Genomic DNA, 72,089 nt, shown 5'->3' with positions numbered 1-72,089 from the left:
ATGCACAAGAGCTAAAAATTGAGTGAGCGGGAGCAGTGGGCCAAAGAGCGCATCAAATGAGTCTGCGGTATGGCCGTATATATACGCCAAGGGCGTTGAAAATTGAAAGACCCCGCTTGTCAGTGAATGTTGCTATTCTAGCAAAGGGAAGGTGTTTTTTCGGACCTTCGGCGAAAAGCCTTCGTCCATGTCGCAATTTAAATTTATTATTTTAAGCAAATTAATGTTGCGAGGGGCTACTGTTGGGGACCTTCGGCCTCCGAAGGTCCTCAAAAACAGGATTTAACAGTATTTCTGGAGTATAATGTGTGAACAGGTATCTTCGGATCCAAGTCGATATCACAGCAGACCAGAGTAATACGAAGGTTGATACAGCGCCGAAGGTGTAAGCAGGAAAGCTTCGGCGCGACAACAAAAAGTGAAACCGACTTAAAGATGAAAAGGCTATTTAGACCTCGACAGATTACTATAGAATTATTACCAAGTGTAAAGGGCATGAATGTAATTTTGTATGGGTTGTGTCCCGTGCCTATAAATAGATGAACAGTACCCCCATACTGTTCACGCTGACTTGGCATTCGTTTTTTGCGTCACGCTTGTACTTTCATCTCCTTTCAATCGGAGGTACATCTGTAATTCAATAATGTCTTTGTTTATGTTTGATGAGTAATATATAATTATTTATGTTATCTTTTATATCCTTTACATTTTATCCTTCGTCGTTATTTAATGAACTTATGAAGGTATGTCCTTCGTAACCTTCGTCCGAAAATCATTATATCCTTAGGGAAATAATGCTTCGAAGGACGAAGGATTTTGACGTTTAACATTTTGTGTTGCCTTGTTCTTAATTCATAGCATTTGAGAACAAGCCCCCAACAGTTCCCATGGGTGTCTTGATGGGTTTGGCATCCTTCATCCCAAACTTGGTGAGTATGTCTTGATTGTACTTCGTTTGGCTAAGGAAGGTGCCCTCTTGGAGTTGCTTCACTTGAAATCCTAAGAAATACTTCAACTCCCCCATCATAGACATCTCGAATTTTTGAGTCATGATCCTACTAAACTCTTCACATGTAGATTCGTTAGTAGACCCAAGTATGATATCATCAACATAAATTTGGCATACAAACAAATTATTTGCAAGTGTTTTAGTAAAGAGAGTAGGATCGGCTTTTCCGACTTTGAAGCCATTAGCAATAAGAAAATCTCTTAGGCATTCATACCATGCTCTTGGGGCTTGCTTGAGCCCATAAAGCGCCTTAGAGAGTTTATAAACATGGTTAGGGTACTCACTATCTTCAAAGCCGGGAGGTTGCTCAACGTAGACCTCTTCCTTGATTGGTCCATTAAGGAAGGCACTTTTCACGTCCATTTAGTAAAGCTTAAAGCCATGGTAAGTAGCATAGGCAAGTAATATACGAATTGACTCAAGCCTAGCTACGAGTGCATAGGTTTCACCGAAATCCAAACCTTCGACTTGTGAATATCCCTTGGCCACAAGTCGGGCTTTGTTCCTTGTTTGTTGCGGAAGACCCACTTGGTTCCTACAACATTTTGGTTAGGACGTGGAACTAAATGCCATACCTCATTCCTCGTGAAGTTGTTGAGCTCCTCTTGCATCGCCAGCGCCCAATCCGAATCTTGAAGTGCTTCCTCTACCCTGTGTGGCTCAATAGAGGAAACAAAAGAGTAATGTTCACAAAAATGAGCAACACGAGATCGAGTGGTTACCCCCTTATGAATGTCGCCGAGGATGGTGTTCACGGGGTGATTTTGTTGGATTGCTTGGTGGACTCTTGGGTGTGGCGGTCTTGAATCTTGTTCATCTTCCTTATCTTGATCATGGGCATCTCCCCCTTGATCATTGCCCTCCTCTTGAGGTGGCTCATCTTCTTGATCTTCTCCTTCATCATCTTGAGCCTCATCCTCATCTTGAATTGGTGGAGATGCTTGCATGGAGGAAGATGGTTGATCTTGTGCATGTGGAGGCTCTTCGGATTCCTTATGACACACATCCCCAATGGACATGTTCCTTAGTGTGACGCACGGAGCTTCTTCATCATCTAGCTCATCAAGATCAACTTGCTCTACTTGAGAGCCGTTAGTTTCATCAAACACAATGTCACAAGAAATTTCAACTAGTCCAGTGGACTTGTTAAAGACTTTATATGCCCTTGTGTTTGAATCATATCCTAGTAAAAAGCCTTCTACAACCTTAGGAGCAAATTTAGATTTTATACCTCTTTTAACAAGAATAAAGCATTTGCTACCAAAGACTCTAAAATATGAAACATTGGGCTTTTTACCGGTTAGGAGTTCATAATATGTCTTCTTGAGGATTCAGTGTAGATATAACCGGTTGATGGCGTAGCAAGCGGTGTTGACCGCCTCGGCCCAGAGCCGATCTGAAGTCTTGTACTCATCAAACATGGTCCTTGCCATGTCCAATAGAGTTCTATTCTTCCTCTCCACTACACCATTTTGTTGTGGCGTGTAGGGAGAAGAGAACTCATGCTTGATTCCCCCCTCCTCAAGGAAGCCTTCTATTTGTGAGTTCTTAAACTCCGTCCCGTTGTCGCTTCTAATCTTTTTGATCCTTAAGCCGAACTCATTTTGAGCCCGTCTCAAGAATCCGTTTAAGGTCTCTTGGGTTTGTGATTTTTCCTGCAAAAAGAACACCCAAGTGACGCGAGAATAATCATCCACAATTACAAGACAATACTTACTCCTGCCGATGCTTATGTAAGCGATTGGGCCGAATAGGTCCATGTGGAGTAGCTCAAGTGGCCTGTCGGTCGTCATGATGTTCTTGTGTGGATGATGAACACCAACTTGCTTTCCTGCCTGACATGCGCTACAAACCCTGTCTTTCTCAAAATGAACATCGGTTAGTCCCAAAATGTGCTTTCCCCCTTTAGAAGCTTATGAAGATTCTTCATCCCAACATGGGCTAGTCGGCGGTGCCAGAGCCAACCCATGTTAGTCTTAGCAATTAAGCAAGTGTCGAGTTCAGCTCTACCAAAATCTACTACGTATAGCTGACCCTCTAACACTCCCTTAAATGCTACTGAATCATCACTTCTTCTAAAGACAGTAACACCTATATCCGTAAAAAGACAGTTGTAGCCCATTTTGCATAATCGAGAAATAGAAAGCAAATTGTAATCTAAAGAATCTACAAGAAAAACATTGGAAATAGAGTGGTCAGGAGATATCGCAATTTTACCCAATCCTTTGACCAACCCTTGATTTCCATCCCCAAATGTGATAGATCGTTGGGTATCTTGGTTTTTCTCATAGGAGGAGAACATCTTCTTCTCCCCTATCATGTGGTTTGTGCACCAGCTATCGATGATCCAACTTGAGTCCCCGGATGCATAAACCTACAAAACATTTTTAGGCCTTGTTCTTAGGTACCCAAACGGTCTTGGGTCCTTTGACATTAGAAACAAGCACCTTGGGTACCCAAACACAAGTCTTTGACCCCTTGTGTTTGCCCCCAACATATTTGGCAACTACTTTGCCTGATTTGTTAGTTAGCACATAGGAAGCATCAAAAGTCTTAAATGAAATGTTATGATCATTCGATGCAATATGAGTTTTCTTCTTAGGCATTTTAACATGTGTAGAATGCCTAGATCTAGAAGCCTCATTCTTATAAATAAAAGCATGATGAGACTGAGTCTTTTTTTGCATGAATTCTCCTAATCTTATTCTGAGGATAACCAGCAGGGTATAAAATATACCCCTCGTTATCTTGAGACATGGGAGACTTGCCCTTAACAAAATTAGACAATCTTTTAGGAGGAGCATTAAGCTTGACATTGTCTCCCTGTTGGAAGCCAATGCCATCCTTAATGCCAGGGCGTCTCCCACTATAAAGCATGCTACGAGCAAATTTAAATTTCTCATTTTCTAGTTCATGCTCGGCAATTTTAGCATCTAATTTAGCTATATGATCATTTTGTTGTTTAACTATAGCAAGGTGATCATGAATAGCATCAATGTTAATATCTCTACATCTAGTACAAATAGAGACATGATCTACGCTAGATGTAGAGGTTTTGCAATTATTTAATTCAACAATCTTAGCATGTAAAATGTCATTCTCATCTCTAAGATTGCAAATAGAAACATTGCAAACATCTAATTCCTTAGCCTTAGCAATTAATTTTTCATTCTCATTTCTAAGGCTAGCAAGAGAGGCATTCAATTTTTCAATCTTAGCAATTGAACTAGCATTATCATTTCTAAGATTGACAATTGAATCATCACAAATATTTGACTTCTCAACCTTAGCAATTAGTTTGGCATTTTCATTTCTAAGGTTGGAAATAACATCATGGCAAGTGCTTAGCTCACTAGACAATTTTTCACACTTTTCTACTTCCAAAGCATAAGCATTTTTAGTCTTAACATGCTTTTTGTTTTCCTTAATAAGGAAGTCCTCTTGGCTATCCAAGAGTTCATCCTTCTCATGAATAGCACTAATCAATTCATTTAATTTCTCCTTTTGTTGCATGTTAAGATTGGCAAAAAGAGTGAGCAAGTTATCCTCCTCATCACTAGAATTATCCTCATCACTAGAGGTTGCATACTTAGTGGAGGATCTTGATTTTACCTTCTTCTTTTTGCTGTCCTTTGCCATGAGGTACTTGTGGCCGACATTGGGGAAGAGAAGGCCCTTGGTGACGGCGATGTTTGCGGCGTCCTCGTCGGAGGAGGAGTCGGTGGAGCTCTCGTCGGAGTCCCACTCCCGGTAAACGTGGGCATGCATCACCCCCCTTCTTCTTGTTGTACCTCTTCTTTTCTCTTCTCTTTCCCTTCTTGTCGTCGCCCCTGTCACTATCACTTGATAATGGACATTTTGCAATAAAATGACCGGGCTTACCACACTTGTAGCAAACTTTCTTGGAGCGGGGCTTGTAGTCCTTCCCCCTCCTTTGCTTGAGGATTTGGCGAAAGCTCTTGATGATGAGCGCCATCTCCTCATTGTCGAGCTTGGAGGCATCGATGGGGACCCTACTAGGTGTAGAGTCTTCTTTCTTCTCCTCCGTCGCTTTGAAGGCGATGGGTTGTGCCTCGAGTATGGAGGAGGAGGCGCCTTGCTCGATGATCCTTTTGGAGCCTTTGATCATCAATTCAAAGCTCACAAATTTTCCTATTACTTCCTCAGGAGACATTAGTTTATATCTTGGATCACCACGAATTAATTGAACTTGAGTAGGGTTAAGAAATACGAGTGATCTAAGAATAACCTTGACCATCTCATGGTCATCCCATTTGGTGCTCCCGAGGTTACGCACTTGGTTCACCAAGGTCTTGAGCCGGTTGTACATCGCTTGTGGCTCCTCCCCTTGGTGAAGCATGAATCGACCGAGCTCCTCCTCGATCGTCTCTCTCTTGGTGATCTTGGTCACCTCGTCTCCTTTGTGCGCGGTTTTGAGCACGTCCCAAATCTCCTTGGCGCTCTTCAACCCTTGCACCCTGTTATACTCCTCTCGACTTAGAGAGGCGAGGAGTATAGTGGTGGCTTGGGAGTTGAAGTGCCGGATTTGGGCAACTTCGTCCGAGTCATAGTCTTCATCCCTCAGCGATGGTACCTGCACTCCAATCTCAACAACATCCCAAATACTAGTGTGGAGTGAGATTAGATGGTGCCTCATTTTGTCACTCCACATATTATAATCTTCACCATCAAACATGGGTGGTTTGCCTAATGGGACGGAAAGTAAAGGAGTACGTTTGGAAATGCGAGGATAGCGTAGGGGAATCTTACTAAACTTCTTGCGCTCATGGCACTTAGAAGTGACGGACGGCGTGTCGGAGCCGGAGGTGGATGTCGATGAAGAGTCGGTCTCGTAGTAGACCACTTTCTTCATCTTCTTTTTTTTCTCGCCGCTCCGACGCGACTTGTCATGTGAAGGGGATGCCTTCACCTTGTTGTCGGACTCCCCGGATGGAGCCTTCCCATGGCTTGTGGCGGGCTTCTCACCGGTCACCATCTCCTTCTTGGCGTGATCTCCCGACATCACTTCGAGCGGTTAGGCTCTAATGAAGTATCGAGCTTTGATACCAATTGAAAGTCACCTAGAGGGGGGGTGAATAGGCAAATCTGAAATTTATAAACTTAAGTACACACTACAAGCCGGGGTTAGCGTTAGAAATATAAACGAGTCCGAAAGAGAGGGCGAAAACAAATCACAAGCGAATAAGAGTAGATGACACGGTGATTTGTTTTACCGAGGTTCAGTTCTTGCAAACCTACTCCCCGTTGAGGTGGTCACAAAGACCGGGTCTCTTTCAACCCTTTCCCTCTCTCAAACGGTCACTTAGACCGAGTGAGCTTCTCTTCTCAATCAAACGGGACACTAAGTCCCTACAAGGACCACCACACAATTGGTGTCTCTTGCCTTGGTTACAATTGAGTTGAACACAAGAAAGAATGAAGAAGAAGAGCAATCCAAGCGCAAGAGCTCAAATGAACACAAGTATCTCTCTCTCACTAGTCACTATTTGATTGGAATTGTCTTTGGACTTGGGAGAGGATTTGATCTCTTGTTTATGTCTTGTATTGAATGCTATAGCTCTTGTATGAGGTGTGAAGGCTGAAAACTTGGATGCAATGAATGGTGGGTGGTTGGGGGTATTTATAGCCCCAACCACCAAAGGAGCCGTTGGTGGAGGCTACTGTCGCATGGCGCACCGGACAGTCCGGTGCGCCACCGGACACTGTCCGGTGCGCCAGCTACGTCACCCGGCCGTTGGTTTCTAACCGTTGGAGCTTCTGACATCTGGGCCACCGGATAGTCCGGTGGTGCACCGAATAGTCACTGTTCATTGTCCAGTGCGCCTTCTGGCTCTGCTCTGACTTCTGCGCGCACTATAGCGCATTAACTGCTCGTTGCAGACGACCGTTGGCGCTGTGTAGCCGTTACTCCGCTGGCGCACCGGACAGTCCGGTGCTACACCAGACAGTCCGGTGAATTATAGCAGAGTGGCTCCCAGAATTCTCAAAGGTGAGCAGTTTGGAGTTGGGTTCCCTGGTGCACTGGACACTGTCTGGTGGTGCACCGGACACTGTCCGGTGGCACACCGGACAGTCTAGTGCGCCAGACCAGGGCACACTTCGGTAGTCTTTTGCTCTTTTTATTTGAACCCTTTCTTGGTCTTTTCATTGGTTTGTTGTGAACCTTTGGCACCTGTAGAACTCATAATCTAGAGCAAACTAGTTAGTCCAATTATTTGTGTTGGGCAATTCAACCACCAAAATCATTTAGGAAAAGGTGTAAGCCTATTTCCCTTTCACCAACCCTGAAGCCATTACTTGGGAGGAGTTCAGGGATAACTTCCATCGCTACCATGTGCCCGAGGGACTGATGATAGTGAGGAAGGAGGAGTTTCTCGCCCTGAAGCAAGGTCCCCTGTCCGTCAGTGAGTACAGGGACAAGTTTCTGCAGCTGTCGCGTTATGCCCCAGAGGATGTCAACACAGATGCCAAGAGGCAGTACCGCTTCTTGATAGGATTGGTTGATCCCCTCCACTATCAGTTGATGAACCACACCTTTCCTACATTCCAGCATCTGATCGACAGAGCAATCATGACAGAAAGGAAGCGTCGGGAGATGGAGGATAGGAAGCGCAAGTTTGGTGGACCTTAGGCCGGGAGTAGCAGTCGTCCCCACTACTCAGGTAACTCGCCACAACAATTCAAGCAAGGTCACCAGCACCAGCATCAGCGTCAGCACCAGCACCAGTACCAGAGGTAGTTTCCTCAGCAGCAGCAGCAGCAGTACCGTCAGAACACTCAGCTGGGAGGAAATCAGTACCAACGTTAGAACAACCAGACAGCTCATCTTCCTGCCCCAGCAACCAACCAGAATGGCCAAGCAGCCCCAGCACAAGTAGGAGGTCGTGCATGCTTCTACTGTGGGGAACAAAATCACTGGGTAAAGAATTGTCCAAAGAAAGCAGCCCAACAACCGCCAGCAGTCAATGCCCCAGCAAGACAAGGAGCACCACAACAAGCACCAGGAGTCCGTGGTCAGGCCTACAACCATGGAAAGGTGAACCACCTGGAGGCCGAAGCAATCCAGGATGCTCAGGACATGGAAGTAGGTATGTTTCCAGTCAAATCCTACCCAGCAAAAGTACTATTTGATACTGGTGCCACACATTCTTTTGTTTCTGCATCTTGGGTAGAATCACATAACATCCCCATAGAACCAATGATCCCACCTTTGAGAGTTAATTCAGTTGGGGGAAAAGTTCAGTCTGATAGGATTTGTCCGAATCTAAGGATTGAAATAAGGGGGATAGCCTTCCCCGCTAGCCTAGTAGTAATGGGAACTCAAGGGTTAGATGTCATCCTAGGGATGAATTGGCTACACAGAAATCAAGCCACTGTTAGTTGTGACAAGATGATAGTTAAGTTGGTGTCCCCATCCGGAAAGGAAGTAGTAACTAAGCTGTACTTACATGAACTAGAAGAAGGAGCCTGTCACCATTTATCAGTAGATGATAAGGAGTGCAATCCGATTGAAACAATTAGGATTGTGTCATAATTCCCCGATGTATTCCCTGAGGAGTTACCAGGCATGCCACCTGAAAGGAAAGTTGAATTTGCCATAGAGCTTATCCCAGGCACCGCCCCTATTTCCAAGAGAGCTTATCGAGTGTCCGGACCAGAGTTGGTGGAACTCAAGAAGCAGATTGATGAGTTGTTAGAGAAAGGCTACATCAGACCAAGTACCTCACCTTGGGCAGCCCCAGTGCTATTTGTGGAGAAGAAGGATGGCATGAAGAGGATGTGCATTGATTACAGAGCCCTGAATGAAGTCACTGTCAAGAATAAGTACCCCCTACCCAGAATTGAAGACTTATTTGATCAATTGAGAGGAGCCAGTGTGTTCTCAAAGATAGATATGAGGTCAGATTACCATCAGCTCAGAATCCGACCGGCAGATATACCGAAGACAACATTCATCACCAAGTATGGACTATATGAGTTCATGGTTATGTCATTCGGATTGATGAATGCGCCAGCATACTTCATGTATCTGATGAACAGTGTGTTCATGGACTACCTCGACAAGTTTGTAGTGGTGTTCATTGATGATATTCTTATATATTCCCAAAATGAGCAAGAGCATGAGGAACATTTGAGGAAAGTACTTCAGAGGCTACGAGATTGCCAGCTGTATGCCAAGCTTAGCAAGTGTGAGTTCTGGATCAGCGAAGTTCTATTCTTGGGTCATATTATAAATCGAGATGGACTAGCTGTGGATCCAAAGAAAGTAGCCACGATTCTGGACTGGAAAGCACCAAAAGATGTCCGAGGAATCAAGAGTTTCATTGGAATGGTCGGTTACTATCGACGTTTTATTGAAGGTTTCTCCAAGATTGCCAAACCAATGACAGCCTTGCTAGCAAAGAAAGTTGAGTTCAAGTGGACCCCAGCGTGCCAAGAATCATTTGAGATGTTGAAGCAGAAGTTGACAACAGCACCGGTGTTGGTTTTGCCAGATGTTCAGTGTATTGCGATGCTTCATACACTGGACTGGGATGTGTGTTGATGCAGGAAGGGAGAGTAGTGGCATACTCGTCCCGACAGTTGAAGATCCATGAGAAGAACTATCCTACTCATGATTTGGAGCTAGCAGCGGTGGTTCATGCATTGAAGACCTGGAGGCATTATCTTTATGGGCAGAAGTGTGATATCTACATGGACCACAAGAGCCTCAAGTACATATTCACTCAGTCAGAGTTAAACATGAGGCAACGAAGATGGCTAGAGTTGATCAAAGATTATGACCTGGAGATTCATTATCACCCAGGCAAAGCAAACGTAGTTGCAGATGCTCTTAGCAAGAAGAGTCAAGTCAATATGTTGGCCGCTCACCCAATGCCATATGAGCTAGCAAAGGAATTCGACAGGTTGAGTCTCGGATTTCTGAATAACACCCAAGGAGTGATAATTGAGCTAGAGCCCACTCTAGAGCAAGACATCAGGAAAGGTCAGAAGGATGATGAGAAGATCAACGAGATCCGGCAGTTGATCATCGATGGGAAAGGTCCAGATTTCCATGAAGATGCCGAAGGAGTGGTATGGTTCAAGGATAGGCTGTGCGTTCCCGACATCACCTCGATTCGGGAACTGTTTCTCAAGGAAGCTCATGAGACAGCATACTCTATACACCCTGGTAGTGAGAAGATGTACCAAGACCTGAAGAAAAGATTCTGGTGGTATGGTATGAAAAGAGAGATAGCAGAGTATGTGGCTAGATGCGACAGTTGTCAAAGGATCAAGGCAGAACATCAGAGACCCGCAGGTTTGTTACAGCCGTTGCAGATCCCGTAGTGGAAATGGGATGAGATTGGGATGGACTTTATAGTTGGTCTACCCCACACTCCAGCTGGTTATGACTCCATCTGGGTAGTAGTGGACCATTTGACAAAGACGACCCATTTCATACCAGTCAAGACCACCTATAACTGTGCAGTGTTGGCAGAGTTATACATGTCTCGGATTGTGTGCTTACATGGTATTCCAAAGAAGATAATATCGGATAGAGGCACCCAGTTTACTTCTCACTTTTGGCAGCAGCTACATGAAGCTTTGGGTACGCACTTGAAGTTCAGTTCAACTTATCACCCGTAGACAGATGGTCAGACTGAGAGAACCAACCAGATTCTTGAGGATATGTTGAGAGCTTGTGCTTTGCAAGACCAGTTAGGATGGGACAAGAGATTACTGTTGGGGACTTGCTATGAGTTAAGAACAAGGCAACACAAAAAATGTTAAATGTTAATGCCCTTTGTCCTTCGAGACATTATTTCCCTTAGGATACAATGATCTTCAGACGAAGGTCATGAAGGACATACCTTCATCATTGCAGCATACGATAATAAAAGGAGAGTCATATGAAATATAAGAGATAACATGAACAATTATGTATCATTATTAGCTCATTTCTATTTTATTATCATGGAAAAATAGAAATGATATCAAATTACAAATGTACCTTCGGCTTGAAAGAAGGTACATGTACAAGCGTGACACAAAAGCAAATGCCAAGTCAGCGTGAACAGTACGAGAGCATTGTTCATCTATTTATAGGCATGGGACGCAACCCATGTAAAATTACACCCATGCCCTTTACATTTGCTAATGACTCTATAGTGATCCATCGAGGTCTAAATAGCCTTTTCCCTTTTAAGTCGGTTCCCTTTTCTGCTATCATGCCGAAGCTCCCTTGCGCATAGCTTCGACTCTGTGTCAACCTTCGTATTCTTTGTGCTTCTCACACTGTGGTTTCTGATCTGAGTCCGAAGGTACCTGTTCATGTATTACACTCCAGAAACATTGTTAAATCATGTTTTTGAGGACCTTCGGAAGATGAAGGCCCCCAACCATAGCCCCTTGCAATATTAATTTGTTAGAATAACGAATTCAGATTGCGATATGGACGAAGGCCCTAAGCCGAAGGTCCAAAAAAACACATTCCCTTTGCTAGAATAGCAACAATCAATGACAGACGGGGCCCTCCAATTTGGAGCGCAATGGGCGTATAAATAAGAACTCACCCCGAGCACATTTGGTACGCTACTTGCCGCCTGCTTTGCTTGCTCAATTTTTTAGCTCTTGTCTTCCAACGCTTACTTGGTTTTTTAGACTTTCCAAGCTTCGGCTTTAAAGACACATTTTCACCATTTCCGAAGAGAAGATGTCTCAAGACAAGAAAGTTGTTGCTGAGACGAAGCTGAGCGAAGAGGATAAGCTCCTTGAGGAGAAGACTTCTGGATTTATTGAATCAATAACAAAGACAAATACAGAAAAGATTACTAAAGAAATTCTAGAAGGCTTATCTGAAGATACTGATGACAGCGACAATTACGATGCGGAAAGTGGAGGCGAAGACTCTGAAGATCGGCCCTGGCGACCAAGTCATGCAGTTTTCAGAAAATCGACTATCAAACAGAGTCATCTTGATAATATGAGAGGAAGGTATTTTCGAGATATGTCTATTGTGAGGGCTGACAACGGAGACAGGACTATTCCTGTTCCCGAAGAAAATGAAGTCGTAATCTACCGAAGCTTCTTCAAAGCTGAACTTCGGTTCCCCCTAAGCAGATTTGTGGTTGAAGTTTTAAAGATATATGAGATTTTCCTTCACCAGATTACTCCTGAAGCAATTATTAGAATGGGGATCTTCGTCTGGGCCGTGAGGAGTCAAGGTTTAGAGCCAAGCGCAAGATGTTTTTGCAGTATGCACGAGCTTTCGTACGAGACGAAGCCCTGGGGCAAGGAACAATATCATAACAATTTTGGGTGCTATAGCTTTGTTGCTCGCTCTGGCGCAAGCTGCCCGGTGCCGACATTTCAGAAAAGATGGCCCAGAAACTGGATGAAAGAATGATTCTATGTGAAGAATGATTTAAAGGCGAGAGAAGATATTACAGAGATCATCATGCTCCCCATTTGGTCCCGCTTCGGCCTTCGGAAGCCAAAGGTAGAAATTGATGAAGCGGTCGAAGCATGCCGAAGGGCCTTCAGCACAGTTTGCTCTTTCATCGGAACAAGAGATTTAGTTCAAGAACATGTAGCCTACAGGATATGGCCACTGATAGACATCTAGGAAATGCCAAAGGAAACCATCACTAACCCTAGCGAAGGTGGTTTGGTTCGATTGAAATATACCTTCAGGTTTGGAGACCAATTTATCGAACCAGACGATGACTGGTTGAAGTGTGTTGAAAATACTAGTGATGAACTATTTGGAGCTTACTCCAAGTCTGAAGATAATGCACTATCTGCGGTGTTGGGGACTTGTTCTCAAGCGCTAAGAGTTAAGAACAAGGCAACATAGAAAATGTTAATCGTTAACGCCCTTCGTCCTCCAAAGCATTATTTCCCCTAGGATATAATGACTTACGGACGAAGGTTATGAAGGTCATACCTTCATAAATTCAAACAATGACGAAGGATGAAATATAAAGAATGTAAAAGAAAACATGAACAATCATTTATTATTATTGAGCATAAACAAAAAATATTATTGAACTACAAGTGTACCTTCAATCGGAAGGAAATGACAGTACAAGCGTGACGCAAAAAGCGAATGCCAAGTCAGCGTGAACAGTACGGGGATACTGTTCACCTATTTATAGACACGGGACACAGCCCTTACAAAATTACATTCATGCCCTTTACATTTGATAATAACTCTATAGTAGTCTATCGAGGTCTAAATAGCCTTTTCATCTTTAAGTCGGTTCCACTCTTTGCTGTTACGCCGAAGCTTTCCTGCTCAACACCTTCGGCTCTGTATCAAGCTTCGTATTATTCCGGTCTACTGCAATGCCGACTTTAGTCCGAGGGTACCTGTTCACACATTGTACTACAGAAATACTGTTAAATCCTGTTTTTGAGGACCTTCGAACGCCGAAGGTCCCCAACAGTAGCCCCTCGCAATATTAATTTGTTTGAAATAATAAATTTAGATTGCGATATGGATGAAGGCTTTACGCCGAAGGTCCGAAAAAACACCTTCCCTTTGCTAGAATAGCAACATTCAATGACAAGTGGGGTCTTTCAACTTTCAACGCACCGAGCGTATAAATACGGCCATACCGCAAACTCATTTTGCACGCTTTCTGGCCAACCACTCCCGCTCACTCAATTTTTAGCTCTTGTGCGCTGTGATTTGCTAAGCTTTCAGCTTTGAAGCTTCGGCTTTGAAAACAGTTTTTAGTGTTTCCGAAGATGTCTGAAGCTGCTAAGAAGGCTGCTGCTGAGATGAAGCTGAGTCTTGATGAAGAGAAGAACTTAGGATTTCTTATAGCGATGTCGAAGACCAACACAGAAAAAATCACCAAGGAGATTCTGGAAGGGCTGTCTGAAGATACTGGTGACAGTGAAAGTTATGATGTGGACAGCGGTGGCGAAGACTCCGAAGATCGCCCCTGGCGACCAAGCCATTCAGTTTATGGTAAATCAACTATCAAAGAGAATCATCTTGTTAACATGAGAGGAAGGTATTTCCGGGATTTGTCCGTTGTGAGGGCCGACGAAGGGGAGAAGACTTGTCCACACCCCGAAGAGAATGAAGTCGTAGTGTTCCGAAGCTTTTTGAAGGCTGGGCTGCGATTGCCCTTGAGCAGCTTCGTCGTGGAGGTGCTGAAGATTTTTGAAGTCTATCTTCACCAACTTACCCCCGAGGCAATCATAAGGCTGAATATCTTTGTGTGGGCCGTGCGAAGCCAAGGTCTGAAGCCTGACGCAAAAAGTTTCTGCAATATGAACGAATTATCATACGAGACAATACCTTGGGGTAAGGAACAGTATCACAATAACTTTGGCTGCTACAATTTTGTTTCTCGGTCTGGATCAAGCTGCCCCGTGCCAACTTTTCGGAAAAGATGGCCCAGCGGCTGGATGACAGAATGGTTCTATGTAAAAAATGATCTGAAAGCACGAGAAGATATCAAGGGTATAATTATGCGTCCTATTTGGCAAAGCTTCGGCCTTCGCAGGCCGAAGGTTGAAATGAATGAAGCTGCCGAAGAATGCCAGAGAGCCTTCGGCATTGTCTGTTCTTTTATAGGAACAAGGGACTTAGTGCAAGAGCACATCGCTTTCAGGGTGTGGCCGCTTGCAGAGAAATGGGAAATGCCACAAGAAACCATTAAAGAGACCGACGAAGGTGGACTTGTCAGGTTTAAGTACACTTTTAAGTTTGGAGATAAATTTATTGAACCAGATGATGAGTGGTTGAAAAGCATTGATAATTTAAGTGATGAGCTGCTTGGTACCTACTCGAAGGCCGAAGATACTGCAATGTCAGCAGCCTTCGGAGGCCGAAAAAAGAAGAGGCTGAATCGGGTATTTGATGCTATTGGGTTTGTCTACCCTGACTATTGCTATCCCATCCGAAGGCAGAAAAGAAAAAACACAACCTCTGCAAAAGAAGAAACTACAGCTGCTCCTAGCGAGCCAGAACCGAAAAGGAAGAAGATAAAGGTTCTCACGCATCGGCCGCGCTATATTGAACCAGCTTCGGTGCCTGAGTTTACCGGAGAAACTTCTTCGGCCACCGAAGCTAAAAAACCAGCCGAGCCAACTTTGCTGCCAGAAGTCGCAGAAACGGCCGAAGTGCCAACAAAGACAAAATTGGAGCAATCAAAGATTTTGTTACCAGAAACGAAAGAGAAGGCCGAAGCGCCATTCACAGAAAAAATGGAAGAGATAAAGGAAACAACTGAGGGCTCCAAAACATCAGAAGTTTTGAGTCCTACAGCAATCATTGGGACAGCAAAAAATGAAAAAGTGCCAGCCGTAACTCCAAAGAGAAAGAGAATGGCTAATGTGCTAGATGTACTAGAAACGATCAAATCTTCGAGCACACCTCCGAAGAAGGCTGCTGTTACTCCTGAAACAACAGTTGAAACTTCTGGTTCTACAATCCCAGAGCAAGGGGCTGAAGCCGAAGCTGGGCCCTCAGAGCCCGTAAAGGGAAAACCTTTGGAAAGTGAGGCAGAAAAAATAACAAAGCCAACTTTTGTTGAAGAAACCGGTGTTGTTGCCCCCGAAGCATCCCCCAAAATTCGTGATTATATTTTCCGTCATGCTTCGGGGAAAAAATTATCAGAAAAAGAAGAACAAGAGGCCCAGCATTATGCCCAAAAACTGAAATATCCAAAGGGGGCGTTAATATTTAATGGCAGTGGAGAAGAAGACTTCTTGTATTGTCTTCCCGACAGCAAGGAAATTTCTGTCTGCCGGGAGATGAGCAAGAGCTTCGGATTCCCGACTTTAGAAGACGGGCTCTCAGTGCTGTCGAAGAACGATCTGGCCGACAGCCTGGCTTACAATAGCTTAAAGGTACGATATATGAAATCCTTGTATTTTTCCGTTCGTTTAAACCCACTGACACACACACATATTTCTTTTTGCAGGGCTTGATACTTAGCAATGCTCTTAGAGCACAGAAAGATGCTGAAGACGAAGGGTGTACAATAGCCCTGAGCAACCTTCGTTCCGAAGTAATTGAACTGAGGAACGAAGGTCTCGAAAAAGACAAAATATTATACTCATTGATAAATAAAATAAAAGAGGACGAAGCTGCTTTTAAAATTCAAGCTGAAGCTCAGAAACGCGAAATTGAAGACCTTCGGAAACAACTGGCCAGAGCCAAGGAAGAACGCATACTTGAAGAAACAAAGCGTGAACTCAGCGATCAATGGGCAGATCACCTAGAAGTGACTGTTGAAGAGCTTCGTTCGTCCAAAAAGAGATGCTACAATAAATCTATAGATTGTGTCAAGAAATTAAAGGCTAGCTTCGCCAAGGTCGGCGCATTCTCAAGTGAGGAAAACTTTTCAAGAGGCAATCCCGAAGGTGTCATCGAATGGATTAACCACGAAGCCGAAGCCTTTGAAGAAATTTTAAATAGCCGAGGAGATATATGTGCCTTCTCTGGCGCCAGAGGGATTGCCACTATCTTAGAGAAGGAGGGCTGTGAACATGTAAAAATTTTAGCACAGTCCGAAGCTGCTTTGTCCTTTGAAGATACAAAAGATCCTTCGGCCGAAGCTAGTATAATTGGTGGAAAGTTTTTTACTGATATCTGGGATAATGGTGGCCGAGAGATGGCCGGAGAAATTATTCGAAGAAGTGAAAAGGGTATTCACGATGCTAGAGAAGTAGCTGAGGCTGCTAAAAAGAGCGCAGAGGCCGAAGGTCAATTAGGTATCAACTAATAGTTTTTATCGTGTTGTAATCTTAGGCTTTAAGATTTGTTTATGATTTGTAATAGCAAAGTAGCCGTGTCCTGTCCTTCCTCAGATCCTACTGAAGTATCTCCGGGTGCACGGCCTAAGGGTGACGATGAGATTAAAAAGATGGCTGAAGCTATTATGGATGAAGTTGTCGATCGACTGTTGAACGAAGCTGCAGAAGTGGTACTTAGGGAAGACTAGATGCTATTGTAAAAACATTTTAAATGTAACATGTGTAATATCTTGTAATCCTGTATGTAACATATTTGTTTTATTTTTCTTTATGGTTCAATTCTTTACGATGCATGAAACTTTACATACGTACCTTTTTTGAGTCTTTGGCGAAAAACACCTTCCCTTCTTTTCATGCTTCGTGAAGAAGAATTACCATTTATCACAACAATATCCGAAGTATCCTGGAAAGTTTTGAAGCTTCGTAGAAACATTCTTCAAGGCTATACTTCAGAGATCAATATTGTTTCTCCTTGTTACTTGGCATGATTTGCCCCTTTTTCAAAGCGTTTTTCCGAAGATTAATATCATATTTCCTTATGCCACATGCAGTATGATGTATGATGCTTATGTTATGCAAAGATGATGTGATGATGCTATGCTATGTAAGGCGATATTCCGAAGATACACGCATATTTGCGCGATAAAACACACAATCTTTTTGTGAATCAGCATTGACTTTTCGCTATAAGCCTCCCTTAGGAGCTTCTTCGCCTTTTACTTCAGCGGAATCAGCGTTGACTTTTCGCTGTAAGCTCTGCATTCCCTTAGGAACGTCTTTGGAGCTTCTTCGCCTTTTACTTAGGCGGTATCAGCGTTGACTTTTCGCTGTAAGCTCTGCATTCCCTTAGGAACGTCTTTGGAGCTTCTTCGCCTTTTACTTAGGCGGTATCAGCGTTGACTTTTCGCTGTATGCTCTGCATTCCTTTTGGAACGACTTTGGAGCAGAAAACTTACACTGCGCTCCCTTCGGAACGACTTTTTGTGACTTCGTCAAACTTACTCTGCGTTCCTTAGAACGACTTTTTGTGACTTCGTCAAACTTACTCTGCGTTCCTTAGAACGACTTTTTGTTGCTTCGAAGAATTTTCGATAGTCCGAAGGTCCTTTTTATTATCACAAGCCTGTGTAGAAAACATATTTCTCTTGTAGGAATCAACGAAACTAATTACATGAAACCTAAACAATGTCCTTTATTACAGAAAATAAAACTGAATGAAAAAGATTGCTATTAAGGTAGGATATTTGTCAATAGATGTGCTTTGATTCTGGCACAGTGCTATTGACCGTGCGAGCTTCGGACTGTTCTCTGAAGTCCCTTTGATGCGGAGCATATTGGCTCCCTTCTGGCTGCTGGCCTTGTTGCAACGGAGGTGGAGGCGGAGGCTATTGCCAGGAAGCTTGAGGCTGACTCGCCGAAGCAGCAGAGACTGCAGGATGGTTGCCCACATATTCTGGGATGTAGGGCGAATGATACGAAGCTGTATGCATGACCTGCTTCGGCTGGGCTTGTTGTGCTGCTGCTTCAGCTATTTCCTTTTGCTTCTGTATAGTAACATGGCACATCCTGGTAGTATGGCCTTTGTTCTCACCGCAGAATAAGCAAAAGATTCTTCTCGGTTGATCGCCAAATCTTCCTCCGAAGCCCCTGGCGCCTCTGCCTCTTGGAGCTGGTGGCCGGAAGGAGCTTTGCTGTTGTCCAGAAGCCTGTGAGGAGCATTGTGGCCTTTGCTGTTGGCTTCCTCTGTCATCATTTTGTGTAGAATTGTGAATTGATCTCACATGCCTCGGGTAAAACCTCCCTCCGAAGCTCCTGGTCATTTCAGAAAACCTGAAAGCCTCCTCCCTTCTTTGGCGAAAATCATTGTCGGCCCGAATGTATTCATCCATTTTCTGGAGAAGCTTCTCCAAAGTTTGAGGAGGCTTCCTGGCGAAGTACTGAGCTGACGGACCTGGCCGAAGCCCCTTGATCATGGCCTCGATGACAATTTCATTGGGCACCGTTGGTGCCTGTGCCCTCAGACGCAAGAACCTTCGGACATATGCCTGAAGGTATTCTTCGTGGTCCTGAGTGCACTGGAACAGAGCCTGAGCAGTGACCGGCTTCGTCTGAAATCCTTGAAAGCTGGTTAACAACAAATCCTTCAGCTTCTGCCATGAAGTGATCGTTCCTGGTCGAAGGGAGGAATACCAGGTTTGAGCAACACTTCTGACAGCCATAACGAAAGATTTGGCCATGACTGAAGCATTGCCACCGTACGAAGACACTGTTGCTTCGTAGCTCATTAAAAACTGCTTCGGGTCTGAGTGGCCATCAAATACGGGGAGCTGAGGCGGCTTGTAGGACGGAGGCCAAGGTGTAGCCTGTAACTCAGCGGACAGGGGAGAAGCATCATCAAAAACAAAATTCCCATGATGGAAATTGTCATACCAGTCATCTTCGTTGGGAAAGCCCTCCTGATGAAGGTCTTGATGCTGAGGCCTTCGGTGTTGCTCATCCTGAGCAAGATGACGAACTTCTTCAGAGGCTTCATCTATCTGCCTCTGCAGTTCAGCTAGCCTGGCCATCTTCTCCTTCTTGCGTTGAACCTGCTGCTGAAGGATTTCCAGATTTTGAATCTCCTGATCTAGATCATCCTCCGGATGTGTTGGACTGGTAGCCTTCCTCTTCTGGCTTCGTGCCTCTCTAAGAGAAAGGACGTCTTGATTGGGGTCCAGCGGCTGCAGCGTGCCAGCCCCTGGTGCTGAAGCCTTCTTCGGCGGCATGACGAAGGTGATGCTTGCCGAAGGTGTTGAAAAGCTCAAGAAATGGAAGTGAGTTCACCGGAGGTGGGCGCCAATGTTGGGGACTTGTTCTCAAGCGCTAAGAGTTAAGAACAAGGCAACATAGAAAATGTTAATCGTTAACGCCCTTCGTCCTCCAAAGCATTATTTCCCCTAGGATATAATGACTTACGGACGAAGGTTATGAAGGTCATACCTTCATAAATTCAAACAATGACGAAGGATGAAATATAAAGAATGTAAAAGAAAACATGAACAATCATTTATTATTATTGAGCATAAACAAAAAATATTATTGAACTACAAGTGTACCTTCAATCGGAAGGAAATGACAGTACAAGCGTGACGCAAAAAGCGAATGCCAAGTCAGCGTGAACAGTACGGGGATACTGTTCACCTATTTATAGACACGGGACACAGCCCTTACAAAATTACATTCATGCCCTTTACATTTGATAATAACTCTATAGTAGTCTATCGAGGTCTAAATAGCCTTTTCATCTTTAAGTCGGTTCCACTCTTTGCTGTTACGCCGAAGCTTTCCTGCTCAACACCTTCGGCTCTGTATCAAGCTTCGTATTATTCCGGTCTACTGCAATGCCGACTTTAGTCCGAGGGTACCTGTTCACACATTGTACTACAGAAATACTGTTAAATCCTGTTTTTGAGGACCTTCGAACGCCGAAGGTCCCCAACATGCGGCCTTCGGGAGTTGAAAAAAGAAAAGGCTAAATAGAGTTTTTGATGCTATTGGGTTTGTGTACCCTGACTATCGGTACCCGCCGCGGGGGCAGAAAAGAAAGGGTGCAATTTCTGAGAAGGCTGCTACTTCAGCTGCTCTAAGCGAGTCTGCGCCAAAGAGGAAAAAACTGAAGGTCCTTACCCACCGACCGCGCTATATTGAACCGGCCATAGTGCCTGAATTTGGCGGGGAAACTTCTTCAGCTGCTGCACCAAAGGAGCCTACTCCTATACAGAAGGCCGAAGAACCGGCTACAATGCCAAAGGCTGACAAAATTGAAGAACCGAGAATCGAAGGGACGAAAACATTAGAAGTTCTAAGCCCTTCGGCAGGAGTGGAGGTGCCGAAGACACAAAAAGGTCTGGCAGCAACCCCAAGAGAAAAAGGATGGCAAGTGTATTAGATGTGCTGGAGACGATAAAAGTTTCAAGCTCTACTCCAGGAAAAATTGCCAAGGCTTCAAAAACAGAGATTGAAACCGAGACAAAGCTGACCGAAGCCGAAGCTACAATGACCCGGGCCGATGCCAAAGCTGGGCCTTCAGAGCCTACCAAGGAGAAATCCTCGGAAATTGGAGAAAAAACAGTAGAGGAAGAAGCTATAGAACAGATTTTGCCTGAAAAAGCTGCTGCTCCTACTCCCGAAGCTTTGAAAGAAAATATTGCATATATTATCCGTCATGCTTCGGGGAAAAAGCTCTCTAAAGAAGAAGCACGAGAAGCTCAACACTATGCCCAGAAGCTGAAATATCCAAAGGGGGCATTAGTATTCAACGGTAGCGGAGAAGAGGATTCCTTTTATTGTCTCCCAGACAGTAAGGAGATTCTGTCTGCCGGGAGATGAGCAGAAGCTTCGGATTCTCGACATTAGAAGACGGGCTTTCAGTGCTGTCGAAAGATGAATTGGCCGACAGTTTAGCATATAATAGTATAAAGGTGTGAAAATCAATTTTTTGTACTTAAAAACGAATTTTTTCATTTGCTTATACTCAATACCGTACTTCTTTTGCAGGGCCTGATCCTTAGCAATGCCCTCAGGGCGCAGAAAAATGTCGAAGACGAAGGACGCACTATAGCTCTGAACAACCTTCGTTCAGAAGTAATTGAACTAAGGAATGAAGGTCTTGAAAAAGATAAAATATTAATTTCATTGGTGAGCAAAATAAAAGAAGACGAAGCTACTTCCAAAGCCCAAGCTGAAGCCCAGAAATGTGAAATTGAAGACCTTCAGAAACAGCTGGCTGAAGCCAAATTAAAATGCGCTGTTGCCGAAGCTGAACGGGATGCCAGTGATTACTGGAAAAATTATTGGGAAAAATAGTTGCAGAACTTCGCTCATCAAAAGAAAGATATTTTGAAAAATCTGTGGAATGCGTGAAAAAGATAAAAACTAGCTTTGCCAACATTGGCGCATATTCAAGCGAAGATAACTTCATACGGGGCGACCCAGAAGGCCCAATTGAGTGGATCAGCAGCGAAGCCGAAGCTTTTGAAGAAATTTTGAGCGACCGGGGGACGTCTGTGCCTTCTCTGGTGCGAGGGGTATTGCAGCTATTTTGGAGAAATCAGGTTGCGAGCATGTTAAAACCTTGGCTCTGGCCAAAGCTTCCCTCTGCATTGATGATACGAAGGACCCCTCGGTCGAAGCAAGCTTAATAGGTGGAAAAAATTTCACTGACATATGGGAAAATGGCGGCCGAGGAATGGCCCATGAAATAATAAAGAAAAACGAAAAAGATATTCACGACACTCGAGAGTCAATAAAAGCAGCTGAAAAGGCTGCGGAGCTTGAGAGACGAATAGGTATTACTTAGTGGTTTTTAACTTTGTTGTTTATTTTTATGACTTCGAACTGATTTACGTTTTCTACCGCAGCTGAACTATCTCCTCCCCTAGAGCCCTTCGAGTCGCTGGCCGACCCAAAGGCAAAGGAATCAACAGAAATTATTAACATGGCCGAAACTATTGTGGACGAAGTCGTTACCCAACTGCTGGCCGAAGCTGCAGATAAAGTTTTGAAAGAAAAGGAGTAGCTATTGTAAAAACATTGCTAGAATATTAATGTAACATTTGCTGGACTATGCTTGTAATATTTGGTACTCCTATGTTTTGAATGTAATATATGAATGGTTTTGTAATTCATTTCTTTGCGATGCATGAAACTTTTTATGTACATACCGTTTTTGAGCCTTCGGCGAAAAAACACCTTCCCTTATTTTCATGCTTCGTAAAGAAGAGCTTTTATGCTTCGTAATAAATCCTCCAATCGTGGTAAAAACATCAATACTTCGTTATCAATAGATTTTTTCCTCCACATCAGAGCTGATGAAGCTGTATTTCTTCAAAACTTATTTTGTGCCTTAGCACAATGTCACTTTTTCGAAGCATTCTCCGAAGGTCAACATTGTATCCCCTTGTTGTGCCATTGATGCAATATGATGTGTGATGTTATGTTATGCGAAATGGTGTGATGATGTTATGCTATGCAAAATGATATTTGTGCCGAAGACACACACTAACACCCCCATAGTGGAATACACAATCTCTTTGCCGTTTATTTTTCGGCTTCACCGCTTATTTTTCGGTGTATCAGCGCTGACTTTTCGTTGTAAGTTCTGCATTCCCTTAGGAACGTCTTTTGAACTTCTTCGCCTTCTATTTCGGCGGTATTCGCATTGACTTTTCACGCTTCGCCTTATATTTCGGCGATATTTGGCTCTGCATTCCCTTTGGAACGACTTTTGAGCAGAAAACTTACACTGCGCTCCCTTAGGAACGACTTTTTGTAGCTTCGGCAAACTTACGCTGCGTTCCTTAGAACGACTTTTTGTAGCTTCGGCAAACTTGCGCTGCGTTCCTTAGAACGACTTTTTGTAGCTTCGGTGATACTTGTAATGTGATTTTTAGCCCCGCGTTCCCTTAGGAACGATTTTTGTGCTTCAGCGACTTTTTGAACTTCGTGAGTCTGTGGAGAAGATATATTTCACTTATGGCAAGAACGAAGCTATTACAAGAAATTGAAAATAACAAAAGAACTAGGTTTTCAATAATTGTTCCTTATTAAAAAAGAAAATGACAACGAATGTAAAAACTGTTTCAGGGGTAGGATATCTCTTAGTAGATATGCTTCGATTCTGGCACAGTACTGTTGACTATGCGAGCTTCGGACTCCTCCCTGAAATCTCGCTGCTGATGGGTCTGTTGGCTCCCTTCTGGCTGCTGGCCTCATGAATATGCAGGTTGTAGTGGTGGCGGAGGTGGAGGCTATGGCCAGGATGCCTGTGGCTGACTAGCCGAAGCAACAGACGCTGCAGGATGGTTACCCACATACTCTGGTATGTAGGGTGAGTGATACGAAGCAGTGTGCATGACTTGCTTCGGCTGGTTCTGCTGAGCTGTGGCTTCTGCTATTTTCTTTTGTTTCTGAATGGTGACATGGCACATCCATGTAGTATGGCCCTTGTCCTCACCACAGAATAAGCAATAAATTTTCCTAGGTTGATCCCCAAACCTTCCTCTGAAGCCCCTGGCGCCTCTGCCTCTTGGAGCAGGCGGCCGAAAATAGCTTTGTTGCTGCCCCAAAGCTTGCGAGGAATATTGTGGCCTCTGTTGTTGACTTCCTCTGTCGTCACTCTGGGTGGAGTGGATTGACCTGACATGCCTTGGGTGGATTCTCCCTCCGAAGCCCCTGGTCATCTCAGAGAACCTGTAGGCTTCCTCCCTTCTTTGGCGAAAGTCATTGTCAGCGCGGATGTATTCATCCATTTTTTGAAGCAGCTTCTCCAAAGTCTGTGGAGGCTTTCTAGCAAAATACTGGGCAGTAGGTCCTGGACGAAGCCCCTTGATCATGGCCTCAATGAAAATTTCATTGGGCACTATAGGCGCTTGTGCTCTCAGACGCAAGAACCTTCGGAGGTATGCCTGGAGATACTCCTCATGATCTTGCGTGCATTGAAACAGAGCCTGAGCTGTGACTAACTTCGTCTGAAAGCCCTGGAAACTTGTCACCAGCACGTCCTTGAGCTTCTGCCATGAAGTGATAGTCCCTGGCCGAAGAGAAGAATACCACGTTTGAGCCACATTCTTAACTGCCATGACGAAGGACTTGGCCATGACAGCTGCATTGCCTCCGTATGAAGATATAGTTGCTTCATAACTCATCAAAAACTGCTTCGGGTCTGAATGCCCATCATACATTGGAAGTTGAGGTGGCTTGTATGATGGGGGCCACGGGATAGCCTGCAGTTCTGCTGCCAAGGGAGAAGCATCGTCAAAAGTAAAGGTATCATGATTAAAATCATCATACCATCCATCATCGTTGAACAATCCCTCTTGATGAAGCTCCCTGTGTTGGGGCCTTCGATCTTGCTTGTCTTGAGCAAGGTGACGTACTTCTTCGGTGGCTTCGTCAATCTGCCTTTGAAGGTCAGCTAGTCGGGCCATCTTCTCCTTCTTTTGCACTTGCTGATGAAGCATCTCCATGTTTCTGATTTCTTGGTCCAACTCGTCCTCCTGGGGTGTTGGACTAGTGGCCTTCCTCTTCTGGCTTCGGGCCTCTCGAAGAGATAGGGTCTCCTGATTTGGGTCCAGTGGCTGCAAAGCGGCAACCCCTGTTGCTGAAGCTTTCTTCCGTGGCATGACGAAGGTCAGTGCTTGCCGAAGGTGGTCGAAAAGGATTCACCGAAGGTGGGCACCAATGTTGGGGACTTGTTCTCAAATGCTATGAGTTAAGAACAAGGCAACACAAAAAATGTTAAATGTTAATGCCCTTCGTCCTTCGAGACATTATTTCCCTTAGGATACAATGATCTTCAGACGAAGGTCATGAAGGACATACCTTCATCATTGCAGCATACGATAATAAAAGGAGAGTCATATGAAATATAAGAGATAACATGAACAATTATGTATCATTATTAGCTCATTTCTATTTTATTATCATGGAAAAATAGAAATGATATCAAATTACAAATGTACCTTCGGCTTGAAAGAAGGTACAAGTACAAGCGTGACACAAAAGCAAATGCCAAGTCAGCGTGAACAGTACGGGAGCACTGTTCATCTATTTATAGGCACGAGACGCAGCCCATGTAAAATTACACCCATGCCCTTTACATTTGCTAATGACTCTATAGTGATCCATCGAGGTCTAAATAGCCTTTTCCCTTTTAAGTCGGTTCCCTTTTCTGCTATCATGCCGAAGCTCCCTTGCACATAGCTTTGGCTCTGCGTCAACCTTCGTATTCTTTGTGCTTCTCACACTGTGGTTTCTGATCTGAGTCCAAAGGTACCTGTTCATGTATTACACTCCAGAAACATTGTTAAATCATGTTTTTGGGGACCTTCAGAAGACGAAGGCCCTAACCAATTACCATATGCAGAATTCTCTTACAACAACAGCTACCAAGCCAGTCTGAAGATGTCACCATTCGAAGCACTCTATGGGAGGAATTGCAGAACTCCATTGCATTAGGACCAACCTAGTGAAAGGCAGGTGTTCGGTCCAGATATTTTGCTTGAAGCCGAAGAGAACATCAGAATGGTCCGAGAGAATTTAAAGGCAGCGCAGTCTAGACAGCGAAGCTATGCCGACACCCGAAGAAGAGAACTCAGTTTTGAAGTGGGAGACTATGTCTACTTGAAAGTGTCGCCCATCAGAGGAACCAAAAGGTTTGGAGTCAAAGGCAAGTTGGCACCTCGCTATATCGACCCGTATCAGATTCAAGCCAGACGTGGAGAAGTGGCTTATCAACTCAGTTTGCCAGAGAGCCTGTCTGTAGTGCATGATGTGTTCCATGTGTCTCAATTGAAGAAATGCTTGAGAGTGCCGGAAGAGTAGTTGCCAGCAGAGGATCTTGAAGTTCAAGAAGATCTGACTTATATTGAGAAGCCAACTCAAATTCTGGAGACAGCAGATCGGGTCACTCGGAGAAGTACCATCAGGATGTGCAAGGTCAAATGGGGTCATCACTCAGAAGAAGAAGCAACCTAGGAAAGAGAAGATGATCTGAGAGCCAAGTACCCTAAACTCTTTGCTAGCCAGCCTTGAATCTCGAGGGCGAGATTCTTTTAAGGGTGATAGGTCTGTAACACCCTAAATTTGGGGGTATAAAATTTCTTTCTAATGATCACCCAAATTCATGTGTTACTCTTCTCTATCTCACTCTAGTTCCTTCTCTCTCTCTAGTTTTCTCTCTCTCTTTCTCCTTTAATTAGAGTTAGTTGTATTAGTGAGGAATTATTTATTTTATTTTTCCCAAAACATATGAGTCATGGAATGTTGCATCATATGGAGCCTAATTATTCTTTGAAATGTTGCACATATTTGATTTGGTTTGAATTTGAAACTTGATTTGAGTTTGAATTGAAAACCTTAGAGAAATAAATAGAAAAGGCATTAGAAATTCCACGAAAATAGGACAAAGCTAATTCGGCCAAGGCAGCCCATTAAGCCCAGCCCGCGCGTGTGCGCCCGCGCGCCCTCTCTGCCTGACAGGCGGGTCTCGCTGTCGGCGCAAACCCGAGCGCCCTCGCTCCCTCGCTCTCTCGTTGCTCAGTGGGGCCAACCTGTCGACGCCAGTTTCCTTCGCTCGTTCGCTCTCTCTCTCTCTGTCTCGTGGGCCCGGTTCGCCAGTGCCGAGCTGTTGCCCCCGCGTGTCCCCTTTTCTCTCTCTACGCTGTGGGCCTGCCTTGTCAGATCCGCCATCCCCTCGCCCGCCGTGGACCGGCGCGTGCGCACTCGCGCACGTCGCCGGATTTCTCGGCCATGACGCCCGCCCACGCGCCCAGCTCCCTTTTTATAGCCCCGCCAGTGCCCCGCGCACACCCCCTCACCTCATTTCGCATAGCCTCGCCCTCTCTCACGCTCTGCCCACGCCGCAAGCCACCGCCGGAGACCCGCGCCCGCGTTCCCGGCCTTTCAGCTCGCCGGAGACCGCTCCAAGCCTCCCTGAGCTCCACCCCGAGGTGAGACACCCATCCCCGTGCCCAATTTCCCTTATTGCGCCGTGTGTTCGTCCAATTTCGCCTTCGCCGGTGCTCGGCCGCGGCGGTCCACCGTGCTCGCGCGGTGGTCGCCGATTTAGCCCGATCTAGTTCACCGGAGTAGTTCCCTCTGTCGTCCCTGCCTCAGCTGAAGTTAGCCAAGACCTTAGCATGCCTTAAGTCCCCTCCCCGTGACCGGTAAGTCCCCTCCCCGTGACCGGAATCGCTCACCGGAGTTTCTCCGGGCCGCCCGAGACCTTCTCACCGCCGTTCTCCCTTCTCTGCCCATGGATTCATGGTCTCTTCCCCGCCATTGAGTTTGCCGTGGTGCCCTCTTCCTCTCTACCCAACTCCGGCGACCTGGAGCCACCCTAGCTTGCGCCAGTCTCAACTCCGGCGACTTCACCGCCGTGGAGGGGAGCGGCGCTGCCCGCAGTCGTTTGTTTCCCCGGTCTGATCCCCTCCGCCCGATTCAGATCGAACGGCTTGGACCGCGGGTACCGCTTCGCGCACCTGATGCCCTAGCCCGCCTGTCAGCGCCACCCGTAGCCGCTCATCCTTCCCGACCTGATTTCCTCCGTCCAATCTTGATCGAATGGCTCGGACCCCCTCAGACCCCCCTCCGTCTGATCTTGATCAAACGGTTCGGACCCCCTCGGACCCCTGCAGCTGTCTGTTACCCCCTCTGGTGCTGGGCCCGCTCGGTCAGTGCGCTCTCCCCCTCTGTCTCTAACACTCCCTGTGACAGAATCTCCCAAGTCATTAGGCCCACCTACAGTTGTCCTTGTCCAACGGACTTCAGACAACCCTGCAGGTGCCCCTGATCACTTGACAAGTTCGGTATATGTATTCCTTACCTTTCCCAAGAGCGTATCACCCGTCACGTAGACATTACAATACATCGAAGGTACGAGAATGCGGAAGCAATTACAATAACTTACTTTATTTTAAAGTAAGAAAGAGTAGTATTATTATAAACCAGAACAAATATAGGAGTGTAGGAGTAATATTATTACATAACCTGGGAGGCAAATCCTCCTCCCGATAAACAGTAAAAAGTTTTTCTTAAAGGAGGACACTTCCTCCCGCAGCTTCAGTCTTGATTTTCTTCTTTAGGCACCACCTTGGAACAGAAGCAACAAAAATTTGCTGCTTCTTCACCTAAAACAACATGGGACAAAGCCCTGAGTACAAAGTGTACTGTCGCAAGTCTTACCCGTCAAAATAAAAGACTCTCAAGGATATACTGGCCTTTGGGGATCAAGGTATGGCTTTTCAATAATCAATGACTCTGTTTGCAGAAATGCTTACTAATAGTGGATACTTAAAAGTCCAGTTTTATTAGCAAGTTAAGTCATTACCTGAGTTCTAGAGTTCTTGCTACCCTAGTTCAAGCACTTGACCTATACTAGCCAATTTCTTTTCAACCCTTCTTGTTCACTGGAATGCTACGTGTAGGGCAGTGACCAAGTCTTCATGTCCGCGAAGTTACGGCGATCCAAATCGGTTGTACTCAGCTGAGGATTTCCAATCACACGACATATGTAGCACTTAACCCTTGCATATGTCAACTCACCACTGGGGTTCTTAAGGCCAGATCAGGTTCACGCCAACCGAGAGCACAGATACACCACCGTCCAGCCTCTTGCCACGGAGGGTAAACGCTACTCTCGCCATCTCTCCACTCCCATTGCGTGTTATCTTATTCTGGTATTAGTCTGCCCGAGGCAAAGCTTACCCATGATGAGGCATGTGACCAGTTAAAGGGTCCTCGATCATCAAGCCTACATCGACAAGGTCCTTAATCGACTCAGACGGAGACACTACACCGAGACTCTCTTCTCGTGCAAGTCACCCGCCCGATCTCAGCTTTATCATTTGAAACCCAAAGTTTGGTACCTGGAAGAGGTACATCTTTTCCGATGTTGAACCCATCATGGCCATGATGGATCCACCATCAAGCTTTTATTTTTGAAAACACCCACCCACTTGAAGCATCATCTTTTGTCAAAACAAAATATTTTGTTTTCTAGAGCAAAACTAAGCATAAGAAAACCTTTTTGTAAAATAGGGGATTTAAGGAGAAGTAATCAAATCCAAGGAAGGAAATGCAGCAACTGGTTTAGCACACAACTCCTATCACCTAATGCATCAAGTAAGTGAGAAAGATTTTAAAATAGTAAGGAGGTGGCAAATGCACCGAGGCTTGCCTTGTGTGATAGGTGAATCAGGCTCTGTTCCATAGATATCAACGTAAAAGCAGTTTCCTGCCTAAGGTTCTTCAAGTGGTGGTGGTGTAGTCCTCGCTTCTTCAACTTCTATTTCTTCCTCGTTTTCTATATATAGTCATATATAATCATGAATGCTCATGTAATGTTCATGAAAATGCAAAGATAATGAAATTATATTATCTAATGTCTTGAATATAACTTTCCTTCATGAATCTCCGGGAAACTAGGGTTTTTGGAGTCTATAGTGAAGTTCATAAGGCAGGGGACTAGGGTTTTGAGTTCTAAGTACCAAACATGGTTTAAATCATACCAAATTTTACCCAGGGCTTTTAAATAATACTTAAAGCTTATCTAAAAAGTTTGGTGAATTTTGGGATTATTAATTACTCTCTAAAATTCCAAAAGTATGGGCTTTGGCTATTTTAAATACCCAATAATTCCCTATTGGAACTAAAAATCATGAATCTATTTGTATTAAATACTATAGAAATTTAGGAGCCCACAATGAAGTCCAGATGGAATCATACCCTTTTGCTGTCCTGGGTAACCCCACAATGAAGTCCATACTAATATCCTCCCATTTCCATGTTGGTATAGGTAAAGACTGCAATGGACCAGCAGTTTTCATATGTATGGCTTTGACACGTTTGCAAGTGTCACATCTCGCCACATAGCGTGCAATTTCAATCTTCATCTTTGTCCACCAATAATGTTGTTTTAGATCATGATACATCTTAGTGCTTTCGGGATGAATAGAATAGCGACTAAGATGTGCTTCATCTAAAATTTGCTGGCGGATCTCATCATTCTTGGGCACAACTATGCGGTTGTTAAACCATACAACACCTTGATCATCTCTTCTGAAGCAGTTGGCTTTACCAGCCTCCATTTTTTCATGAATGTGTTTCATACCCTCATCCTCTCTTTGTGCATCAATTATCCTTTGCAGGAGGACAGACTCAAGCTTTAAGTGATTTGAAGTTCCATGTTGAATCATTCCCAGGTTCAACTTCTCCATTTCTTGGCATAACGTAATGTCAGAAGTCTTCATTGTAAGACGATGACAGAAAGCCTTGCGACTTAACGCATTTGCCACTACATTAGCCTTGCTTGGGTGATAATGAATCTCCAATTCATAATCTTTAATCAGCTCAAGCCATCTCCTCTGCCTCATATTCAACTCTGACTGGGTAAATATGTACTTCAAGCTTTTATGATCTGTATAAATATGACAGATATTCCCCAGCAGATAATGACGCCATATTTTCAGGGCATGAACCACAACAGCTAATTCCAGGTCATGAGTTGGATAATGCTCCTCATGCCGACGCAACTGCCTTGAAGCATAAGCTATCACTCGGCCCTCTTGCATTAGAACACAGCCTAGACCACTACCTGATGCGTCACAATACACATCAAAGGGCTTTTCAATGTTCGGTTGAGCTAATACCGGAGTAGTGGTCAATAATACTTTCAGCTGCCCAAAGGCTTCATTACATTTTGAAGACCAATTAAATTTGGTATCGTTCTTCAATAAACTTGTGATTGGCTTCACAAGCTTGGAAAAATCTAGAATAAATCGGCGATAATAACCAGCCAGTCCAAGGAAACTTCGGACTTGCTGTACAATGGTTGGGGGTTTCCATTCCAAAATATCCTTGACTTTGTTGGGATCAACTGCAATCCCTTTGGCAGATAATACGTGTCCTAGAAATTGGATCTCCTCCAGCCAGAACGCGCACTTACTAAACTTAGCATATAATTGGTGCTCCCTTAAGCGCGTTAATACGATCTGCAAATGCTGAGCATGCTCCTCTTTATTCTTGGAATATATCAAAATATCATCAATGAACACCACCATGAATTTATCCAACTCGGGCATGAATACCGAGTTCATCAGATATGTGAAGTGGGCAAGAGCATTTGTTAGTCTGAAAGACATAACCAAATATTCAAATAATCCATACCTCGTAGTGAATGCGGTCTTGGGTATATCTTCGGGTCGGATACGGATCTAATGGTAACCCGACCTGAGGTCAATTTTGGAAAATACCCGAGCTCCGGTAAGTTGATCAAATAGGATGTCAATCTGGGGAAGAGGGTACTTATTCTTGATTGTGACCTCATTAAGGGGTCTATAATCCACGCACATCCGAAGTGTTTGGTCCTTCTTCTTGACAAAGATGGCTGGATAACCCCAAGGTGATGAGCTTGGTCGGATGAATCCCTTTTCTAGTAGATCTTGTAATTGGGCCTTGAATTCTGCCAATTCATTCAGAGGCATTCGGTACGACCTTCTAGAAACAGGAGTCGTACCAGGCTTCAACTCAATCACAAATTCTACATCTCTCTCTGGAGGCAATCCAAGCAGATCTTCTGGAAAGACGTCCGGGAATTCACATACTACCGGAATATCTTGGATCTCCGGTATGATGGCTTCATAAACTCTGCCAAATGGTTTAGCTGGAATAGCTACAGGGATGGACAAGAGAACCTCTTCTTGGCCATAACTCAACCTGATGGTTCTCAGATCAGTGTTGAGGATAGCTTTGTGTTGGGCTAACCAATTCATGCCCAGAATTACATCTATATCTTAGCCTTTTAGAACAATCATGTTCGTGGGAAAGTCCCGTTCAGCCAATGTTACGGGCACATGGAAAGCCACTTCTTTAGTGAATATTTGTCCCCCAAGCGAATGAATTATAAACCCTTCCCTTGATTTATTGTATGGAATGCAATTTTGCTCCACAAACTTCTTGCTTATGAATGTATGTGAAGCACCAGAATCAAAAAGAATAACTGCAGGGTGATTGGCCACGAGAAACGTACCCATCATGACCGGTTCTCCTTCCGGTGTCGTGGCCACTTGCGTATAATAAATTCGCCCAGTTTTCTTCATATTTGTGCCCGCTGTATTATTCGCCGGGTTTCCCTTGCCTTGGGCAGAACTCCCTGAACTCTGCTGATTATTTGGTCTGTTCTGTTTGGGATATGGGCAGTCCTTGATAAAATGTCTGGACTTCCGACAATTAAAGCAACCAGAAGATGAACTCGGGAGTGCAGGGAAACGAGTACCAGGGGCACTCGGCTGATTTGTTGAGGTGGGGGCAGTGGCAGGACGGATAAAGACAGGTTGTTTAAAGGGGTAGGAGGGTGGATGTGGTGAAGAACGATTTTGATTAAAAGGTCGGATCACCAACCTTTGTCTCTTCTCAGGCCCCTGGTTGGTCCTGTCACCTCCATAGCCCTTTGACTTTCCTAGGCCTGCATATTTGGCTTCAACTGCCAGCGCCATGCTGACAGCCCTGCTATAAGAGAGGTCAAGGCAGGTGGCCATTTTCCGCTACAGCCGGTCATTAAGGCCCCTCATAAAACAATTTCTCTTCTTCAGATCAGTGATGACCTGATCAATAGCATACTGGGACAAATGGTTGAACTTGTTGAGATACTGTGTGACAGTATCTCCACCTTGTTTGAGCTTCATAAATTCTTCTTGTTTCATATGGAGCACTCCTTCAGGAATATAGTGCTCCCGAAATGCCAGTTTGAATTCGTCCCAGGTAACTTGATGACCAGCAGGCTGGATAGCCACATAATTTCCCCAATAGGTGCCGGCAGGGCCTCACGACTGATGCACCACAAATAAGGGCTTCTGAGTCTCCGTGCATCGGAGAAGCCCAAACTTCTGCTCGATAACCCGGATCCACTCGTCCGCTTCAAGGGGATCTTCAGCCTTGATAAATAGCGGGGGACACGTTTCTGAGAAATCTAGATATGAAGTTTCATAGGGTCCTTGCGGATAGGCTCGCCTGCCTTGCTGTTGCATTTGTTGTCCCGCCATTTCCTGAAGAAAGCAGGTGTTATCGGCTATTGCATTGACTAAGGCAGCGATAGCCTCAGCCAAGGTTGGGGGTACTAGTGGCGGGTTAGGAGTAGTCTCCCTCCCACGGGAGGTTCCCGCGCGCACCATCCTGTCCACGAGTCCTGGACGACATCTGAGGCAAAGAACATTTGGAAAATATTATATGCCAAAGAAAACCATCCATTTTACATTACTTAAAAGGGTAATGATACAGACTCAAATTTACAACAGGACCACATTTACCTATTATACATTATCGTATCTAAACTATACTACTCTGGCTTCTTATCACTTTTGGTAGCTTCACTGTCGAGTGTAGGGGATCATTCATCAACCAGATTCATTGAAGGAGGGGGCCTGAAAAGGTCCAGTTCCCCTCCAAGGGCTTCACCCGCTGCTCCAGAAGGTCCGGCTCCCATTTCGACAGGATCCGCAGGTACGTCAGGGTGTAGTCGTGAATACAATACATGAACTTCCTCATGTAGCGTATTACAGTACACCTACAAGTTGTCCACGACTGTGCTAAGCTCCTCCACACGGGCTCGAGCTTTGGCTTCCTTGGCCCAAGCAAGTGAACGTGAGTTAACAGCCCAATCGAGCGCTAAATCTCGTTCAGCAAGTTGGTCTTGCAGGTGTCGGATGTCAGTTCTTAACTCGTTTATTCTCTGACCATCCTCGACCCACACATTGTTTCTATGACGTAATTCCGTTCGCAGTTGCTCCACCTGAGCTTCCAGATCTCCGATGGGATCATTGCTACCACTACTACTATCCTCATGCCTTGGAGCTAGTTGATGGCGAGGCACGCCAATTGGTCCGGTAGACTTGCGCGCGGTTTTCCTTGTGCGCGGCGGCATATCTCCATAAGAGGGAAAATCTTATTAGTATATTTTTTTATCATGATGCATGCATAATTACAGAATCAACCTTAGTTGATTCACCACCTTCTATACATTGCACTCTACTATCTGGTCTTTAAAATAAGTACTTTAGAAGGTAGTTAGATAAGAAGGAAAGAAATTTTCTAGATAAGTCTTTGAAAATTCTTTTTGAAAATGTCTCATAACATCTGCAGAGATGGGCTTCGCTCCGATACCAGCTGTGACAGAACCTCCCAAGTCATTAGGCCCACCTACAGTTGTCCTTGTCCAACGGACTTCAGACAACCCTGCAGGTGCCCCTGATCACTTGACAAGTTCGGTATCTGTATTCCTTACCTTTCCCAAGAGCGTATCACCCGTCATGCAGACATTACAATACATCGGAGGTACGAGAATACGGAAGCAATTACAATAACTTACTTTATTTTAAAGTAAGAAAGAGTAGTATTATTATAGACTAGAACAAATATAGGAGTGCAGGAGTAATATTATTACATAACCTGGGAGGCAAAACCTCCTCCCGATAAACAGTAAAAAGTTTTTCTTAAAGGAGGACACTTCCTCCCGCAGCTTCAGTCTTGATTTTCTTCTTTAGGCACCACCTTGGAACAAAAGCAACAAAAATTTGCTGCTTCTTCACCTAAAACAACAAGGGACAAAGTCCTGAGTACAAAGTGTACTTTCGCAAGTCTTACCCGTCAAAATAAAAGACTCTCAAGGATATGCTGGCCTTTTGGGATCAAGGTATGGCTTTTCAATAATCAATGACTCTGTTTGCAGAAATGCTTACTAATAGTGGATCCTTAAAGTCTAGTTTTATTAGCAAGTTAAGTCATTACATGAATTCTAGAGTTCTTGCTACCCTAGTTCAAGCACTTGACCTATACTAGCCAATTTCTTTTCAACCCTTCTTGTTCACTGGAATGCTATGTGTAGGGTAGTGACCAAGTCTTCATGTCCGCGAAGTTACGGCGATCCGAATCGGTTATACTCAGCTGAGGATCTCCAATCACATGACATATGTAGCACTTAACCCTTGCATATGTCAACTCGCCACCGGGGTTCTTAAGACCAGATCAGGTTCACGCCAACCGAGAGCACAAATACACCACCGTCCAGCCTCTTGCCACGGAGGGTACACGCTACTCTCGCCATCTGTCCACTCCCATTGTGTGTTATCTTATTCTGGTATTAGTCTGCCTGAGGCAAAGCTTACCCATGATGAGGCATGTTACCAGTTAAAGGGTCCTCGATCATCAAGCCTACATCGACAAGGTCCTTAATCGACTCAGACGGAGACACTACACCGAGACTCTCTTCTCGTGCAAGTCACCCGCCCGGTCTCAGCTTTATCATTTCAAACCCAAAGTTTGGTACCTAGCAGAGGTACATCTTTTCCGATGTTGAACCCATCATGACCATGATGGATCCACCATCAAGCTTTTATTTTTGAAAACACCCACCCACTTGAAGCATCATCTTTTGTCAAAACAAAACCTTTTGTTTTCTAGAGCAAAACTAAGCATAAGAAAAACCTTTTTGTAAAATAGAGGATTTAAGGAGAAGTAATCAAATCCAAGGAAGGAAATGCAGCAACTAGTTTAGCACACAACTCCTATCACCTAATGCATCAAGTAAGTGAGAAAGATTTTAAAATATTAAGGAGGTGGCAAATGCACCGGGGCTTGCCTTGTGTGATAGGTGAATCAGACTTTGTTCCACAGATATCAAAGTAAAAGCAGTTTCCTGCCTGAGGTTCTTTAGGTGGTGGTGGTGTAGTCCTCGCTTCTTCAACTTCTATTTCTTCCTCGTTTTCTATATATAGTCATATGTAATCATGAATGCTCATGTAATGTTCATGAAAATGCAAAGATAACGAAAGTATATTATCTAATGTCTTGAATATAACTTTCCTTCACGAATCTCCAGGAAACTAGGGTTTTTGGAGTCTATAGTGAAGTACATAAGGCAGGGGGCTAGGATTTTGAGTTCTGAGTACCAAACATGGTTTAAATCATACCAAATTTTACCCAGGGCTTTTAAATAATACTTAAAGCTTATCTGAAAAGTTTGGTGAATTTTGGGATTATTAATTACTCTCTAAAATTCCAGAAGTATGGGCTTTGGCTATTTTAAATACCCAATAATTCCCTATTGGAACTAAAAATCATGAATCTATTTTTATTAAATACTATAGAAAATTAGGAGCTTAGCAAAATTGGTCTGGTATTTTTAGCATTTTTCTATAATTTTCTAGGAAGTCTCTAAGTCCAGAAGAAAAAGAAAAAGGAAAATATGCTACAAGATTGGGCTCATTTCAGCTCGTGACGGCCCAGCAAAGACAGAATTCGCCCCCGCGCGCGCCCGCGCGGTCAGTTTTGCGCAGGGAACCCTGGCAGTTTGAAATTTCTATAAAAAATCCTTCCCACTATTTCTCTGTCTCACTGACACTTGCAAAAACTCCCCCACGCTTTCATCTCTTTACATCCCGCAGTCCACGACGCCGCACGGCGGAGAACCGAGCTCCGACGAGCACATACCGGCCGGATCACTCGATGACCGGTGCTCTACTTCGGCTGAGACCTAATTCAAGCCCTAACAAGAGTTTCCCCTCAATTAATTTCACTAACGGAGCTCTAACGCGCTCTGTGCACGGTGACAGCGGGCACAATAGACAACACGACGTGTTCCCGATGATCTAAGGGTTCCTAGCTTAATTGGTGGGGTTGGGGAGCATCAGGGACACACAAGTACACTGAAACGAAGGAGTAGAGGGTATGAGCGGACCTGAGATGAGCTAGCCACGGCGAGACCTCTTTCACGATGGCGGAAAGCAGATTTGGGGGAAATATGGAATTGGTGAGCTCTGGTGAACAATTGGAGGCACGACTTGGTGGCTTGGTGCTTGACTACCCTACGAACCCGTCTGTGTGCTCAATTTATAGTTTGCTTGAGCGGTGGTGCTTAATTTGGACGAATTGCACTAGCGGGCGAGAGGGGAATGAGTCACGGCGGCGATCTACCGTGGCAATCGCAGAGCGACTGAACTACGGCGGTCATTGGGTGGTCACTATGGCTCATACCGATGCGATAAACTTCCTAAGGTGTGGCGTCCTCACGGTGAACGGCGAACACGCCGGTGATTGCCGCACGACCACGTCGCCTGTGTGTACTGATGAACCATCAAGCACATAGTACATTCCAGCCTATCCGCGGCAAGATCTTTCACCCCGTGATCGTTATCCGTGTTTAATTCAGCGTGAATCATGGTGATAGCACGAATCCGTGCGCGTGGTCGCCGGCGGCGAGGTCTCTGAGCTAGTGATCCAATCCGGTTACTGTACCCTCGCGAAGCTTCATCAGTTGGCCTGACAGAGCATGCTTGGGATCAACTTTGCTCTATATTTTATGTGATTACTCAACCATTACTCTACATCAAAGACGAAGCCTGATAAACCAGCTCTAACTTTGTTACATTGTGCACCCACAAAAAGTCAAAGAATCTTACTTAAAATTGAGCCCTAAGTTCATCCAATCTCACTGTTAGTCTGAATTCAGACTTAGGGCAGTCTGACAGCCCGACTTTGGGCTCATTTTACTCTAAATTTTGCATGTGACCAAGGCTTAATCTCTATAGCAAAGTTGCTCTCCTATAGTAGCTCTACAAATTTTGTGCTAACCTAGGCCAAAATCCTTATAGTTTTGAAATTACAGGGCTTCAAAGTTGATCCCATTCACTGAAATTCAGACTTAGCCTTATAAAAGGAATTGATTGGCTTTTTGCAAATAAACCCAATTCACACCCTTTGGCTTGTAAATCTTCAACCATGTGAACCATTTGACATGAGGTACCCTATTTCCATGATTTTTGCACTTAGGTCCAAAATGTGCACATTTTTATAGATAACCCCCTAGGGTTTCAGTCCAGGATTTTCCAGGGGTCTATTTAGGGTTTGTGGTACTTCTAGGGTTTGGATGCTACTTAAGTCCATCCATGGTGACATTTTATGATTATTACAACTAAGTTTTGAAGTTTTCTCTTAGTTAGACTTTGGCTACTCTTTTAAGCCAAGTCTAGGGTTAAGTACTGTACCCTAGGGTTTCACCCATGAAATGTCACCTCAATACAACTTGTTTGAACTTTTTGCCTAGTGAATGCACTCTAAGTGTAACAATCACATGATATGCAAATGCTTATGATGTTATGCTCAAGTTTTAGTGACAGTAATACCAGGGGTGTTACACTCCCTGTCCCGCCTATCAGCGCTTGCCCCCGCGCGCGCGCGCCCGTGCGATCTAATCTCAGCCGACGGTTTCTGATCCAACGGTTGAGGGAGCCCGATACCCCTTCGCGTGGCTGTTTTGCTTAAGAAACCCCTTGGTTTATTAGAAATCAACCCGCCGTCCCTTTTGCATATGAACTCCAAATGTAGTGGTTCAAATTGCAAAATGCTCACAAGATTATTCTTTGTTCAAATAAAATATAGTAAACTGTAATCTGCATACTATAATTTTTACACTTGGAATATAGAATTTAAGTATATATTTATTTATTTAATGAAATAAATAAAAGAAGAACCCTAGGAATAAAGTACATTCAATCTTGTGAGATTAGTGTTATGCATCACTTGGATTTATTTTTGGACTTAACCTTTAGAACTTAATAACATAAATATAATTAGGTATGTAATTATGGATAATATTTAAAGGGTAATCAAATTCCTAAATGAGAGTAGTTTATATTATGATTTTAGCTTTCCTTTGTTTTAATCACTACTTAACCCCTTTGAGCTATGTCCCAAACATTTAAAGAGTAATCAATTCCCCAATTAGGATTACTCCATTTTCTTTTGTAACTTGATATCATTCCCCTACACTTAATATTATACCCTTTTGAGTTATGTGTCAATGATTGTAAATGTTTGATGTGCTATTCATTTATACTTTTCCAAATGTATTGAATGTATGCTCGCTTTACTTAGACAACGAGCAGTCCGAGGTTCCTGAGTGTGTTGTTGGAGACCTCCCTGAGCAACAACCTGGTGAAGGCAAGTGTCCTCAGACCTATCATGTCCTACTTTACTTTATAATTCACTGTCCCACATTACTTTATTGAAACCTAAGGATTGACTAGTTTGTATTTTCCCTTACCCTTGTTTACCTTTTTTGGGTTAATCATGGTTAGCTTATGCTATTGCTTCAACTTAATCAATGAACCTGATGTGAATATTATGATACGATGATGTTATCCCGATGATGTCCTTGTGATTACTTTAGGGGGGCTCAGGCTCTTTCCTGAGTACCTCTCCATAAAGACCTGTTTGGGGAGTGACAACCCAGGATAATAGTGCAACCATGAAGGTGGAATGGGACGCCCTTAGCTGATTAATTATTGGAACCAGAGGAGTAGTTGGCTTCGCCGTAGGGCCGTCAATGGGGTCTGGGCATAGTACTTTCTCTACCGAGGATGGTTGCAGAAGTTCTTTGATTTAGTTTTGTTAGTCACCCTTCCTTTGGGGAGATGTACTGCGTTTATCAAACTAGAGAAACCTAACGAGCGGCTACAACCTCTGGGAATTTTTTGTAAAAGCTACGTAGTGAGACCCTACTAGGTCACCTTGGTAGTGATCAATGGGGAGGCTAGAACCCCGGGCAGTATGGGAATCACGGCTTGTGGGTAAAGTGTGCGACCTCTGCAGAGTGTTAGAAACTGGTATATCAGCCGTGCTCGCGGTTATGAGCAGCCTTGGGATCCTCTTTGATTAGAAGAACAATGGTTACTTTTATGATGATGATTAACAATGGTGATTATAATCCTGATCTCTGGTATTCCCTCTTGGAGGGAGTGCCTCTAGGTAATAACTAGGTTATTACTAAAATTTGGCTCTACTTATAATAATAAAAGTTGACCAACTAAAAGTGATTGGAACGGGGGTGTCCGATCTTTCATCAGGTGAAGGTAACTATCGATTTGGTGGAGATGTCACACAGACGATCCGGCTTCCAATCAACACGACTAGAACCCCGCAATCGCAGCACCACTTCTCCTCTGATTATCAACCATGCACTGCGCGATTGACCTCACCACGAGGGCTAATTCCTGTCTGAAAATCGAAGACACAAGCAAGAACAAGAAAGAACACAATCTAGAATATTGCGGATGAAAGATTAAGCTCACAAGTTGGGGTCTCACAAACTGATCTACGACGACTGTTCTTGACATATCTAAACTTAAGCAAAACCCAACCCTAATGTGGCGGCGGCTGCTGAATAAATAGAGTATTAGGGCATGCGTGACCCCTGGACTCACCCCTAATGGGCTCCGACGCGATACACGGCCCAACGGCCCAACAGACGGTGTCGCAGCACCAAAACAGAATCTGAATGCTGACTTGTTTCGATGATTGCCATTGACTCCGGACGAATTTTAGGGTGGAACCAGTTGGATTGGTTAGATAATCTCCTTATCTTTCCAACCATATCAAGTCCTCGCAATCGGAGTCCGGATGCATCTTGGGCGTCCATTTTAGTGCAGACTGGTCCTGGAACCCGAGATGGAGTCGTAGCCGAGTCGGACTTGATCTCCTTCCTGTTGTGGGCGCCCTTGCTGCTCCTCCTCAACACCTAGGCCTTTCCCAAGTCCTTGCTGGTCCTCGCCAAGGTTCCTAATCATCAAAACATCCATGGCCCCAAGCGTAAGCTCTGAAACACAATTGACTAGGGCATAACGTACCTGGAGAATTAGCTATCGTGCACGCGATCGTGTTATCGGTCCATTCATTGTATGTATAGAAGTGATGTCCTCCTCATCCTCCCCCTCTTGAAGTGGAGTCGTCCTCGACTCAAGCTCATCTTCTTCCCCCAAATACAGTTTCAAATCTGCAATGTTAAATGTAGGACTAACCCGGAACTCGGGAGGCAATATGCATTATCATTTATTTTCTCCAAAATCTTATATGGACCAGCATCACGTGGCATCAATTTAGACTTTCTTAACTCTGGAAATCTATCTTTTCTCAAGTGCAACCACAATAAATCACCCACTTCAAGCTTAACTTGTTTTCTACCTTGACTACCAGCAAATCTATATTTTTCAGTCATCTTTTCAATGTTTGCTTTAGTTGAAGCATGAAGTTTCAAAATAAAGTCAGCACGCTCCTTAGCATCACTATGTACTTGCTCGGTAGTAGGTAGAGGCAAAAGATCAATAGGAGCACGAGGGTTAAAACCATACACTACCTGAAAAGGACTTACCTTGGTGGTGGAGTGTTCCGCCCGATTATATGCAAACTCCACATGCAGCAAACACTCTTCCCACATTTTCAAGTATTTCTTCAATATTGCTCGCAGCATTGCAGACAATGTTCTATTCACAACTTCTATTTGTCCATCAGTTTGGGGATGACAAGTAGTAGAAAACAGCAATTTTGTCCCCAATTTGTTCCATAGAGTACGCCAAAAATGACTCAAGAATTTTACATCACGATCTGAAACAATAGTAGAAGGCATACCATGCAAACGAACAATCTCTTTGAAAAAGAGGTTAGCAATATGAATGGCATCATCCATTTTGTGACAAGGTATAAAATGTGCCATCTTAGAAAAACGATCAACGACAACAAAAACACTATCGCTCCCCCTCTTCGTCCTAGGTAATCCCAAGACAAAATCCATAGAAATATCCGCCCACGGAACTGAAGGAATAGGAAGAGGCATATACAAACCATGTGGGTTCAATCGTGACTTCGCTTTTTGACACGTCGTGCATCTTGCTACAAAGCGCTCAACATCACGCCGCATTCGAGGCCAAAAGAAGTGTGTGGACATCACAACCTCCGTCTTCTTGGCACTGAAATGACCCATCAAACCACCACCATGCGCTTCCTGCAACAACAAAAGACGAACCGAACCAACTGGGATGCATAGGCTGTTAGCTCTAAACAAGTATCCATCATTTAGCACAAATTTATTCCATGTATGGCCCTCTTTACAATTTAATGCAGCCTCTTTAAAATCATCATCAAAAGCATATTGTCCCTTAATTGTTTCAAGTCCAAAAATACGACAATCAAGTTGAGACAACATAGCATAGCGTCTAGACAGAGCATCGACAATCACATTATCATTCCCCTTTTTATGTTTAATGATGTAAGGAAAAGTTTCAAGAAATTCTAGCCACTTAGCATGTCTACGGTTCAGATTTGTTTGACTACGAAGATGCTTAAGTGACTCAAGATCAGAATGAATAACAAATTCCTTAGACCACAAATAATGTTTCCATGTTTGCAAAGATCGTATGAGAGCATATAATTCTTTATCATATGTGGAATAATTAAGAATAGGACCATTCAATTTCTCACTAAAATATGCAACGGGTTTACCTCCTTGCATCAAAACAACACCAATGCCAACTCCACTTGCATCACATTCGAGTTCAAAGGTCTTACCAAAGTCAGGAAGTTGGAGTACTGGCGCGTGAGTAAGCTTCTCTTTTAAAAGAGCAAAAGAATCCTCTTGTGACTGCCCCCAATTAAATGAAACACCCTTCTTGGTCAACTCATGTAATGAGGCAGCGATGGTGCTGAAATCCTTCACGAAACGACGATAAAATCCTGCAAGTCCAAGAAAACTCCATACTTGTGTCACCGTTGAGGGCGTTGGCCAACTCTGAATAGCATGCACCTTGGCCTCATCAACCTCAATACCCTGTGGAGTGACAACATAGCCAAGAAACGATACGCGTTTGGTGCAAAAGGTGCATTTGTCAAGTTTAGCAAATAAGCGCGCGGCGCACAAAGCATCAAAAACAGCACGTAGATGGTCAAGATGTTCAGATAAACAAGTGATGTAGATCAAGATATCATCAAAATAAACCACCACAAATTTTCCAAAAGGCATCACTAACCACTCATACAAGCCGAACTTGGTTTTAAAAGCAGATTTCCATTCATCGCCTAATTTCATTCTAATTTGGTGGTACCCACTGCGCAAATCAATCTTAGAAAATATTTTAGAACCACTTAACTCATCAAGCATATCATCTAATCGAGGAATAGGATGACGGTACCGGATAGTGATGTTGTTAATGGCTCTACAATCTACACACTTGCACCAACTGCCATCTTTCTTTGGAACCAAAATGACAGGAACAGAACAAGGACTAAGGCTCTCACGTACATATCCGTGGTCCAAAAGGTCTTGGACTTGGCGCTGAATCTCCTTAGTCTCCTATGGATTTGCTCGATATGCAGCACAGTTGGGCAAGCTCGCTCCAGGAATCAAATCAATCTGGTGCTCAATCCCACGAATGGGAGAAAGTCCTGGAGGTAACTCAGAGGGAAAAACATCTCGAAACTGCTGCAAAAGGTTAGTCACAGATGCAGGCAAAGTGCTAGGAATATCATCAATAGAAAAGAAAGCATCTTTGCAAACCAAGGCATAGCAACAAGCATCAGTAGCATGAGTTTCAAGAAGATCAGATTTAGTAGCAAGCATGACAGGAGCTTTCAATTTAATTTGTTGCTGAATTTCTGTCTCATTAGTTGGTTCCTTATGGGTACTTGCAGCTTTATCTTTATCAGCTTGTATAATTTCAGCAAGAGTCAAAGGTAGCAAGGTAATGTTTTTATCTTTATGCCTAAAAGTGTATGTATTACTCCTACCATGGTGACATGCATCAGTATCATATTCCCAAGGTCTACCCAACAAAAGAGAACAAGCTTCCATAGGTACTACATCGCAATCCGCATAATCAGAATACATACCAATGGAGAAATGCACTCGTACCATGTGTGTTACCTTAACCTTGTCTGAATCATTGATCCACTGAATGTGGTATGGATGTGGTCGTGGACGTGTGGTCAGACCAAGCTTCTTGACCAAATCTGAACTCACCAAATTATTGCAGCTTCCAGCATCAATAATAACACGTGCACGCCGATTCTCGATGGCGAAGAAAGTCTGGAACAAATTATGGCGTTGCTGCTTCTCTGATGATTCAGGCTGAGCACTAAGAACACGCTACACCATGATGCTTCGAAGGTTCACCGTAGCATCAACACCAAGCATATCATCATCATTAGCAGCAACATCACTGGAGTCATCATCGTCATCCTCACCGTCGGAAGCACTAATGTAGCCATCATCCGTAGCAATGTATGTTCGCTGACTCGGGCAATCCTTCTTCACGTGACCAATCCCATGACAGCGGTGGCAAACAATACCTGAAGAACGACCACTGGAAGGTGCTACAGGTGCTGGTGAATTTTGTTTCTTGGCGGGTACCTGCAAAGGAAGTTTACCGACATGTGCAGCTGGTGTCGAGGGAGGTCGCGTGGACGCTGGAGTGGTCGAAGGTGTATGACTCGAGGTAGGTGTGTGCGTCCGTGATGTAGAGGAGGCGCCAAAAGTAGTCCTAGGTCGATATTGGCATCCTTGCAATTCCTTCTCTACAAGCATAGCAAACTGGAACAACTTGTTGACAGTGTTAAATTCTTTGTAATCCACAATGTCCTGAATGTCACGCCGCAAACCTGAATAAAAACGGCAAAGAGCGTCCTCATGTCCCTCTACTATCCCACAACGCTGCAATCCTTTCTGAAGCTCAGCATAATAATCTTGAACAGATTTATCCCCTTGCTCTAAACGCATCAATTTCTTACGCAATTCTCTATGATAAGATGGGGGAACAAATCTATCGCGCATAGCTACCTTAAGATCTTCCCAAGGCATAGGTGCTCTACCATCCCCAACTAGACCAGTCCACCAGACAATAGTAAAATCTTTAAATTCACTAGTGGCTTGTCTAACTTGATGTCGTTCAGGTACAAGGTGGGCAGCAAATTTCTGTTCTATCGTCATCTCCCAATCAAGATATCCCTCAGCATCATAATGACCCGAAAAAGATGGTATATAAAATTTAATCTTAGCATAAGGGTCGTCAGGAGCACGATTGTTATTACCTTGCTGGCGGTGTGGCATACCTTCTGTGTTTTGATGAAGACGGCGACGTAGGCGCAAATCTCTGGTGGCCGCTTCATCATAATTACCTTCTTCATCAAACACCGCATCATCGGGAAGATGTGGATGAGGAGGTGGTGGTGGCGGTGCTTGTTGTTGCGTCTCCAACACAGCAAGTATATCGACGATCTGGGACAATCGTCGATCCAGCCTCTCGTATGTCTTGCCAAGGTTCATGTCAATGAAGGCATCATGCACTGACTTGTGGACCGTCTCCTCCATTTGCTCCTTCAGGAGCTTGTTGTTTGCCTCAAGATCTTGGCGGCTAACACATTCATTGAATTTTGTAGGGATCCTTGCTTCCTCGTCGTCGCCTGCCATCGAAACACAAAAACAGGAAACAAACGGTGGCGGTTATCCCTAATAATTTCACTACACGCTCCTCTCAGGTGGAACACAGGAACACGCTCTAATGTATCTTACCAAGCTCTTACAAGTGTCTGACGAAATACAAGCAAAGGATGGTATAATCGGAGGCTGGTTCGTGATACATACCAAGAGGTAGTGAAACCGCGATTGTAAGGTCAAATCTGTATTGATCAAAAGATATAGTATGTGGAGCTGTAGGACAGGCACAATATGTATGTGAATGTGGAACAAAATCGAATGCGAATGAGCGAAGTTCAATAAATATCCAAAGCACAAGTCACAATTTCTGGCTAAGAGATGTATCCGAGGCGTAGCACAACAAGGTTGGAACAAGAACAATGGAACTAGCAGAATGGCAGTACCGTAAATATTGTACTAGTGAGGCCAAAAAGGCACTAGTAGGAATTACACCAAGTTTTTCTTTTTTGTATGATTTTTTGATATTTTTCTCAGCACAAGAAGTAACAAAATAGGAGCTACACCAAGTTTCACCTAAAACAAAGATTAGAGTGGTCTACAGAAAATGAGCAAGTTCTCTGAAAAGCGTGCAAGAGCTTTGACAAATTTTTTTCCTGAATTTTTTTTGACAATTTTATCGAAACCAAACAGGCCGTAGGCGAGTTTGGCTGGCCTTAGAATGGTGTCAACAAGCTCCTATAAAAATTTCAGATTTTTTGGACACCCGAGCAAAAAGTTATGCCTGGATTAAGGAAGGTACCTCAAGTTATGTTTTTGGAGGCACGACTAGAAAACAGCGGTTAGGGGAAAAATTCCCTATCTGCAATCACAACAATTAATGGGGTGGATCGACTTGTGATCTATGTAATGGTGGATGGGATAGCGACGTATCTGCAATGGATCGACTTGTAATGGATAGCGGCGTATCTGCAATGGATGGGATAGCGGCGTATCTGGCGCGGCGGCGGCTAGCGAGGGCAGTTGATCTACGACAAAGATACACCCTAAACCAGCAACACAACTCGACCACGGACACGAACTGAACAAAGCCAAAATGAAAACGAAATTGCAAAGGCTAAACAAGGGTTTTAGGACACCGGATTTTTTTGTATGGCAATTATCTGGAGTTATAGGATGAAAAACCTAAACTAAACTAGGGTAAGCCTGACGGTAATACCTGAGTCTTTGAATACCACTTGATAGGAACGGGGGTGCCCGATCTTCCGTCAGGTGAAGTTAACTATCGATTTGGTGGAGATATCACACAGACGATCCGGCTTCCAATCAACACGACTAGAACCCCGCAATCGCAGCACCACTTCTCTGGTTATCAACCGTGCACTGCGCGATTGACCTCGCCACGAGGGCTAATTCCTGCCTGAGAATCAAAGACACAAGCAAGAACAAGAAAGAACACAATCTAGAATATTGCGGATGAAAGATTAAGCTCACAAGTTGGGGGTCTCACAAACCGATCTACGATGACTGTTCTTGACAGATCTAAACTTAAGCAAAACCCAACCCTAATGTGGCGGCAGCTGCTGAATAAATAGAGTATTAGGGCGTGCGTGACCCCTGGACTCGCCCCTAATGGGCTCCGACGCGATACACGGCCCAACAGACGGTGTCGCAGCACCAAAACAGAATCTGAACACTGACTTTTTTCAACGATTCCCGTTGACTCCGGATGAATTTTAGGGTGGAATCAGTTGGGTTGCTTAGATAATCTCCTTATCTTTCCAACCATATCAAGTCCGTCGCAATCGGAGTCAGGATGCATCTTGGACGTCCATTTTAGTGTAGACTGGTCCTGGAACCCGAGATGGAGTCGTAGCCGAGTCGGACTTGATCTCCTTCCAGTTGTGGGCGCCCTTGCTGCTCCTCCTCAACACCTAGGCCTTTCCCAATTCCTTGTTGGTGCTCACCAAGGTTCCTAATCATCAAAACATCCATAGCCCCAAGTGTAAGCTCTGAAACACAATTAACTAGGGCAGAACGTACGTGGAGAATTAGCTGTCGTGCACGCGATCGTGTTATCGGTCCATTCATTGTATGTATAGAAGTGATATCCTCATCAAAAAGCAACTGCTTAACTTTAACTCCACATACAGCTAGTCCACTTTAGCCAAACGGGACATTTGCTGAGTACGTTGAAGTGTACTCACCCTTGCTTTACAAACCACCCCACCCCAGGTTGTCCCCACTGTTCTCAGTGCTCAGGAGGTGAAGCTAGCAACATGGATGACTTCGAGGAGTTCCAGGAATACGATGAGTTCTAGTTTATCTTAGTGGCAAACCCCCAGTCAGCTGCCTGTGTAGGCTTAGCATCTATGTTTCGTATTTCCGCACTTTGATAATTATGTTAAAAACAATGGTTATGTAATATACTCTGTGGATGTCTTGGACATCTTGATGTAATAAAGTACCTTTCCGCTATTTATTTCGAGCATTGTGTGATGATGTCCAATTATGTAATCGCTGTGTACGTGAGTTTCTGATCCTGACATGTACATGGTTCGCATTTGGTTTGCCTTCCATAACCGGGTGTGACAAAAATAATGTAGAGGTTCCTCCAAAAAGAAAAAGAGTGACGAGAAAGAAGAAAGCTACTTAGCGTCCATTGAATCGACGAAAGCAACTAGATCCTGATTTTGATTACGATTACGATTGATTAGTATGGATGATTATTTTATTGTATATTTTATATATTTTTTTAATTTGTTTCATTATTTTGTTGTCGATTTATGTACTAACTTGCTTTTTGTTAAAATAGGATGTCAAAGAAAATGAGGTCTTTTGCTCGTAGTTTGCTTGGGACGAGGAGCAGCTCGAGGAGTGAGGATTCAGTTTTTCAAGGCACAGGTTCTACCATGATGATGAAGATGATGGTGGAGATGATGCTGGTGGGTATTCTGTAGGTGTGGATTCTGGTGCTGGTGGAGATTCCGCAGCTGGGTCTAGAACTTCTCGAGTTAGGAGAACGAGGAAGCTGCATTTTGTTGGACCACCTCCAGAGCTTCCACTTGAATCTTGGGTTTTGACAAAGCCTAGTGGAAAGTGAGTGACATATCTTTGCTTAATTGTTATCGAAAGTTATGTTTTTATTTCTACATTTTTTCTGCTTGCAGGACTTGGATCGACGACTCGTTCACAGGCACAGGACACTACAGGCAGGTGAACATGGTCCTTGGTAATCTTGTTCGTCTCCACTGGCCTGGTCTTGTGAATTTGCCTAGTGGCGAGTCTGTCCCCGCCACCACTTGGGAGCATTATCGCTATGGTGTCAGTAGAACGTTTGGCAACACACATGCACTAGTTTGGGATGCATTCTGGGTATGAATTGTTTTGACTAATTTAGTTATCCCATATATGGTTGCATGTATGATAACGCTATTTTTTTTGAAGAAACGGTACAAGTTGCCGGAAGATGGATCATATGATATGAACGCTCGTTACATGTTTGAGTATAACACGAACGATGTCGTTGCAGATGCAATGTACTATGCACGAATTCAGGCTATAAATGCATGGTACAGAGCAAGTGCTGATGATCGGCCGATGCCGAATACCAAGGCGGAGTGGTCATCAATTTACCTTATGGAGGAGCAATACCTTGAGATAAACAAGTTGTTGCATCTCATATCTCAAGTTGCTGATTCTTGTTTTGGGTACATGTTAATCCATGTATTTGCTTGATTGAAAAAAATCATGTTGGTGTTGGTGTCGTGGATGGCCACCCGATCAGAGGGTTATCGGGCCTTGTGCAGGTGGTGGGCTTCCCCTAAGTTTCGTGCCATTTCCAAAAGGAACAGGGGAAACCGTGGGACTGAGTCGTTCCACAACTACGACGACGATGGACATGTGCGCTTGGCTAAGCGAATGGTATGCCTCAGTATGTTGTAACTTCGAATTACATAGAAATGTATCATTCTAACTTGTATGTACAAGAAGTCAAATCCGGTCGTACGCCCACGGATGTGGAGGTGTATATGCAAGGGCATAGGGGTTCTGATCCTCAGAATCCTGATGTTTTATGCACTCAGACGGCCACCGACCGTATAGTGAGTTTTTGGTACTCTATTATGTGTTTGTGCATCTACTTGGTGATGCACTTATATTTGGTATGTTTGCCTCCAGGCTTCGTATGGGCAGGAGATGGTTCAATGCCATGGACAGGAGTACGATTGGAGGAGCCAGCCAATCGACCCTCAGGCAGCATATGCTAGCGCAGGAGGACAAGCCCATGGACGGTGGGAGTATTTGATTTGGATTTCAAAATTATCCTCATATGCTTGCGATTGAACTGAGTCCATGATTTACTGTACTAAGTGCATGGTTCACTATTGTAGGTTGGGTATTTTTGATTTTACGATTGATTCTAGGGAGCTGAGACGCCATGGACGACAGTCCACATCCTCATCTTCGCAATCGTCCCGTTCTCGATCATCCGCCCAAGAGATAGAGATTGCAGTGTTGCGTCAGTAGGCAGAGTATCATCAATCAGTTTTGAGGGAACAAATTGAGTACCAGAGACAACAAGCTGAGTACCAGAAGAAAAAGGACGAGTATTATTCAAACCTCCAGGCCCATAATCAAGCTCTTCTCTCGGTAAGTTGAAGTAACATTTTGTTCATAACAACTAAAAACACATGATGTGTAGCTTATTTTCTCAACAACGGCTTGTATATAATTTGTAGCAACTGGCACAACAAGCGGGCGTCACGATGCTGACATATGGGATGCCGCCTCCGGACTTTGCGCCATCGATGCCAATGTTGTCGCCTCCACCTTTGCCTCTGTCATAATTCCCTATGGTATGTACACATATGCGTGTGTGACATGTCCATAGATGCCTTATGTGTTAAAATGAAAAACTTAGTGGTTAATATTTCATGCATATGTGTTATAGGGATTTCCGACACCACCCACTTCAGTTACCGCACCTGGAGATGGGTCTGGTCAAGACGACCCATCACATTCTTGGGTGAACAACCTTTTCAACACCTAGAGTCTAGCTGGAGGAAATTGCTATAACTCAAACTGACTAGGTGATGGATATGAGTGATAGTTCATCAAATGTGTTTGATTTGGAACTGTCACTGTTCATGTCAAAGACTATGTGTCGAACTACGTCAGTCTTTCATTTGGAACAATATGTTGATGTAAAACACTTGTTGCAACTATTTGGGACTATATGTTTATGAATGTGAGGTGTGATGTTAAATTTGTGAATGTGAATACTTATATGAATTGATGTTTGTGAATGTAATTGTGAATGTGAACATGTGGTTGTATATGAAATCTGTGTATATGTGTATGCAATCTGTGATTTTTTCTGTAAATGTCAGAAATTTATAAAAACAGTATTTTTTGCAATTGCTGAAATCTGTTATGTCCGACGGTCTAGCGTAGGCCGTTGTCACTCCTAGTTTTGGAAGGCAAACCGAATGCGAACCATGTACGTGTCAGGATCAGAAACTCACGTACACAGCGATTACATAATTGGACATCATCACACGATGCTCGAAATAAATAGCCGAAAGGTACTTTAATTACATCATGATGTCCAAGACATCCATAGAGTCTAATACATAACCATTGTCTTTAACAAAAATATCAAAGTGCGGAGAAACGAAACGTAGATGATAAGCCTACATAGGCAGCTGACTGGGGGTTTGCCACTAAGAAAAACTAGAACTCGTCGTAGTCCTTGAACTCCTTAAAGTCCTCCATGTTGCCAGCATCTCCTCCTGAGCACTGAGTACAGTGGGGACAACTTGGGGTGGGGGTGATTTGTAAAGCAAGGGTGAGTACACATCAACGTACTCAACAAATGTCCCATTTGGCTAAAGTGGACTAGCTGTATGTGGGGTTGAGGTTAAGTAGTTGCTTTTAGTTGGTCAAGTATTTATTATTAGTAGTAGAGCCAAGTTTTAGTAATAAACCTAGTTATTACCCAAAAGTACTCCCTCAAAGAGGAAATACCAGAGATCAGATTTATAACATCATTGTTCACCATCATCATAAAAGTAACTAGAGTTCTTCTAATCAAAGAGGATCCCAATGCTGTTCTTAACCGTGAGCTTGGCTGATATACCAGTTTTAACACTTTGCAGAGGTTGTACACTTTACCCACAAGTCGTGATCCCTTTCCAGCCTAGGTTGTACAGACCCGATCTTCACTACCGAGGTGAATGGCCAGGGATACACTACGTAGCCTTTACAAAGACTCCCCTGGTGCATAGCTGCTCGTTAGGTTTCGCCAGTCGTACAAACGCAGTACACCTCCCCAAGGTGGGTTGTGGCAGAACCTCCCAAGTTATTGGGCCCACATGCACCTGTCCTTGTCTCAAAGACCTCAGACGGCTATGCATGTGCACCAGATAACTTAACAGGATCTGTCCGAGTGCCCCAAGGACCTCGGATAAACCACTTACAACCAGGACTACAGGAATAAGTAAACACAAATCACACACCAACAATTTTGCAGCGGAAATCTTATTACCAAATTTTACATGTTACATCAAGTTTTACAATGTACATGATCGGAGTGATTACAAAAGTGATTCAAAGAAATAACTTTAAATTGCTATAAATTGTTTATAGTTTTGAAATATATGCTAGCTCAAGTGACCATCCTCAGTAAGAAGTATAGAAGAAGTACTTAGACTTATAAGAAGGTCGTGCCCACCGGCGCTTAACATCAATCACCATCAAAATGACTCGTAACCTGCAGCAACAATGGGAAAAACCCTAAGTACGCAAGTACTCAGCAAGACTTACCCGACTAAAGAAAAGACTCTCAAGGATATGATGGATTTGGGAATCAAGGAAAGGCTTTTAGTAAGAATCAACATTAAAAGTTTGCAAAAAGCTTACTAAAATGACTCCTTACTTTCAACATTTTAATGCTAGATTAAGTATTAATAGACCTTGTTTGTGTCTAGTCTAATTTCATTATCACATTAATCAATACAACATGATTTTTGCTCATTATGATTCCATCCATGACTTAGATTGCAGGGCAGTGACCAAGTCTTCATGTCCGAGAAGTAACGGTGATCCGAATCGACTAATACTCAGCTGGGGATCTCCAATCGCACAACATATGTAGCACTTAACCCTTGCATATGTCAACTCACCACCGGGGTTCTTAAGACCAGACCAGGTTCACGCAAACCGAGAGCACAGATACACCACCGTCTAGCCTCTTGCCACGGAGGGTACACGCTACTCTCACCATCTCTCCACTCCCATTGCGTGTTATCGTATTCTGGTATTAGTCTGCCCGAGGCCAAGCTTACCCATGATGAGGCATGTGACCAGTTAAAAGGTCCTCGGTCATCAAGCCTACATTCGCTATAATCCTTAATTAACCTGGGTACAACATCACCTTTTCCAAGCCCAAGTCTCGATTTAAGTACTTCCATCCTTAGGATTCTTTGTGTTCCTTAGGATGAAAAGAGCATTATAGGGAACTTTGCAGTAAGATCCCACCATTGCTCTCAATAAAAATATTCTTGCAGGCAGAAGCCATTTTCCTCAGGATAACCCCTGAGCTAGGCATTAACGCAAAGGACAACCTCTATCCACAAGGTTTACCTCTAGGCAAGGCTAACCATTTTTGTAAATCATATTTTGATACTTCATCAGAAGTATCTATAAAGGGATGGATTTCAAGGTAGGCAATGCATCAAAGGGTTTCCAAGCAACTCCTATAAACCTAATGCACATTTCGCTAGACTTAAATTGTGTAAAAATCATTTAAAAACACAAGGAAGGGGTTGCATGCACCGGGGCTTGCCTGGAATAAACACTATGTTAGTGTTTGTTAGATGACGTCCACTTGGCAACCATCCTTTGTCTTGGCACTCGTTCAGATTATCCATCTTCAGGTTGATCCGACTAACGACATCGTCTTGCGGAGATGCTCACGCTTTCCAGCATCTTGTGGTCGACTCAGTTCTGGTTCTCCGCATCACGTGGTTAATTCACATACCTGAATGAAATGCATTATGCACATGAATGAATATAGACAGGAATAGAACAAGACTAAATATTGTTACACGACAACGAATAAAAATCTAGCGGCGAGGCGCTGTACCATTTTATATGGAAACACTAGTTATCGACGTATGACTAAGCGCAATAATCACACTTCTCGAGCCTAACGCAAACATCACGAACAACAAACTATACACATTAAACACAATTAGCCTACACAACTCATCAGCTAATTGATTAAATGCTATCCTTATCCCTCGCTTTATAAATTATACCACTTTGCTTACCAAGAACTAATTTAATTTTATTTCGCACCACACATATTTATTTAATCTATCTAACAATTTGGCTAACAAACTTGTGCGCCAATAATAAATTTAGCTCAGATTCACTACATTGATTAACGAATACGAATCCAGGTTTTTCGTCGATTATACGTTAAATACCGTACTAATATTAAATTACTCGAAACTAATAACCCAAGTAAACCACATAGAATGTAATAACTACTATAAAGCAAGGGATCAGCAACATGTACGACTACCGATTAAATCACCGTAAACGACTCAGGCAATCTAATAAATATTATACCTAGTCGACTGGAATAACGAATCAACTTACCATTCCAACAGCTGACTCGAATCCACGAGATTGGTAATGATTTTCCGATTCAAACAATTTGTCGAGCGCTTGGCAGGGGCCACACGAACTTCACGCACACAACTGTCGGCGTTTCGACCCCGGGGGGTCCCTGGACCGATGACTAAATTGTCGCCGCGTGTCCCAGCCCAGATGGGTCGGCGCGAGACGGAGCACAATGGGGAGGGGGGAGAAACTGCAAAGGGGAAACCCGCGGCCTTCGTGTTGTCCTGCGCCCAGGTCGGGTGCGCTTGCAGTAGGGGGGTTACAAGCGTCCGCGTGGGAGAGAGAGAGAGAGAGCCCTGTGCGTCAGCCCGTTCTCCCACGCGGCCAACCTTCTCGTACGAGAGCCCTGGACCTTCCTTTTATAAGCGTAAGGAGAGGGCCCAGGTGTACAATGGGGGGGTGTAGCAGTGTGCTAACGTGTCTAGCAGAGAGGAGCTAGAGCCCTAAGTACATGCCGTCGTGGCAGCCGGAGAGGTTTTGGCGCCCTGTTCATGTGATGTCGTGGCCGTCGGAGGAGTGCTTGAGCCTTGTGGAAGGACAACTGTCGGGGCTGTCGGATCCTTGCTGACATCTCCTTGCTTCCGTAAGGGGCTGAGAGCCGCCGTCGTCATGGAGCACGCGGGGTGCCATCATTACTTGTTTACCTGGGCGAGCCAGATGGGACGCCGGTCTTGTTCCCCGTAGCCTTGAAAGGGAAATGTGCCCTTGGGCTATTTCTAAGTATTTTGGTGATTTAGTGTCCAACACAAGTGCCTAAGTGTAAAAAGGTGGACAAAGTACAAATCAAGGATAAAGGTATGTTTCTCAGACTTAGTACATTGTTTTATGGACTAATGTATTGTGTCTAAGTGCTGGAAATAGGAAAAATCCAATTGAAAATATCTTGGCTCGAGCAGCCAAGACTCTGCTGAGTCTGGGAGCACCGGACTGTCCGGTGGTGCACCGGACAGTGTCCGGTGCGCCAGGCTGGCTCGAGCGAAGTGGCCGCTCTCGGGAATTCACCGGCGACGTACGGCTATAATTCACCGGACTGTCCGGTGTGCACCGGACTGTCCGGTGAGCCAACGGTCGGCCGGGCCAACGGTCGGCCGCGCAATCTGCGCGGGACACGTGGCCGAGCCAACGGCTAGAAGGGGGCACCGGACTGTCCGGTGTGCACCGGACATGTCCGGTGCGCCAACGGCTCTCAGGCTACCAACGGTCGACTACGCCATTTTTGGAAACAAATCGGGCACCGGACAGTGTCCGGTGTGCACCGGACTGTCCGGTGCGCCACTCGACAGAAGGCAAGATCAGCCTTCCTAGATTGCTCTCAACGGCTCCTAGCTGCCTTAGGGCTATAAAAGGGACCTCTAGGCGCATGGAGGAGACCAACCAAGCATTCCTACAACATTCCTAAGCACCAAGACATCGATTCCGCGCCTTTGATTCTTTGCGATAGCAATTAGAGCTCTAGTTGAGTGGTGAACTCATTGAGTTGTGTTGTGAGCTCTCTTTGCGACTTGTGTGCGTGGTGTTGCTGTGATTTCTTGTCTTGAGTGCGTTGCTAATCCCTCCCTTGCTCCGTGCTTCTTTGTGAACTTCAAGTGTAAGGGCGAGAGGCTCCAAGTTGTGGAGATTCCTCGCAAACGGGATTGAGAAAAGCAAGCAAAACACCGTGGTATTCAAGTGGGTCTTTGGACCGCTTGAGAGGGGTTGATTGCAACCCTCGTCCGTTGGGACGCCACAACGTGGAGTAGGCAAGCGTTGGTCTTGGCCGAACCACGGGATAACCACCGTGCCATCTCTGTGATTGATTTCTTGTGGTTATTGTGTTTTGTTGAGATTCCTCTCTAGCCACTTGGCATTTACTGTGTTAACACCTAACCAAGTTTTTGTGGCTTAAGTTTTCAAGTTTTTCAAGATCACTTATTCACCCCCCCCCCCCTCTAGGTGCTCTCAATTGGTATCGGAGCCGTTCTCTTCACGAAGGGACTAATCGCCCGAAGAGATGGATCCTAAGGGAAAGGGGATGGTGGTCAACAACGAGAAGGAGTCTATCTTCAATGAATCGAAAGATGACAAGCCCACCGACTCGGGTTCGGGCCACAAAAGAAAAGACGGGAGGAAGAAGAAGACAAGGCGCATCAAGGAGATCGTCTACTACGACAGCGACGAATCTTCCTCTTCCCAAAAGGACGACGACGACTACGAGAAAAAGAAAACGGTCAATTCGAACTTTTCTTTTGACTACTCTCGTATTCCTCAAAGTACAAATGCTCATTTATTATCTATTCCACTTGGTAAACCTCCTCATTTTGATGGAGAGGACTACGGATTTTGGAGTCACAAAATGCGTAGTCACTTGTTCTCTCTCCATCCTAGTATATGGGAGATTGTAGAGAGTGGAATGCACTTTGATAGTACGGATAGTCCCATGTTCATTAATGAGCAAATTCATAAAAATGCACAAGCTACTACTGTTCTTCTAGCTTCATTGTGCAGGGATGAATACCACAAGGTGAGCGGCTTGGATAATGCCAAGCAAATATGGGACACCCTCAAAATCTCTCATGAGGGGAACGACGTCACGATGCTCACCAAGATGGAATTGGTGGAGGGCGAACTCGGGAGATTCGCGATGATAAGGGGAGAAGAGCCAACCCAAACGTACAACCGGCTCAAAACCCTTGTCAACAAGATAAGAAGCTATGGAAGCACACGATGGACGGATCATGACGTCGTCCGCCTAATGCTAAGGTCTTTCACTGTCCTTGATCCTCATCTTGTGAACAATATTCGTGAGAATCCTAGGTACACCAAGATGACGCCCGAGGAGATACTTGGAAAGTTCGTGAGCGGGCGAATGATGATCAAGGAGGCAAGATACGTGGACGACGCTTTGAATGGTCCAATCAACGAGCCTCAACCCCTTGCTCTCAAGGCAACAAGAAGCAAGGAGGCGCTACCTAGCAAGGTGGCACAAATTGAGGCGGCCAGACTTAATGACGAAGAGATGGCCCTCATCATCAAGAGATTCAAGACGGCGCTAAAGGGTTGCAAGGGGCAGCCAAGCAAGACCAAGACAAAGGAGAAGCGCTCATGCTTCAAATGTGGGAACAAGAGGGAGAAAAAGAAGAACTATAAGAAAGCAAAGGGGGAGGCACATCTTGGCAAGGAGTGGGATTCAGATTGCTCCTCGTCTGACTCCGACAATGAAGGACTTGCCGCCACTGCCTTCAACAAGTCATCCCTCTTCTCCAACGAGCGTCACACATGCCTTATGGCAAGGGAGAAGAAGGTATGTACTCGAAACTCTACTTATGCTTCTTCAAGTGAGGACGAATCTAGTGATGAGGATGAAATAGATTATTCATGTTTATTTAAGGGCCTAGATAGAACCAAGGTAGATAAAATTAATGAATTGATTGATGCCTTGAATGATAAAAATAGGCTTCTAGAAAAACAAGAGGACTTGTTGTATGAAGAACATGACAAATTTGTAGAAGCACAAAAATCTCATGCCTTAGAAGTTAAGAGAAATGAAATGCTTTCATGTGAATTATCTTCTTGCCATGAGACAATTTCTAGCTTAAGGAGCATTAATGATGAGTTGAATGCTAAGTTAGAAATAGCTAGTAAATCAACAACTTGTGTAGAAAATGTCGTTATTTGCAATAGATGTAAAGATTTTGATATTGATGCTTGTAGTGAACACATAGCTTCTATTGCAAAGTTAAATGATGAAATGGCTAGTCTTAATGCCCAACTTAAGGCTAGCAAAAGTGACTTTGATAAACTAAAATTTGCTAGGGATGGCTACACGATTGGTAGACACCCCTCAATTAAGGATGGGCTTGGCTTCAAGAGGGAAGCCAAGAACTTAACAAGCCATAAGGCTCCCATCTCCGCCAAGGAGAAAGGGAAGGCCCCTATGGCAGGTAGTACTAAAAAGAACCATGCTTTTATGTACAATGATAGAAGACAGTCTCATAGGAGTTGTAATGCTTTTGATTCACATGCCTATGATTCTTATTCTATGTTTGCTTCCAGTTCTTCCTATATGCATGGTAGAGATATGCCTAGGAAAAACATTCATCATGTGCCTAGAAAGAATATTGTTCATGTTCCTAGGAAAGTTATGAATGGACCCTCTACAATTTATCATGCTTTAAATGCTTCCTTTGCTATTTGTAGAAAGGATAGGAAGATAGTTGCTAGGAAATTAGGGGCAAAATGCAAGGGTGATAAAACTTGCATTTGGGTCCCTAAGACAATTTTGACTAACCTTGTAGGACCCAACAAGAGTTGGGTACCTAAGACCCAAGCCTAAATTTGTCTTGCAGGTTTATGCATCCGAGGGTTCAAGCTGGATTATCGACAGTGGATGCACAAACCATATGACGGGGGAGAAGAAGATGTTCACCTCCTACGTCAAGAATAAGGATTCCCAAGATTCAATCATATTCGGTGATGGGAACCAAGGCAAGGTGAAAGGTTTAGGCAAGATTGCTATATCAAATGAGCACTCTATCTCTAATGTGTTTTTAGTTGAGTCTCTTGGATATAATTTACTATCTGTTAGTCAATTATGTAATATGGGATATAATTGTCTATTTACAAATATAGATGTGTCTGTCTTTAGAAGATGTGATGGTTCACTAGCTTTTAAGGGTGTACTAGATGGCAAACTTTATTTGGTTGATTTTGCAAAAGAAGAGGCCGGTCTAGATGCATGCTTAATGGCTAAGACTTGCATGGGCTGGTTGTGGCATCGCCGCTTAGCACATGTGGGGATGAAGAACCTCCACAAGCTTCTAAAGGGAGAACACGTGATAGGTCTAACCAATGTACATTTCGAAAAAGATAGACCTTGTGCAGCTTGTCAAGCAGGGAAATAGGTGGGAGGCTCTCATCACACCAAAAATGTGATGACGACATCAAGACCCTTGGAGATGTTTCATATGGACCTCTTCGGACCCGTCGCCTATCTGAGTATAGGAGGAAGTAAGTATGGTCTTGTTATAGTTGATGATTTTTCCCGCTTCACTTGGGTATTCTTTTTGCAGGATAAAACTGAAACCCAAGGGACCCTCAAGCGCTTCCTCAGGAGAGCTCAAAATGAGTTTGAGCTCAAGGTGAAGACGATAAGGAGCGACAACGGGTCCGAGTTCAAGAACCTTCAAGTGGAGGAGTTCCTTGAGGAGGAGGGGATCAAGCACGAGTTCTCTGCTCCCTACACACCTCAGCAAAATGGTGTGGTAGAGAGGAAGAACAGGACACTCATTGATATGGCGAGGACTATGCTTGGAGAGTTCAAGACCCCCGAGCGCTTTTGGTCGGAAGCCGTGAACACGGCTTGCCACGCCATCAACAAGGTCTACCTTCACCGCCTCCTCAAGAAGACTTCATATGAGCTGCTGACTGGTAACAAACCCAATGTGTCTTATTTTCGTGTATTTGGGAGCAAGTGTTATATTCTTGTGAAGAAAGGTAGAACCTCTAAATTTGCTCCCAAAGCTGTAGAAGGGTTTTTATTAGGTTATGATTCAAATACAAAGGCGTATAGGGTCTTCAACAAATCATCGGGTTTGGTTGAAGTCTCTAGCGACGTTGTATTTGATGAGACTAATGGCTCTCCAAGAGAGCAAGTTGTTGATCTTGATGATGTAGATGAAGAAGACGTTCCAACGGCCGCGATTCGCACCATGGCGATTGGAGATGTACGACCTCAGGATCAATTGGAGCAAGATCAACCGTCTTCCTCAACTATGGTGCATCCCCCAACCCAAGATGACGAACAGGTACCTCAAGTGGAGGCGCATGATCAAGGGGGAGCACAGGATGTTCAAGTTGAAGAGGAAGAAGTACCTCAGGCACCTCCAACCCAAGTTTAAGCGACGATTCAAAGGGATCATCCCGTCGACCAAATATTGGGTGATATTAGCAAGGGAGTAACTACTCGTTCGAGATTAGTTAATTTTTGTGAGCATTACTCTTTTGTCTCCTCTATTGAGCCTTTCAGGGTAGAAGAGGCCTTGCTAGATCCGGACTGGGTGTTGGCCATGCAGGAGGAACTCAACAACTTCAAGCGCAATGAAGTTTGGACACTGGTGCCTCGTCCCAAGCAAAATGTTGTGGGAACCAAGTGGGTGTTCCGCAACAAACAGGACGAGCACGGGGTGGTGACAAGGAACAAGGCTCGACTTGTGGCAAAAGGTTATGCCCAAGTCGCAGGTTTGGACTTTGAGGAGATGTTCGCTCCTGTGGCTAGGCTAGAATCAATTCGTATTTTGCTAGCATATGCCGCTCACCATTCTTTCAGGTTGTACCAAATGGATGTGAAGAGCGCTTTCCTCAACGGGCCGATCAAAGAGGAGGTGTACGTGGAGCAACCCCCTGGCTTCGAGGATGAACGGTACCCCGACTATGTGTGTAAGCTCTCTAAGGCGCTCTATGGACTTAAGCAAGCCCCAAGAGCATGGTATGAATGCCTTAGAGACTTTTTAATTGCTAATGCTTTCAAGGTTGGGAAAGCCGATCCAACTCTTTTTACTAAGACTTGCGATGGTGATCTCTTTGTGTGCCAAATTTATGTCGATGACATAATATTTGGTTCTACTAATCAAAAGTCTTGTGAAGAGTTTAGCAGGGTGATGACGTAGAAATTCGAAATGTCGATGATGGGCGAGTTGAACTACTTCCTTGGGTTCCAAGTGAAGCAACTCAAGGACGACACTTTCATCTCCCAAACAAAGTACACGCAAGACTTGCTGAAGCGGTTTGGGATGAAGGACGCCAAGCCCGCAAAGACTCCGATGGGAACCGACGGACACACCGACCTCAACAAAGGAGGTAAGTCCGTTAATCAAAAAGCATACCGGTCCATGATAGGTTCTTTGCTTTATTTATGTGCTAGTAGACCGGATATTATGCTTAGCGTATGCATGTGTGCTAGATTTCAATCCGATCCTAAGGAGTGTCACTTAGTGGCTGTGAAGCGAATTCTTAGATATTTAGTCGCTACGCCTTGCTTCGGGATCTGGTATCCAAAGGGGTCTAACTTTGACTTGATTGGATATTCAGACTCCGACTATGCTAGATGTAAGGTCGATAGGAAGAGTACATCAGGGATGTGCCAATTCTTAGGAAGGTCCCTGGTGTCGTGGAACTCTAAGAAACAAACCTCTGTTGCCCTATCCACCGCTGAGGCCGAGTATGTTGCCGCAGGACAGTGTTGTGCGCAACTACTTTGGATGAGGCAAACCCTCCGGGACTTTGGCTACAATCTGAGCAAAGTCCCACTCCTATGTGACAATGAGAGTGTTATCCGCATAGCGGAAAATCCTGTTGAGCACAGCCGCACAAAGCACATTGACATCCGGCATCACTTTTTGAGAGACCACCAGCAAAAGGGAGATATCGAAGTGTTTCATGTTAGCTCCGAGAACCAGCTAGCCGATATCTTCACCAAGCCTTTAGATGAAAAGACCTTTTGCAGGCTGCGTAGTGAGCTCAATATCCTAGATTCGTGGAACTTGGATTGATTTATAGCATACATGTATTTATGCCTTTGATCATGTTTCTTATGCATTTTGTTGCTTACTATGGTGCTCAAGTTGTACAATCAATCCCCGGACCTCACAAGTCCTTGTGCAAGTGATGCACATATTTAGGGGGAGGTGTGTTACAACTTGACCTTTCGAGACTAACCATATGCTTGAGTTTGCTTGTTTTAGTCTCAAAGGAGGTTTGAAAGGGAAAAGGTGGACTTGGACCATGAAAGACTTCCACTGCACTCCGATGAGAGGGTAACTTATTCCAAGTTCATCTCATGTACTCTTATTGCCTTTGTGTTCTTATTTGAAGACTTTGGTGAGGCAATGGGGTTTAAGGGCCAAGATTGATCCCGTTTTGGTGCTTGATGCCAAAGGGGGAGAAAATAAAGGCCAAAGCGATAAATGGATCAGCTACCACTTGAGAAATTTTGAAAATAGTAAATTAGAGCTTTTGGTTTGTCACTTGAGAAATTTTGAAAATAGTAGATTAGAGCTTTTGGTTTGTCAAAACTCTTTTATTGTCTCTTATGTCAAAAGTTGACCTCTTGTGGGGAGAAATGTTGATTATGGGAAAAAGGGGGAGTTTTTGAAATCTTGAATCAATTTCTCTTGGAATGACTCTCTTTATGTCTTAACATGTGTGGTTGACTTAGGGATAGAAATTTGAGTTTGATTTGCAAAAACAAACCAAGTGGTGGCAAAGAGTGATTCATATATGTCAAATTTGAATCAAAACAATTTGAGTTCTTATTTGAATTGATTTTGTACTTGTTCTACTTTCTTTATGTTGTGTTGGCATAAATCACCAAAAAGGGGAAGATTGAAAGGGAAATGTGCCCTTGGGCTATTTCTAAGTATTTTGGTGATTTAGTGTCCAACACAAGTGCCTAAGTGTAAAAAGGTGGACAAAGTACAAATCAAGGATAAAGGTATGTTTCTCAGACTTAGTACATTGTTTTATGGACTAATGTATTGTGTCTAAGTGCTGGAAATAGGAAAAATCCAATTGAAAATATCTTGGCTCGAGCAGCCAAGACTCTGCTGAGTCTGGGAGCACCGGAATGTCCGGTGGTGCACCGGACTGTCCGGTGGTGCACCGGACAGTGTCCGGTGTGCCAGGCTGGCTCGAGCGAAGTGGTCGCTCTCGGGAATTCACCGGCGACGTACGGCTATAATTCACCGGACTGTCCGGTGTGCACCGGACTGTCAGGTGAGCCAACGGTCGGCCGGGCCAACGGTTGGCCGCGCAATCTGCGTGCGCCAACGGCTCTCAGGCTGCCAACGATCGACTACGCCATTTTTGGAAAGAAATCGGGCACCGGACAGTGTCTGGTGCGCCACTCGAAAGAAGGCAAGATCAGCCTTCCTAGATTGCTCTCAACGGCTCCTAGCTGCCTTGGGGCTATAAAAGGGACCCCTAGGCGCATGGAGGAGACCAACCAAGCATTCCTACAACATTCCTAAGCACCAAGACATCGATTCCGCGCCTTTGATTCTTTGCGATAGCAATTAGAGCTCTAGTTGAGTGGTGAACTCATTGAGTTGTGTTGTGAGCTCTCTTTGCGACTTGTGTGCGTGGTGTTGCTGTGATTTCTTGTCTTGAGTGTGTTGCTAATCCCTCCCTTGCTCTGTGCTTCTTTGTGAACTTCAAGTGTAAGGGCGAGAGGCTCCAAGTTGTGGAGATTCCTCGCAAACGGGATTGAGAAAAGCAAGCAAAACACCGTGGTATTCAAGTGGGTCTTTCGACCGCTTGAGAGGGGTTGATTGCAACCCTCGTCCGTTGGGACGCCACAACGTGGAGTAGGCAAGCGTTGGTCTTGGCCGAACCACGGGATAACCACCGTGCCATCTCTGTGATTGATTTCTTGTGGTTATTGTGTTTTGTTGAGATTCCTCTCTAGCCACTTGGCATTTACTGTGTTAACACCTAACCAAGTTTTTGTGGCTTAAGTTTTCAAGTTTTTCAAGATCACCTATTCACCCCCCCCTCTAGGTGCTCTCAAGCCTGAGCTAGGTAGGGGTAGGGTAATGATGGCCTCCTTGCGATGTGGTCGGTCTGAGCCCGAGGTCGGGCGAGGTGGAGGCTCCTCCGAGGTCGAGGTCGAGTCTGGGCCCGAGGGTCGGGCGAGGCGGAGACCGTCGTCTGAGGTCGAGGCTGAGTCCGAGCCCTGGGGTCGGGCGAGGCGGAGTCTGTCTTCCGAGGTCGAGGCTGAGTCCGAGCCCTGGGTCGGGCGAGGCGGAGTCTGTCTTCCGAGGCCGAGGCTGAGTCCGAGCCCTAGGGTCGGGAGAGGCAGAGTCTGTCTTCTGAGGTCGAGGCTGAGTCCGAGCCCTGGGTCGGGTGAGGCGGAGTCTGTCTTCCGAGGCCGAGGCTGAGTCTGAGCCCTGGGTCGGGTGAGGCGGAGTCCGTCTTCCAAGGTCGAGGCTGCGTCCGAGCCCTGGGTCGAGCGAGGCGGAGTCCGTCTTCCAAGGTCGAGGCTGAGTCCGAGCCCTGAGTCGAGCGAGGTGGAGCTTCCCATGGCGCCCGAGGCTGGACTTAGCTACTGTCAGCCTCACTCTCTCGAGTGGCACAGCAGTCGGAGCGAGGCAGGCGGCGCTGTTTTCCTGTCAGGTAGGTCAGTGGAGCGGCGAAGTGACTGCGGTCACTTCGGCTCTGTCGACTGAGGAGCGCGCGTCAGGATAAGGTGTCAGTCGATCCTTGCATTAAATGCTCCTGCGATATGGTCGGTTGGCGTGGAGATCTGGCCAAGGTTGCTTCTCCGCGAAGACTGGGCCTCGGGCGAGCCGAAGGTGTTTCCGTCGCTTGAGGGGGCCCTCGGGCGAGACGTGAATCCTCCGGGGTCGGCTGCCTTTGCCCGAGGCTGGGCTCGGGCGAGGCGAGATCGTGTCCCTTGAGTGGACTGAGCCTTGACCTTAATCGTGCCCATCAGGCCTTTGCAGCTTTGTGCTGATGGGGGTTACCAGCTGAGATTAGGAGTCTTGGGGGTACCCCTAATTATGGTCCCCGACAGTAGCCCCCGAGCCTCGAAGGGAGTGTTGATACTCGCTTGGAGGCTTTTTGTCGCACTTTTTTGCAAGGGGACCGGCCTTTCTCGGTTGCGTTTCGTTCCGGTGGGTGCGCGCGAGCGCACCCGCCGGGTGTAGCCCCCGAGGCCTCGGAGGAGTGGTTTGACTCCTTTGAGGTCTTAGCGCGTTTCATGATGCTTCGGCCGGTCTGGTTGTTCCCTCATGCGAACTGGTCGTAGCCCAGGTGCATAGTCAGGTTCCAAGTTCTCGGGCTGGTATGTTGACGTTGTCAACGGTTTGGCCGGAGCCGGGTTTGCGAGAGCAGCCCCCGAGCCTCCGCACAGAGCGAGAGGAAGGTCAAGGACAGACTCGGCTTTTTTCATATGCCCCTGCGTCGCCTTTCCGCAAGGAGGGGGGAAAGCGCCATGTTGCCCTCGGAGGGCGCCGAACATGGTGTCTCCAGTGAGTTGCTAGCGGGTGATCCGAGTGGACGCTCGTGCCCCATTCGGTAAGGGTCGGCTAGTGGCCCAGATGCGTGCTCCAAAAGTACCTGCAGGTGATTTGCCGGACCCAGTCCCGTTTGATTGGATCCGAGGGCTCGATGCCTCCCTCTGATGGGATTCCATTACAGAATCCCTCCTGCTGGTCTTGGAAATGTCCTAGGGTACCTCGGGAGCGTAGCCCGATCCTCGGCCATGTATCGAACGTACCCAGAGTCATCCCTCGCTCTGCGTGCTCTGAGGCTGTTGTCGAACCCTTCGGGGGCCAGCCTACGAACCCCTGATTAGTAGTGGGCGCGGAGCCCGAGTGGCCTGAGGCGGCTGTCGAACCCATCCGAGGGGCCAGCCTTCGAACCTCTGACCAGTGGTGGGCGCGGAGCCCGAGTGCTCTGAGGCGGCTGTCGAACCCTTCCGAGGGGCCAACCTTCGAACCTCTGATCAGTAGGAGGGCTCGGAGCCTGAGTGCTCTGAGGCGGCTGTCGAACCCTTCCGAGGGGCCAGCCTTCAAACCTCTGATCAGTAGGGGGCTCGGGGCCCGCTTCCTTCTTGGAGAAGGATCCCTTTCGGAGTATCCCCTTTCTCGGTCCCTGTAGCAAGAGAGAGAAAGAGGAAGAGGAAAAGGATACGAAATCGAACGACATGGCGCACCTTTTTTGACGCGGTCATTATGGCGGAGGTGAAGCGTCGCCTGCTTCGCCTGCCAAAGGTGTCGCCTGCCCTGCCGCAGAGTCAATGCGACGGGACGTGTGGTTCGCGGGGCAGCCGTTGTGCGTGCGCGAGCCGTTCGAGGAACGGAACACGGGTGCGTCGTCTTCACGCCATGGGAGAGGGCTCTCTCGCTGTCCCAGGAGGGGACGTGAGCCTGCAGACGACTTGACCGCTGCTTCCGCCCGCCTGCCGCCGCCATTACTGCCGGCCCACTTTTGGCTATATCGACCATCGCGCCTTCTCCCGCGGCTTACTGACCCATGATCGACGTGCTCGGTTGGCATTGTTGGGCCATTCTCAGGGTCGCCTCGAGTCGCGGCACTGGTTCCGCAGTCGAGAAGGCGCGGTACTAGCGCAAGTGGCGGTGCAGCTTCTCGCACGTAGTAACCGGCGCGCCGGTTACATGACGTGTGGGCCTGGGCCTCCACGCTGGATGCGTCGGAGTCGAAAGGGTGCGCCCCCTTGGTATGGTTGCATGCCGCCTGCATGGCGGTTCGCCTTTTCACCCGCTGGTCTAGGCGAAAGTGGAGGAGTGCTTGTGACCGCTGGGCAGTTGTACGCTCCGCGCGCGGCGAATTGGCTCCTCCTGTCCTGGGCCAGCTTGCATGACGCGTGGGACCCAGCCCCCGTGTCATAGGGGGAGGACCTTGGAGCGTGTTGGTGAAGACTCAGCCCTCGACGGCTGAGGACGCAAGTGGGGAGAGTCGCCTTTAAAAGGAGGGTGACCCCCTTGGATGGCAACCATGTCTTTGCACTCCCTTCATGCACCACACCCTTCCACGTTCCGAGCCCCCGGATGGGGAGCGCCCGCGGTTCTTCCATCTTGTCGTCGTTGGAGGAAAGCAACTTCGCGGAAGTTGGTACCTTTCAGCCATCGCTCGGCTTCAAGGATTTTCATCAGGCAGCCCGGCTGCATCCCCTCGCCGGTGGTCACCCAAGACGGTGACCACCAGTTCGATGGTGGGGAGAAGCGAGCCGGGTTGCGGCCTCTGCCCCGCCCTCAGCTTCAAGGATCTTCATCATCCTGGCTGGGGCGGAGGCCGGGCTGAGCTGGAGCTCTACCTGCCGCGCGGGTTCGTGGGTCACCTTCTCCCTCAGCATTCAGGGGAGAGGGCGCTCACCGGCCTAGCAGAAGGGGCGGACTCCGACAACGCGGGGCTGGTTGGCCGCGAGCGTCGTCAGCTTCAGCACGTTGGGCCCGCTGGCTCAGCTGGCTCTGGCTCGGCTCCCGATGCCCCCTCCCGCCGTACGAGCGGTCGTCGCGCCGCGCGCACCGGAGGACCGCCCAAGACGTCGCGCGCTGCTAGGGCGGCGTTCATGTTCTTGGGCTGTCCTGCCTTTGCTCCGGTACGACGCCTCTGCGCGGAGGTCGATGCTCGCCCGTCCGGGAGGATCCGAGTGGGGATCTGCCGGTGGGCAGACGGCTGCCGTCGTTGGTGCTGAGGTGGTGGCGGCTGGAGAAGTCCTCGTAGCCGACGAGATTGCCGCCACCATTCGCGCTCCGGGCCTCTGGCTCTTTGGCTTTGATAGCATGTCCTCGCCCCTCGAGTGGGGATGCGGGCGAGGACCTTATCGCAGCAGCGTCTGCCCTGAGGTCATCGCTGCTGCTGTTTGGCCGCCCGGAGCGGAGGTCATTGTCGCTGCTGGAGCGGGCGACGGCGAGCCACCTGGGGTTTTGTCGCCCTGCAGGCCCTCCAATGTGGGGGGTTGTTCGTACCTGCGGGGGTGGAACCGGAGTTCCATTCGTAATGGCACCTTGAGTGCCGGTGTCTGTTCATTGTGGCTGTCGGGGCCTGAACATGTTGTATTTTGGCGTGAAGCCGTGTTTCGTCCTTATTTCGAGAACTAGGACTCGCCTGTCGGCTAGCCGAACCGCTTAACCAAGCGTGAGTTGCCTCGTGCGAAGGTGACGAGTGAGGTATCCGTATCCCGGAGGCGTAGGAGTCACTCGGCTCGATCGGCCTTGCCGCCCGAGGCTTCTCTTGCTTAGTTAAAGGAACCTTCGGCCGCTCTGCGATGAGCTGGAGCCGAAGGCAGTGGTGCCAGCACGGACAGAGGCAGAGTTGGCTCGAAAAGAAGCTTCGTCGGCCGGAGCCTGGCCGGGCCGTCCACTGGCGGGACCGACACCGGAGTCGGGTTGCAGAGGCCACGAGCCGGGCTGATGTCCTCGGGGGACAGCTGGTTGAGGCCACGGAGCGGCCGGTCGAGCCATCTGCTCGGGCCGGGTTCTCGGAGGAGACCCCGGCGGCGATGGCCCAGACGTGGTGCCGACGGGTTCCTTCGAGGTGGAGATCCTCCGACCGTGTTGCCGTTCGAGGCTGGGTCGGATTCCGCCGAAAGTGGAGTCGACGCTGAGGGTGCTGCTGCTCTCCCACTGATGTCTGACCCTGCAGGAACAGTTTATCTTGTAGTGTGCGTATGTTTTTTGCGGCCGCCGAGGCCCAAACATATCGTTGTCGTGTTATAAAGCTGCGTTTCTTTTCCCCTTGTTTCGAGTATCTGGACTTATTTGTCGGTAACAGAATTGTTTGTCTGAGCGAGAGTTACTTTTCGCGGAAGGTGATGAGTGAGGTATCCGTATCCCGGAGGCGTAGGAGTCCCTCGGCTCAGTCGGCCTTACCGCTTACGTGTGCTCTTACTCGTCCGTAGGATTCTGTTATCGATATAGTCGAGAAGGCACGAAAAATCGTTTCGGCAGAAAAGTTTTCGAGCAATAAGACTTGTTCGGTTAGCGGAATCGCTTATCCGAGCGTGAGTTACTTATCGCATAAGGTGATGAGTGAGGTATCCGTATCCTGGAGGCGTAGGAGTCCCTCGGCTTGGTCGGCCTTGCCTGCTTACGTGTACTCCGTCGTTTTCAGGATCCCACTTTCGAAGTAGTCGAAAAGCACGAAAGATGTTCTGGCAGAAAGACTTTTTCCGAGGAAAATTTTGACGCAGAGGGGGTTCGCCCCTTCTAGCCCCCGAGGGAGGGTTAGGCTTTGCCGAGGCAAGGTTGACCCTTCCTTGATGGTTAGATTTTATTGGCGTATGTAAACGAGGTGTATGAACGACTTGAAAACATCTTAAGGGTAGAAGCGACGAAGCTGTCGGATGTTCCAAGCGTTGCTGTAGACCTCGCCTTGACTGTTGGCTAGCTTGTATGTTCCGGGCTTCAAAATCTTGGCGATGATGAATGGCCCTTCCCAGGGTGGCGTGAGCTTGTGGCGCCCTCGGGCGTCTTGTCGTAGCCGAAGCACCAAGTCGCCCACCTGGAGGTCTCGGGACCGAACCCCTCGGGCATGGTAGCGTTGCAGGGACTGCTGATACCGCGTCGAGTGTACTAAGGCCATGTCCCGAGCCTCTTCCAGTTGGTCGAGCGAGTCTTCTCGGTTGGTTCGATTGCTTTGGTCGTCGAATGCCCTCGTCCTCGGGGAACCGTATTCTAAGTCTATGGGCAAGATGGCCTCGGCCCCATAGACTAGAAAGAACGGCGTGAAGCCCGTGGCTCGGCTCGGTGTTGTCATCAGACTCCAGACCAACGAGGGGAGTTCATTCATCCATCGCCTGCTGAACTTGTTGAGGTCGTTGTAGATCCATGGCTTGAGTCCTTGCAGAATCATGCCGTTGGCACGCTCTACTTGCCCATTCGTCATGGGGTGAGCTACGGCGGCCCAGTCCACCCGGATGTGGTGATCCTCGCAGAAGTCCAGGAACTTTCTGCCGGTGAACTGGGTGCCGTTGTCGGTGATGATGGAGTTCGGGACCCCAAAGCGATGGATGATGTTGGTGAAGAACCTCGATCCACTTGGAGAATTTGTCGATGGCGACCAGCAGGTGCGTGTAGCCCCCGGGTGCCTTCTGCAAGGGACCGATGAGGTCCAGACCCCACACAGCAAACGGCCAGGTGATGGGTATTGTCTGCAGAGCCTGAGCGGGCAGGTGGGTCTGCTTCGTGTAGAATTGACACCCTTGGCAGGTGCGTACAATTCTAGTGGCATCGGCCACCGCGGTTGGCCAGTAAAAACCTTGTCGGAAGGCGTTTCCAACAAGGGCTCGAGGCGCTGCGTGATGACCGCAAGCCCCCGAGTGTATTTCTGGTAATAACTCCTGACCTTCGGCGATGGATATGCATCGCTGGAGGATGCCTGAGGGGCTGCGGTGGTAGAGCTCCTTCCCGTCCCCCAGCAAGACGAACGACTTGGCGCGCCGCGCCAGTCGCCGAGCTTCGGCTCGGTCGAGGGGTAGCTCTCCTCGGTAGAGATATTGCAGGTACGGGGTCTGCCAGTCTCGATTAGGCGAGACCCCATTCCGCTCTTCCTCGACGCGCAGTGCCTCACCCTCGAGGGCCGATGGTGCCTCGGGCTGAGCCGAGCGCGCCTCGGGCTGAGCCGAGGGCGCCTCGGGCAGGCCCGAGACCTTCTCGGGCTCGGGCGTGTCGCCAGTCTTGAATGAGGGTTGATGTAGGTCTCGGGAGAAGACGTTCGGGGGAACCGTTGTCCGCCCCGAGGCTATCTTAGCCAGCTCATCCGCAGTCTCGTTGTATCGTCGGGCGATGTGGTTGAGCTCGAGCCCGTAGAACTTGTCCTCCAGGCGCCGAACCTCATCGCAGCAGGCTTCCATCTTCGGGTCGTGGCAATGGGAGTTCTTCATGACTTGGTCGATGACAAGCTGCGAGTCGCCACGAGCGTTGAGGCGTCGGACCCCTAGCTCGATGGCAATGTGCAACCCGTTAACCAGAGCCTCGTACTCGGCCACATTGTTGGACGCCGGAAATGGAGGCGCAACACGTAGCGGAGGTGCTTCCCGAGAGGTGAGATGAAGAGCAGGCCCGCGCCCGCTCCTGTTTTCATCAGCGACCCGTCGAAAAACATGGTCCAGAGTTCCGGTTGGATCGGAGCTGCTGGAAGCTGGGTGTCGACCCATTCAGCCACAAAGTCCGCCAAGACTTGGGACTTGATGGCCTTCCGAGGGGCGAACGAGATTGTCTCGCCCATGATCTCCACCGCCCACTTTGCAACCCTACCCGAGGCCTCTCGGCACTGGATGATCTCCCCCAGGGGGAAGGATGACACCACAGTCACCGGATGAGACTCGAAGTAGTGTCGCAACTTTCGTCGCGTCAGAATTACCACGTATAGTAGCTTCTGGATTTGCGGGTAGCGGATTTTGGTCTCGGACAGTACTTCATAGATGAAGTGGACCGGCCTCTGGACGGGCAATGCATGCCCCTCTTCTCGTCTCTCGACCACGATCGCGGCGCTGACCACCTGAGTGGTAGCGGCGACGTAGATCAAGAGGGCTTCTCCGGCAGCGGGGGGAACAAAGATGGGCGCGCTGGTAAGGAGCGCCTTTAGGTTCCCAAGGGCTTCCTCGGCCTCGGGGGTCCAAGTGAAGCGCTCGGTCTTCCTCAAGAGGCGGTACAGAGGTAGGCCTCTTTCGCCGAGGCGCGAGATGAAACGGCTCAGGGCCGCAAGACATCCCATGACCCTCTGTACTCCTTTCAAGTCCTTGATGGGGCCCATGTTGGTGATGGCCGCGATTTTCTCTGGGTTGGCCTCGATGCCCCGCTCGGAGACGATGAACCCCAGGAGCATGCCTCGGGGGACTCCGAAGACACACTTCTCGGGATTGAGTTTTACGCCTTTCACCTTGAGACACCGGAATGTCGTTTCAAGGTCGGAGAGTGAAAGGGAATTAGGCTTACACCTAGTTCCTAAATAATTTTGGTGGTTGAATTGCCCAACACAAATAATTGGACTAACTAGTTTGCTCTAGTGTACAAGTGATACAGGTGACAAAGGTTCACACTTAGCCAATAAAAAGACCAAGTATTGGGTTCAACAAAAGAGCAAAGGGGTAACTGAAGGCATCTCTGGTCTGGTGCACCGGACTGTCCGGTGTGCCACCGGACAGTGTCCGGTGTACCACCGGACATGTCCGGTGTACCAGAGGACTCCAACTCAAACTCGTCGCCTTCGGGAGTTTCCAGAGGCCACTCCGCTATAATTCACCGGACTGTCCGGTGCTCCAAGGAAGAGCGGCCTCCGGAACTCGCCAGCCTCGGGGATTCACTTCGGCCTCTCCGCTAT

The sequence above is a fragment of the Zea mays genome, chromosome 6 (genome assembly GCF_902167145.1).
Source record: "Zea mays cultivar B73 chromosome 6, Zm-B73-REFERENCE-NAM-5.0, whole genome shotgun sequence".
NCBI classification, from domain to species: domain Eukaryota; kingdom Viridiplantae; phylum Streptophyta; class Magnoliopsida; order Poales; family Poaceae; genus Zea; species Zea mays.
This window is presented reverse-complemented; position numbering follows the sequence as displayed.